Consider the following 63,805-nt stretch of genomic DNA (forward strand, 5'->3'; position numbering starts at 1 on the left):
TCTCAAATATTTACCAACGTGTCATAGGGTGTCTAATAGAGTTGTATGCTCAATTCTCCTAAAAGTAAGTTTCTATAACAGAAATTAGTTTGGTTTGCTAAGATTTCTTTTCAATATCACAAAAATGGTTCATTCAATTATAATTTTAAAATCTAATTTTTAATTTAACCTCAGTTTGTAGATGAATGTGTACTATGTAGTCCGTACTTCTATATTCTCCAAACAACTACATTTATGACTTCTATAAAGATTAGTATCAGATTTTCCAGCTTAACTAAGGCTTATGTTTACCTTATTTAATATAATTGTATACTATATTCGATTGAAGAAGCAAGTAAATAGTATTCAATAGATACTAAATTAAAGTGGAATTCAAAACACTTAAAATGATGTATACAAATTCAGAAAGAGGAATGAGATTGATACTAGAGTTTGACTCTATGTTCTTAAGACAATATTCGCCCCACACTAGTGCTCACGGTCTTTGGTGATTGTCTCTTAGGAGAAAACGATCTTCTTCTTGTGATAGCAGCACTTCAAACTATAAGAACAATGAAAAAACTACGACTTGCACATACACTCCTCTCTTTCTCTCTCTCTCTCTCTCTCTCTCGCTATAAAACTAGTATGCTGAATGATCAAGAAATTTTTTACTGAAATGCAAGGAGAGATAGACTATAAATAAAAGGAACATGGGCAATTAAAACACTTGTTCGTAGAGGTTGGGCGGTTAAAATACCTTGTCGTAGAGGTGCATGACTGTTGGAAAGGGTACTACACCTGTTAATGGTTAATACACATGTTTGAAGATGTGCAGAACTGTTGGAAAGGATATTGCAACTGTCAACAGTTTTCTACCCTTAACTACCGACATGACTATTTGTAACTACCCATGCGACTGTTGGTATGAACCCAGATCTTATAATTTGAGACAAACCTAAACTCTAATTTCTTATTCATTTTTCCAACAATCCCCCACATGAATGTAAATTAACTAAAAAAATGCAAACATTTGAGAGAGTACGGTTGAGAAGTAATTACATCGAGATAGGTAACTTGTAGCTTTGGACCTTCCATAATGAAAGACTATTGGGTTTTACTGGCTGATCAGTGAAAGAACTCCCTCTACCAGAGTCCTTTAAGTAATTTTCCCTCTCTTTCATAAAGGTTATAGATAAACTAGAAATAAAAAAAAGAAATCAATTTGATATTAGTAATAAAATTTGCAATAGTCTAAAAAGGAATGTGTGAATCATAACCTATCTTTGGATTTTGTGAAAATATTAGGATAATTCACTGAATCTCTACTTGATAGTCTCTTCAATATTAATGGAATAGTTGAGATAATTGAATTGCAGAGAACATGGTAATAACCCAATTGCAAGAGTAGTGCTTTACCAACTACGCCATGCCCCTAAGCCAAGTCGAGCACGCATGAAGGAATCAGACGCTTCATTCATTATTTTCTCTAGTGTATTGAACCATCTTGGACTTGAATTGATATCTTGTACGTCAAGTAAATCATCTCAGATACAAAAGAACAAAAAAATCGAGATCGATTTATCCTTCTTGAATGCTTTATGCAACTCTTTGATGTATTACGTTCTCCAAGTATGCTTGTTTTATCTTAGAGTAATTTACTAATGTGATTAGGATTAAGATGTTATAATAAAATATTAGAGTGGGAATATAAGTGAAAAAAAACTAAACTTAGGATATTTCAGAAACACCCCAATGTTAAATTGGAGATATTAGATTTAGCCCTTTCAAAATTTTAGATTAGGTTTAACCCCTTTGAAAGTGAGTCAATGTTGCTTTTGTTGATGATTTAACAATGAAATTTTGATACTTTTTAAATTTTGATTTTCTTTGAAGAATATTTTGAAAAAAAATATTCAAAATTTGACCACTAGATGATTAAGAAAACGCAATGTTGACTTACAATTAAGGGGATAAATCAAATCTTGCATTTTGAAAGGGGTTAAACCAAATATCACCAATTTAACAGGGTTATTTCTAAAATATCCTCAGACTTAGGATACGCCTGTGATTAAAATATTGGGTTGGGAAATATAAGTTAAAATTGTACTCGATCGTAAGAAAAGAGATGTTCTCGATGTCGTGGAAATTACACGTGTCTTTTAACTATTGGTTTATATCGTTCATAGATGCCACGTGGACTACGATATAAAAACATGAGCGAGGTACTTTCGTTGGCCTGTCTGTCAGTTCTGCTAGGGTTTTGAATTCCCTCCTCCAGTCCTCCGATTTCAACGTCGATGCTTTCGAGAATCCTTAAGAGTTTCGATCTCTGAAACCTATTAGTTTTTTTGAATAAGTTTTTAGATCTTCTAATCCGGAAGGTGAGTTTCTGGATTTCGTTAAAATTTGGAATTTGTTCTCGATTTATGCTATTAGTTTGAATCAGATTGATTGATTCGTTTCTAGATCTGGAAATCGGAGCTTCGAGAGCTCTTATTTCTTCGTTTTAATCGGATGAATGTTTCAATTATTTTCAAATACGCGATAAGGCGGAAAATTTTGTGAATCTATTTAAGAAACACTATTCGCATGAAGATCTATTCGGACTTTGAAACCTTATCTCAACAGGGGAAAGAGGAGAGCAAGTAAGAAAATGAAGAATTTGATTTGGGATCAAATTTAAAGTTAATTCACTTAATTCTATTAAAAAATATATATATGGAAGGTTGCACAAACGCCTAGATTGAAGTTTTCGTTCTTCAACATGTAGGTCTTATTTTGATTAATGGTAGGCTAGGTTTGTCGAATTAACATTCTTTGTGATGGATGTTTATGGGTACCATGTTTGATTTTATTTTTCTGTTAGGATTCCATTTTAGTTAGATTTTATTTCTATTTTTATTAGGATTCTATCAGTAGGATTAATTATTGATTTAGTAGGTATTTAAGGAAGAGTAGAATTATTTATAAAAGGATGGAATCCGAATATTTGTTATAATCGTGTTTTTACACGTGTTGAGCACTTGAGATCGCCCTTTGTCTCGTTTGAGTGGGTATGTTATGAACTAGGTTCCTAACAATTGGTATTATAGTAGATTTTTTTGGGCATGCCAGCGAAGAAAAAGGAAAAGAAACCATCAAAACTTGAAATCATGGAGGAACGTGTGGCTCATCTTGAAGAATCTATGGAGAACATACAATCCCTTCGTGCATCCATGCAACAAACTTTGGAGAAGGATCGGGAGCTAACATGACAACTCATCGAGTGTTTGTCTATACAAAATCCACTGACATATCATCCACTGGATCGTACGATTAAATTTGTTGATGGGAAATCAAGTGTAGGTAATCGTGATGTGCTGATTGAAGACCGTGTTCCGAATCGAGTGCAAGAAGACCGGTTTGAAGGTCAAGTTCAAATAAGGTACACAAGAATCGATTTCCAAAATTTGATGGGTTCGAAACTTTTGACTTCATCTACAAAATGGAACAATTTTTTGCTTACCATCATACTGCTGAACATGAACAAACTCTGTTGGCTTCTTTCCATATGGAAGGGGTGGCTTTGACGTGGTATAAGTGGTATAGCTGCACTCATACGCGTTGTACATGGAGGGATATGACATTAGCTATGTTAAACCGTTTTGGACCTATGGTTTTCGAAAATTTGGACAGATTGCTCGCCAAGATGAAGCAAGTGGCTTCAACTGTTGAAGGATGTTTGGATCGTGCATCGATGGGAACCTTTATTCAAGGGTTACACAATGAAATCAGTTTTGAATTACTAATGTTTAGGCCATAGACACTCCAAGAAGCATGGGATTTGCAAGGCAACAAGAAGAGAAATTGTTCCGACTTCAACATGCAAATCAACCAATGTAGGGATTGGTTACCAATGGCCAAATATACAACCAAAATTCCCTGAGATGATAACAACACCCGCACGGTGAATATCCAGTGACGAGATGAAAGTTTGACGAGACAAGGGATTATGCTATAATTGCGATGAATGTTACACTCCAGGCCATCGATGTAAAAAGATGCAAATATATTTGTTAGAAGTTAGAAGGATGAGATGAAATGGACAATGAAAATATTTCAATGGAAGTTACTTTTCCGTCATGAGGACATGGTCGGTTTTTAAAGGGGCATTGTTAGGATTCTAGTTTAGTTAGATTTTATTTCTATTTCTATTAGGATTTTATCGGTAGGATTAATTATTGATTTAGTAGATATTTGATTTGAATAGGTATTTTAGGAAGAGTAGAATTAGTAAATTATTAGGATTAGGACTCTTTATTTATAAAAGGATGGAATCCCTTTATCATCAACCTATGAAGAATGTTTGTTTTAATCGTATTTTTACACAATCCTTGGTGTGTTGAGCACTGTCGCCCTTTCTCTTGTTTGAGTGGGCACGTTAGGAACTAGGTTCCTAACATTTTCTTTGAAGTCAAAAAGAGGAGTGCAAGGAAGAAGACTAAGATTTTGATTTGGGATTAAATTTAGAATTTATTCTGTAAAAGACCATTTTTCTCTCTTTTATTTCAATTTCTTGTTTGATGGTACTTTTGAATTAATATTGTTTTTTTAAGGATGTGTATGCATGAATTTTTATGGCTACCTTGTTTGATTTTTTATTTTTTTTTCTATTTTTCCCCTTGACATCAAAATATAGTGTTTCAACATGTTTTCTCCAAAGGGGAAAGTGGAGTGCAAGGAAGAAGATGAATAATTTGATTTGGGATTAAATTTAGAAATTATTCTATAAAAGATCTTTTTTTTCCTCGTTTATTTTAATTTCTTTTTGAACCAACATGCAGTGCAAATGCCTAAGTCAAAGTTTCTGCTTCGTTCTTCATCACATAGGCTTTCTTTTGAGTGTTTCTCTTGACTAGTTGTAGGTTGGGTTTGTTGATCTTGTTTGATGGTACTTTCAAATTAATATTGTTTTGTGATGGATGTGTATGTGTGAATTTATGGGTACCATGTTTGCATGGGCAGGACCTGTTTGGTTTCCAGATGATTTTTCCTTTTCGAAACATATTTATTGGTCTGGTAATGGTGTCCTGAAAATTTTACTTATTTACCCTACTTACATTGATTAAATGCCTACTTACGAGGATTACTAGCTGTAGATGAAATTCCATCTGGATTTGTTAAAACAGTTGTGAAGAAATTCCTTAGATCCTATTTGAATTGCCATGTTGTTGCGAAAATGGTAATTTTCTTTAAAAAAAACTCTTTCAATAATATCTTTTTTGCTCAGAAAAAAAGCATCCCAAACGGCCCCTTTTATTAATTATATCTTTTGATTTTATTTGACTAACAAATTTATATGTTCATTTTTTTTGTTTGTGTATCAAATTTTTGTTTAAGGAAATAGTCTTCAGTATGGGTCTTTAATATTTATGCCAATCAATGGTTCATAATTTCTATATAAATGGATGATAACAGGTTGGACTGATTTAGTTTGGAGAACTTAAAATGGGAGGTGGGTTTAGATTGTTGCATCTTGTCAGGCCATTTCTGCCATTCCTGCCTGAAGTTCAGAGTGCGGACCGGAAAGTTCCCTTCAGAGAGAAGGTTATCTACACTGTAATCTCTCTTTTCATCTTTTTGGTGTGCAGTCAGCTTCCTCTCTATGGCATACACTCAACAACAGGTGCAGATCCATTCTATTGGATGCGTGTTATTCTTGCCTCAAACCGTGGGACCGTCATGGAGCTTGGTATCACACCTATTGTGACATCTGGATTGGTGATGCAACTCCTGGCTGGGTCAAAGATCATTGAAGTGGACAACAGTGTGCGCGAAGATCGTGCACTCTTGTAAGTATTCTCTAGGCTATGACGTATTATTGCAAATTCTAGACATCAACCATTATTGAAGTGTGTGTGGGATTTTACTTAGTTTCTGATCTATAACTTTAAAGAACCATTAGCTATAGAATGACTTCACTATGTAGTAGCGGTGGCAATGGGTTGGGTCATGTTCATGTCGTGTTGAGGTAAGGCTATTCTGAAAATTTACCCAACCCAAGTCCGATCCATCGATCCATCGAATAATCATGTCAAAAATTTAAACCCAAACTCAACACATTTACTAAATAGGTAACCTGACCCAACCACTTGCTTTGTAAAATTCTACTCTTAAGTGGAAAAAATAACTTTCATTTCCACCACCAAAAATAAAATACTATTACTGAAAATAAAGTCCCACCACTATAGACCAATATTTGTTGATATAAATTAGGTATCACAAAACATAAACTAAGTTTCAACAATTAAAGAGATGGGAAAAGAAGAAAAAGAAAATGTGTCCATAGCCTAGTACAAAATTTACGTAGGAGATACTTCTCATGTTTCATGATTTAAAACCACATGTTAATGATATAATAACTAAAAGTGTCAAAACGGGTTAAGTGAGTTGACATCCCTAATCTAGACATGGCTCGTTTAATAATGTTGTTAGACAGGTCGACACTATTATGACCCAAACACAATTAGGCTTGACCCTAACCCCACTAATTTTGTGTCGTTTTTGAGTTGTGTTAAGATTGCCACCCCTATGTGTAGAGCCATAATACGATAAATTTCTTTTCATGTTAAAATTATGTGCATCTACCATGTGTTATTTTGCCCATATGCACATTGTCCATGGGTATTTGGTGGGTAAGGAGGCTTCCATCTTCATTCTTTACTGTTAACTGGGTTTTCTATGATGTTACGTGTTTGACATTGTCATCTCTCTCTCTCCAGGAATGGTGCACAGAAGTTGTTAGGCATACTGATTGCTGTTGGTGAGGCAGTTGCATATGTGCTATCTGGAATGTACGGTAGTGTCGGCCAACTTGGTGTTGGAAATGCCATACTTATCATTGTTCAACTCTGCTTTGCTGGTATTATCGTGATTTGCTTAGATGAACTTCTACAAAAAGGATATGGTCTTGGATCTGGTATTTCCCTGTTCATAGCGACCAATATTTGGTAAGCTACTAATTCTATTTACTTTAGAGACATTCTATTGCCACACCCACTTCTACTAAGGGCACACCAATTTATGTGATATCAAATAAGAATTTAGTACATATCTTGGGGATACTCTTAGTAAAAATCAGTTTGGCAATAGAATCACTCTTACTTTATTCTCTCCATTTTTTATGTTATCGGAAATTGATTATCTGAAACATATCATTGCTTATAGTGAGAGCATAATTTGGAAAGCGTTTAGTCCCACAACTATCAACAGTGGGCGGGGAGCTGAATTTGAAGGTGCAGTAATTGCTTTGTTCCATCTACTTATAACTCGGACGGACAAGGTCCGTGCGCTTCGCGAGGCTTTCTACCGGCAAAACCTACCAAATGTGACAAACTTGCTTGCCACTGTGTTAGTCTTTCTCATAGTTATATATTTCCAAGGGTTCCGGGTAGTTTTGCCCGTGAGGTCTAAAAATGCCCGTGGACAGCAAGGGTCGTATCCAATCAAGCTTTTCTACACCTCCAATATGCCCATTATTCTACAGTCTGCACTTGTATCCAACCTTTATTTCATTTCTCAGGTAATATAGCTTTATATCTGCAGATGGAAATTGTAGTTGTTTTACAATCTTTTTTTAAGATTTTGAAAATATTTGATACCATTTCTATTTGTACAGTTGCTTTACAGGCGGTATGGTGGAAATTTCCTTGTAAATCTGTTGGGTACATGGAAGGAATCTGAGTACTCAGGTGGTCAATTTATACCCGTTGGTGGTATTGCATACTACATCACTGCACCATCAAGGTGATTAAGTACTCCATATCTTTCCTATATTGTTTTATTTTTTTCCTAGAACATACATTTGATCAGAGAATAGTTATATTGCTAGTTGGATTAGAAAATTTTGTTGGTTTCAGTCTTGTTTACTCCATCTCAGTCAAGTATTCTGACATGAGAATTGTGATCATTATTCGCAGCTTGGCAGACATGGCAGCCAATCCTTTCCATGCATTGTTCTATCTCGTGTTTATGCTGTCTGCCTGTGCACTGTTCTCAAAAACTTGGATTGAAGTTTCTGGATCCTCTGCTAAAGATGTAGCTAAGCAGCTCAAGGTATTCTTTTATATGTCCTGGCCTTTAAGTTGCTTACAATTTATGTATTTAATTTTATTACTTGATGATTTTGTAGTGGAGTTTCAAATTCGGATTTTCGGTTGTGTGAAACATCGTGCACTGTTTGTTTAGGATAGTTTTTATGGGAAGACATGGGATGTTAATTGAGATTATGTTACCACTTTTTTAGGTTGCTAAGCAAACAAATAGGTTTTTGAAATTTATCCCTAGGAAACACTTTTCAATCCCTAAGAAGTCTTTAGGAAATCTGTTTGAGGCGAGGTTTAGGCTAGAAAAGTCCTTTCATATAAGAATTATATATATATTTATAGGGGGTGGTTCATGGGACATATGTAAAAACAATGGTTTTTCAAAATATGGGTTAGAGGTTTTGGATTGAGCTGATTTTTTGCGAGGATGGTCACTATGATGAGAAGATCATCCTCACAAAAAATCAGCTCAATCTGAAACTTCTAAATCCATCAAAAGTGATTTACAAATTATTGGCAAAAAATCGACGGTCCACATTCTAAATCACTTTTAATGAGGTTAGAAGTTTCAGATTGGACTGATTTTTTTTTTTTTTTTTAGGATGATCTTCCCATCATAGAGATCATCCTCATAAAAAATCAGCTCAATCCAAAACTTCTAACCCATATTTTGAAAATTTATTGATGTTACATTGTTTTTACATATGTTTTTTCATATGTCCCTAGATCCGTTCCCATATATATATATATGGGAAATGTTCAACACCCTAAGCTTTGCCTTACACTTTAACAAACGTGTTTTGTCCTACATGGGTTAGAAGTTTTGGAATGGGCTGATTTTTGGTGAGGATGATCTCTATGATTAGAAGATCATCCTCACCAAAAATCAGCCCATTCCGAAATTTTTAGCCCCATGTTTACAAGTTGAAAAATCGTGGACCGTCCATTTTTTGTAAACCATTTTTGATGGGGTTAGAAGTTTTGGAATGAGCCGATATTTTGTGAGGATGATCTCTTCACCATAGAGATTAACCTCATCAAAAATCAACCCATTCCAAAACTTCTAACCCATGTAAGACAAAACACGTTTGTTAAAGTGTAGGGTAAAGCTTAGGGTGGGGAACGGGACCCTATATATATATATAGAGTAGCGTTCAATGGCCTACAGTTTGGCAAACATTTTGGCAAACACATTTTTCAAAACACGGGTTAGAGGTCTTGGAATGGGCTGATTTTTGGTGAGGATGATCTCTATGGTGAGGAGATCATCATCACCAAAAATCAGCCCATTCCAAAACTTCTAACCTCATCAAAAATGGTTTACAAAAAATGGATGGTTCACGATTTTTCAACTTGTAAAATGGGGCTAGAAGTTTTGGAATGAGCTGATTTTTGGTGAGGATGATCTCCTCACCGTAGAGATCATCCTCACCAAAAATCAGCCCATTCCAAGACCTCTAACCCATGTTTTGAAAAAGTGTTTGCCAAACTGTTGGCCACGGATAGGGACCCATATATATATATATATATATATATATGGGAGCGGTTCGGCAGCCCTAAAGTTTGCCAAGTTTTGTGCCAAACATTTTTTGTAAATCACTTTTGATGAGATTAGAAGTTTTGGAATAGGCTGATTTTTTGTGAGGATGATCTCTACGGTGAAGAGATCATCCTCACAAAAAATCAGCTCATTTTGAAACTTCTAAGCCTAGTTTACAAGTTGAAGAATCGTGGACCGTCCAATTTTTGTAAATCACTTTTGATGGGGTTAGAAGTTTTGGAATAGGCTGATTTTTTGTGAGGATGATCTCTACGGTGAAGAGATCATCCTCACAAAAAATCAGCTCATTTTGAAACTTCTAAGCCTAGTTTACAAGTTGAAGAATCGTGGACCGTCCAATTTTTGTAAATCACTTTTGATGGGGTTAGAAGTTTTGGAATAGGCTGATTTTTGGTGAGGATGATCTCCTCATCATAGAGATCATCCTCACAAAAAATCAGCTCATTCCAAAGCTTCTAACCCATATTTTGAAAAATGTTTGGCACCAAACTTGGCAAACTTTAGGGCTGCTAAACCGTCCCCTATATATATAATCCAAATGAAGTTATAAATATAATCCTGCATGTTTTGTTTTTGAATGAGATCTTTTATTTTAATGAGCGAATCTGTTTGATCAAATTTAGTTGCGTGGAAGTATTGACTTGAACCATTTCTGGATACAGTTTTAAATTCATGTGCTGGTTCTGCAGGAACAACAAATGGTGATGCCTGGACATCGTGAGTCAAACCTACAGAAGGAGCTTAACCGTTACATTCCTACTGCAGCGGCTTTCGGGGGTATGTGTATTGGTGCCTTGACAGTGTTGGCAGACTTCATGGGAGCCATCGGTTCAGGAACCGGAATTCTACTTGCAGTGACAATCATTTATCAATACTTCGAGACGTTTGAGAAGGAAAGGGCCAGCGAGCTTGGCTTTTTTGGACTCTGAACCTAACTGTTAAAGTTTCATTGTGAGGAATGGGTGCTGCTGCTGCTGATGTGAGCTCCCCAGCAGTTTTGGTGAGCTGAGTGATGTAAAGTAGATCTTTTTCAACACCGCATAATTAGAGTTTAGCTTTAGGTTTCTGTACTCTTTTTTTCTTTTTTGTGGGGAAATTTCGATACATCGGAAACACAAGTAAACAGGTGCGAAATTTTCAAGAACAAAAAAATTGAGATGCTAGTCAGTCTCACCATTTCAAAGATGAGAAAATGTTCTTGCAGGGATTATTGGTTAAGATGAGGCTGCACCAGTGGAAGTTATTTAATTGTTGTGGGATAAAATATTGTTATTGTTCTGGGGTTAAAATATTAACTTGAGATCAAATTTTTTTAAATCAAATCTCTAAAGATTGAAAATTGTTACCTGAAAAAAAAATACCATTTAAATGTTTGAAAGAATAGTAATTTCTTTTTTAGTTTTTTAGCTTTTAGTACAATTCCCAATCGTAAATTCTAGCATGTTGTATTATTTTTATAGCTATTTCACCTTAATCTTAGGTTAGATTTTCAATCGAGAACTCGTCATCTCATTTTAGCACACTCAATTGAATTTTGGAGTATCTTGGTACCATGGTTTTAAAACTTGTTTTGATGTCTCGTCCATGAATAAGCCCGAGTCATCTTGGATGAGTTTTCTGATACATTTGGGTCATCTTGTTCACAATGAGAAAAATGAATTATATTTTTACATCTTGTCCGATACTTTTTGTTGGTAGATGATATCGGACGAGTCGTCTCGATCTCTGACTGAGATTTAAAACCACTTGATGCACAAACTCTGAAAGAGGAGAGTGGTGGGTCGTGGCTACTCTAAAAGTCGTGGTTCTGCTTTGTCAAAGGACTATAAAAATAGTAATTCATTAAGTTCCTAAAAATCTAAAATGCTTACAATACAAGAAAAGCAACAATAATAGTAATCTTATCCCAAAGATTTTGAGTTGGTTAAAGTCATGTCTTCTTTTTTCACTTTCTCTGGCTTCTTCAAAGTTCTTTCTCGTATTTCTTTCTTTTAGGACCTTCGATTATAATAAACTTTACATTTACAACATTTAAATGGTAAATGTTGGAATAACTATCTTTGAAAAATATATGAAGATAATTTGTTTCTTCATGGGTCATTTTCAAGAACCCAACCTGTAAGAAGAGCTGCTAAACTACACCCCAATTGAAAATTAAGAAAAATAAGTGAATAATTGAGAATAAGTAAAAATTGGAGTACCAAATTGCATTTATAAAATCCCTCTTTACTTTTATTATTATTATTTTTTTGGTTAGATTTCTATTTATTTGGATTTAGGATTTTATGTGATACTAATCATAATTGTAAACTACCCATGAGTGTGTTATAATGTTTTGTAATATTGAGATTATAATTTGAACCAAACCTTTTTAATGTTTGAATGAATGTGTGATAAATAAATTAAGAAGTTGGGGTGTAATAAGTAAAATTTGCAGTGCCAATAACAGTAATCTTATATAGTCAAATACCTATTTTATTTATTCACTGAAGTCAACTCGTGAGTCATTGTCTCCTAAGAAACATGGGTTCAAACAAATATAATATTTTTTTTTTTATAAAAATAAATAAATAAAAAACTTAGATGATTCTTATTCTTTAGAAACAAAAGAAAAAGAAGAAAAAGAAAAAGCAAAAGAAAATTATTTGATTCTACAATACTCCAAATTCCAAAGCAATAAAAAGTGAGGAAAAGTGGTCACAAGATTTAAGGCGGGCTCTTCTTTTGAATGGAAAACCAATATGAAACCCACGTCCCTAATAACTGTCTCCTAACCGTTACCATCTCCCTCTACCTCTCTTCATTTTCAAACCCTCTCTCTCTCTATAAACCAAAATAAATTTTGATTTAGAAAAAAAAAAAAAAATGAATTGGGGAAGAAAGAACACCACATCATCTGGCCTTTCTTCAATCTCTCATGTCTTCCCCATTTCTTGGCTCTCCAAATTCAAGCAAATAAATAGCAAATCCAAATCCCAACCTGCGAAATCCAAGCGAAAAACAAAACCCAATTCATCACTTAGGCCAACCATACCTCTTAGTTTCAGAGGTACTCAAATCTATTACAATGGAGACGTAGCTGGTGACGATGATGATGCTTACTTGCAATTTTCTTTACGTAGAGAGGATTTTGAAGGTAAGAGGAGTAGAGGTGTTGCAAAAACTGTTTGGTATGATTCAGATGATGAACTTGAATTTCCCATAACGGGTCATCGAAGTTGCAGACCAAGTACTCAGAATTTTGGTGGTGAAGATCGAGAAGAAAATGTGTTAGGAACACCACCTAAGAAAAATCGGGAAGAAAGAAAAGTTACCCATCGAAAATCACGTAAAAAAGATCGAATTTTGCAAGAAGAAAGTTCAGACTCTGGCAGAGAATCAATTAAAATCGGTCAGACTTCAAATCGAGCATTAGAGATGAACAACTTGGATTTGGAATCGGAAGCAACAACAGAGGATGAGTATAGCAGTTTTTCGGATTCTAGTTCAAGAAAATCTTATTACATCACTTTCTCAAATTCAAAAAATATTGAGCGCAACGGTACAATTGGTGAAGTAGATCAGGAATTCAAGGCTTTGAATTTGAAGAAATCGGATCAAAATTTAGAGGAAGAGAAAGAATATAAAGTGGATTTGAACCGAGAAACAGTGAAAGAACCAAAGATTAAGGATCGTTGGTCGAAAAGAGAGAGACAGAGGAAATCAATCTATCTAAGAGGAGCGAAGCAGAGTTGCAAATATTCTCCAAGAACAGCTTTGAAGATCGAAAATTGCAAAATTAGAGCTCTAGAAGACATGAAGAAAGCTAAGACCAAGAAGAAGGAAAGAAAAGTGGAAGGAATACCATCTTTAGAGAGTTTTGCCGTGGAGAAATGCTCGTTCAATCCTCAGAAAGACTTTAGAGATTCAATGGTGGAGATGATCATGGAGAATGGTATCAGACAGTCAGAAGAGCTCGAGAACCTCTTGGCTTGTTATCTCACTTTGAATTCAGATGAGTACCATGATCTCATCGTCAAGGTCTTTAGGGAGATATGGTTCGATTTAAACAAGTAGTTCATGAACTACTTTCGAAATTGTAATTGAGTTGTAAATAATAAATATTATGTCAAGTTAATTATCAAATTAGTAAGATCATTTGACCTTAATCACTTTTCAGCGAATACAGATCATTTATTCGCCAGAGTTGGGTTGCAATGCGACTTTCGATCTCCATTGTCAGGCCCACTAATCCATGAATGTTTGACCCATCCCTTAGTACCTGCACACCAAAAATCACTCGTATTTGTGATTTTTAACCTTTGGGTTTAAGCATCTTTTGTTAACCAATCAGTTACTCCAAAAGACCAATCTGTTGGAAAGGGGGAGAACTATGAATAAGACACACCCAAGAGTGGAAGAAAATATACAATCAACACACCACTCACCCATAAGGTAGAAAGAATCGAACCCGTGACCTATACGAACCTAGTACTCTGACACCATGTTAACCAATCAACTACTTCAAAAGACCGATCTGTTAGAGAAGCGGAGAAGTATGAATATAAGAGGGTCATGGAGCTTACCTGGGGTATGACACACCAAATAGTGGAAGAAAATATACACTCAACACTCCCCTCACCCATAAGAGTGGATAGAATTGAACCTGTGACCTATACAAACCTAGTGCTCTGATACCATGTTGACCAACCAACTACCTCCAAAAGACCGGTTTGTTGGAGAGGGGGAGAACTATGAATATAACAGTGTCATGAAGCTTAACTGGGATATGCCACACCCAAGAGTGGAGCAAAATATAAACTCAACAAAATTTTCCTCATTCTTATGGACAGACCAGTAGGTGGATTCCAAGCCCATGACGAGAAACTAATCAATCCTTGCATGTTGAATAATCCTCATCGAGTTGTAATAGCCACTTAAAAGGTATCGGCAGATCTCTTGTTTCGCAAGAGCAAACTTCTCGTTTGTCCCAAGCAAGAAAATCTTGGCCCCCAACTCCTCATTCTCAACCCACCTCTCAATAGTTGCAAGGTTTTCACTTCGTTCAATTTAGGTTGTCAATCATCCTATTTATCTCATCTTCTCTTATTGATGCAATCCCTCAACAGATAAAAACTCATGAACAATTCCATCCACTTCTATCATGCTACAACCAGGTTCCTTTCTTACTCTATGCATTCTCATCTTTCTCCTCACTTTCCTCACATCGTTCCATCTCCCCAAAGATGCATATACGTTAGACAATTGTACATAACTAGAACTATCTCGAGGATTCATAACTAAGATTCTCTTCACCACACGCTCAGCCAATTCAACATTTCCATGACTTCTGCAAGCACTCAACAAAGACTCCCAAACCACCTGCGCTTCCTTAAATGGCATTGTCTTTACAAGCTCTTCAGCCTCTTCTAAGAATCCTGCTCTACCAAGTAAATCGACCATACAACCATAATGCTCAACAGATGGTTGAATTCCATGAACTCTAACCATGAAATCAAAAACTCGACGCCCCCCATCCAATAGGCCAGAACGACTACAAGCGGATAGAACGCTTATGAAGGTGACCTCATTGGGTGCAATTCCATTCTCGAGCATCTCAGAAAAGGTAGTCAACGCCAGTTGACCATAGCCATGAATGCTTAAACCCGCAATTATCGAATTCCATGTACTAACATCTTTCCTCGAAGTATAACTAAATACTTGCAAAGCCTTCTCGATGTTCCCACATTTGGAATACATATCCACTAGAGCGGTAGCTAAGAACCCGTCAATCTCAATCCCATTCTTATCGATATAAGCTCGAACCCATTCACCTTGACTCAAAGCACCCATATTCGCACACGCGGACAAGACATTCACAAGTGTGCAATTGTCCAGCTTCACCTTCGAATTTTGCATATTTTCAAAAAGCACCAAAACTTCCCGAAATTGACTGGAGTGGGCATATCCCGTGATAATTGCATTCCAAGAAACAACATCTTTCGACGGCATCTCATCAAAAAGACACCTCGCTCTCTCAATCAACCCAAGACCTACATACCCAGAGATCATAAAATTCCAAGACTCCATATTTCTCTCAGGCATTTGATCAAAAAAGCGATGTGCCAGGTACATCAAACCCCTTCTCACATAAACACTTAAAATCGCATTCCACGAAATCACATCTTTCTCAATCATCCTATCAAGCAAATTATGTGCATGGTTAATGTACCCAACACTTACATAGAAGTGAATTAAGCTATTTTGAACGAAAACATCTGACCCGAACCCAGTTTTGAGGATTCGAGCATGAATTTGTTGTCCTAGTTGGATACTAAGGAGAGATGAACAAGCTTTGAGAACAAAAGGGTATGTGAATTTATCTGGGAAAATGGGGGAATGAAGCATAAGGAGAAAGATGAGGAGGGATTGCTGTGGGGTGGGGCTGTTGGCGTAGGCACGAATGATGGTGTTGAAGATGAAAGAGTTGGGGGTGGGGGTGCTTGTGAAGAGGGTGTGGGCGTAGGAGAGGGAGGTGGGTGTGGTGGAAGCCAAGGAGATGATGCGGCTAGCAGCGAAGGTGTCATGAATGAGGCCTGTTTTGAGCATGTGAGCATGGACTTGGTGGAGTTCAGAGAGGGTAGTGGTCATCTCTGTAAATGAAATGATGGAAGGTGGAGGTAAGGTTGATAACATTGTGGCCATTATTGGAGGAAATCTAGTATGAAGATGGGTTGCTTATGTAACTTATGAATAATGTTTGAAAAAATAGAATATGTTAAGGGTAATTTTGGAATTAAAGAAAAGGGGGAAATTACTTAGTGCCCCTTACCCACTCATTCAAATTGTTAAGATGAATGATTCAAATCATTGAGATCATCTTTGCTCCAATTGTCGAGATCAACCTTTTTACAATCATTGATATCAATGATTATAAGTCATCGATCTCGATATTTGAATATAAATGTTGAGATCAATGATTCAAATGGCTTGATATTAATAATTATTAGAAATTACCCAACGATACTATTTTTGTTTCAGAAATATCTTATTGTTTTTATCAACGATAGGCTAGGTTCAAGTTGATGCATTACTATGATATTTTTCAAATTAAGAAAACAAAAATAAATTAAATAAGTAGTAGAGAGGAAAACCACTCACTTTTTTTTAGCCCACTTCAAAAGTGTTTTAACTTATAGTCCAAAACCCAACTTTTCATTGGTAATCAATTGTTTGTTATTGTGTCAAATTATGATGCATACGATATATTGTATCATTGTCAATGTATCTCTTCACAAAAGGAAAGTAGTGATGAAGAATAAAATATTTAGTCATATCCATTAAGATATTTTATATTAAAAATTTTATAAATAATTGGTATCTCTACATTAGGCTACTTTCTATATCTTAGTTGATGTAATCTCTATAAATATCCTAGTATATAGTTCATGTAATGATCATCCAAAAATTATCAATATTATCAATTCTTCATGGTATCAGAGCTCAAGTTCCATTGAGCACATTGATCTTGGTGCATCGTTTCTTTAACGATGGCGGTGATGCCATTTATCATCATCAGACATAAATCTCTTTTTTTTTTCTCTCCTTCACTATTATTTTTGTTTCTTTCAATAAAAATCCAACATTTCTTCATATTTATACAAACCTCCTTAATCTAAAAACTCATGTTTTATGATCTCAAATATCATTTTATTTAAAATCTCTTCAATGAGAGTTTTTCTATTTAAGCCACATAATTCTAATTTATATGCTTCTGGGAGAGATCATGACGGACCTACTCTAGTGTGCCACACCAGCTTCGACTGAGTTAAAATGAGCGGGATGCGATAGTGATGAATTTCACAGACGGGTGGTGACCACCATCAAGCTCGATTGGTTGTAGCGGCAACCCATCATCAATTTTTACATGAGATATATAAGAGAATATGATGCATCCTACTCTCTTACAACTAAAAGGTGTCATGTGCAAATGTACATGCATCAAAGGGCTTATCTGTAATTTGAAATATTCATCAAATGATTTTTGAATATTTCATAATAAAAATCATATTTTCATAATTTTAAAAACTAACCACCATGATACTAGGATAGTTGGCTGCAATATTCTTTGTTTTTATCAAAATAACCTTGATTATATTACATTTAAATATAAAAGTGGGGGCATTTATGGTCACTCAAATTTTGGTGTCGAACCACTTCTACTCCTTCTCTCATTATAATAGTACATATATTTTAATAATATTTTTGTAAAAATATTTGCAGTATCTCTCACATTAAAAAATAGGAAAATTTATCGGTATTTTTATATATTACCAAAATATGTTATTGCACTTTTTGGTTTACCATTTCATTACTTTAGAACCATAATGCCCTTATATTCTATGACAATCACTACACTACCAGAAAAAAATAATTACAAAGTCTTTTACTTTAACAAGTTTAACGAGATATTTGTTGAGTGATATGGTATGTTGTTTACTTTAAAAGTCATCTAAATACACCTAAGTTTTTAATTTTTTAAAGAAAATAATAAACTTTACAAAAAGAACATTTAAACCTAATAAGAACTACAAAAATACCATGAAAAAGTTACTAAAAATCTCTATTCACATTTATCAAAAAAATCTAACAATGATATGACGTTGTAGCTGGATTTGTGAGCCATCCAATTTCATTAAGATACAACTTGTGTGTATTTTTGTCGGTGTTTTTTTCATGAATTTTCAACAAATCAAAGATTTAAATGCATTCAATATAACTTTAAATTTTCAGTGAAGTTAGCATTGATTATCTCGCATTTAAAACGTGTACAAAAATCACAAATTGTATAAAGGAGAAAACCATATGAAAATTACATTCACTTTCTTCAATGGTTGAACTTTTTTTTTTTTCAAAATCTCTTCACCTTAATCCCTTATACAGTAGCTTGTTAATGCATTCTTGTGTAACAATAAAAATGGAGTAGAAAAAAAGGAAGAATGAGAAAGAAGAAGTTACTCTGAATCTCGATTGCACAAATGAAATATAAGATGAAATATAAGAAAATGGAGAAAGTATAGAGAAAAAGAAGAAAATATAATAAGAGATGGTGAAGCTTGTAAAAGAAGCTTTTGTCTTCTCTTTCTTAAGTCAAATCAAATGAAAAAATTTGATATATATTTTTAAGGGTAATTTCGTTTATTTTGCAAAATACACTATTGATTTGATAATACTTACAAATTAGTAATGATTTGGTAATGAATGAAAAAATCGATAATTATTTGATAATTTTTCCTAAAAATAATTAATTTTTAGAGATCCAAATGCCCTTACCTATTTTAATAAAGATAAACATTTAATGGCTAAAAATTAAAATACCCTTTTTTTCATTAAAAAATTAAATAACTAAAGACATTTTTGTAAAAGAAAAGTAACAAAAGATGCTAATGTCTCAAGAAAGTGCATATACATACAAGATGATTAAGAAGTATAATCAAAATAATTTGTTATATTTTTTACTAGTGCATTCGTCAAACTCAATGGAAAAATTCAATGATTATAGTGGTTGGATTAAAAAATTGACAATATTGATCTATTGAGTTCCATGAATCTACTACATTCATACCACAAATTGGTTCGCTTTCGTACCAATTGCAATTGGTCTAATATGAACTAATTTGATAACATGGATCAAGAGATTATTGTCTTTCCTAAATAAGACAACAACTCTATCGAAAAAATTGAAACACTTAAAAGTTAAAAGTGAAGGAGAGAAAGCTTCTCTTTCACAAGATAATTTTTAGAGTCCATTTCTTTAACAAAATATTTTTAAGTAAAATTATTAAGAGTCCATTTGTTCGGCATAGAAATATTTTTCTTGAAGAATCATTTTCTTGGTAAACGATTTCCCATGGGGCAACGGTTGACACAGGACAAAAGATAGAATCATTTCCTAGTTTGTATTAGGGGTACAACTTGGTTCAATTCAAGGGAAAATTGGAACCGAACCAACAGTGGTCGGTTCCACTAGATTAGAACCAGAACCGAACTGAATTGCCATTAGAACCAAACTAGACTAAAGTTGGTTTGGTTTAGTTCTATGGGTTGCTAACATCCTATAAAAATGCTTGGCACCAATATATTTTTAATGAAAAAATATATATAATAATAATGAAATTTCATAATTCATATAATAAGTCACTAATCTCTTCATAAAAAATGTCATTAATCTATCCTTAAAAAAATCCACTAATTTATGTCCTAACTCCTAAATTAATTCATAATACATCGATATATATATATAATATATATATATATATATATATATATATATGATATAGAGTTTCAGTTCTCGGTTTGGTTCAGTTCTATACAAGCCTTGAACTAAGAATCAAACCAAATTGATCGATTCTCCATTTTCTTAATCCAGAACGGAACTGCAACTTGCTCCAAACCAAATCAAATCAACCCAAAGCTATCAGTTTGAATCAGTCTAAGTTGCACCCCTAGTTTGTATAAGTACACACTTACCTACAATAGTTGAAAAACCAGGTATTGAAAAGATAAATTTCTTGACACAGTGGGGACAAACACACATATAATTTCATGTTTCTTTAGAAAATTCATTTTCTTATTGGATTTTTTTCCTCCAAGCAACTAAGTCCAACATTTAAAAAAAAAAAAAAAAATCTCAGGACACATTAGTTAGGTAACCTTTATAATATTTGCAAACATCAAATGTGGAAATTGAAAATGAGTGCAAATAAAAGTCACTCAAACCAACTACTTCAAGCATTTGTGAGAATATGAAGAGAGAGATCTTGCCTTCAAGCCCTTTGCTGACCACCCAATGAGATTTATTCCGACTTACCTAGTATTTGTGGATTATTTCATGTACCCAGGGGATTTGAGCGAGATATGATGCTCTAATAGGCTAGTTGTCTCACCTTTGCTAGTCGGGCCTACAGGTCTAAACACCCCTATCAAAAAATAAAAAAAGAAAACAATATATATATATATATATGAAGTCACATTTTCGATAGAGATTGCCCTTATTTTTATTAATGATTAAGTCATAATTTTGGTATTACTTCTTTAACTTTCCAATTACTTAAGTAAAAACACTTAATTGAGAATAACTTTTGTAATAGTGCTTCTCAACAACATAAATCCATTTGGTAGTACTAATGATAAAAGTACTTAAGCAATTAAGTCATGTGTTTTGATCGAAAGTGATGAAGATGGGTATTGAGCTAAGATTTGTAGCATTTGATACATTTCAAAATCATTTTTACACAATAATAATAGAGATTTGCGGAGAAAGAATGAGATTTTAAGTCTTACTAAGGGTCTTTGAGTTCAAACGGATTAGCACATTGGCAATCCAATACCACAACCCTCTAGATTTCATGGAAAAACTCAGATTAAAAATAAATAAAAATTAAAAACTATTTTTTTGTGGCTTTATTTAAGGCTATGAAAATGGACGGCTACTAAACTTCCACGGAACTGCCAAATTTAAAATTATAATTCACTGGTGAAAACTAATAATTTTTAAAATTTTTATTTTTCAAAGTTTATAGAATTATCTCCGCTACAAGCTTGTCACATTGAATCATCTTTGAATGCCACAAGATGAGTTCAATAACTCTTAGTAAGAATTGAAATCTTACTAAGTTGATAAGTCTAATCAGACTCATCTCAATAAAAACGTGACACGACTATTATGAATAGTATTTTTTTTTTTCACTTCATGGGTTTCGAACCCACGTTTTTTACAGAGTAACATAGTGAGAAATTTACTTCCCGCATAAGTAAAAGGTAGAAGTCACTTTAATAAGACTTTTACTTTAAGTGTTTAATTTTAATAATCTACTTAATTAAATAATTTTTTTTAATGTTTTAACCAAACACGTTTTTACAATTTTTTTAACTTTTTCAACTTAAAAATCATAGAACTATTTTTAAGAAGATTTACCAGACACAACCTAAAATATAATTAAAAAAAATCGTTTATCAAAAAGCACTTCTTACGCATTGTTTTCAAACAAGACCTTCATTTTCAAGTTAGCAAAAGTTTCTTAAACCCAGAACCCTAGGAGTTCAGCGTCAAAGCTTCACCTGAGCTTTCATGGCTATCTCTTCAACCAGCCCACTATACTCCTGATTCTTCAAGCCAATTTACAGATACCCAAGCATGGTTTCACTCAGAACCTTTTGTTCCCATCACTTGTTCTCATTTCTCCAACACCAAAACACTTCAAAATTTCAAAGAAATCCTTTACACATCTCTCCCATTTTCTATTCTTCCTTCTCAAATGTCCAAGAATGTAGTTCAAATATTACTTCTCTCTTAGCTTCTTCATTCTTTCAAAGACCTTTATCAACTTCTGCCCAATTGGTTTCTGCAAATGTTGTTGAAGAACAAATGGAAACCAATTCAACCCATTCAGAGAATCATGAATCAACAAAAAAATTGAAGAAAAAGAAGAAAAATTGTAAGGACATTGAAGAATTGGGGGAGAAATTAGGGTCATTGAAGAGAGAGGTGAAGGATTTGAAAAGGAATGGTAAGGGCACAGAGAAGAAGGAAACATCGAAGAGTGAAGATGGAACACCAACGGTCCAATCTAAAACAAACAGCTTGTATTCTTTGTTTGCGAAGAAACCCAATAAAGTTGAAACACCAACAGTCCAATCCAAAACCAACAGCTTGTACTCTTTGTTTGCGAGAAAACCCAATAGTTCGAAACCTGTTGTTGTGAAGAATTCCTATGAAAACGAGAAGAAAACATCAAAGAGTGAAAGAACACCTAAACCCAATAGGTTGAATCCCTTGTTTGGGAAGAATTCGGTCAAAAACAAGAAATATGCTGCAATCGAACAAAATCGAGTTTCTATCCAGGATAGACACATTGGAAAAGAGCTTTCCCCAGAAATGGTTTCACTTGTGAATCGATGGAACGAAGAAGGGTACCTAAGGAATGCAAATTTCTTGCTGTTGAAGAAGTTAGATCTCAGTTGTTTGCTCAATCATTATTCACTTGAGTTCTTAAAGTTCACTGCTGAAAGGTTTGGCAAGGACCATCAAGAGATTGCAAAGTAAGGACAATTCTTCTTCTACTTTTTTTTAATGTTATTTGTTAGAAATGTAGATGTTTGGAATTGACACTACACAATTTTCGGAAACTTCTATCGATAAATCATGTTTAGCTATTATTGTAGTGAAAGATATGGAACCTGGATAAACACCATTGATTTGATTTATATTGTGTTATTCTTCCTTGTCTGGTATCACCATTAAATTTTAACTTTGAAAGTATATACACTTTAACTTACAAATATTATATTTGATGAATATAAAAGATTAGGAAAAAGGAAGCGAAAGCAATCGTATACAAGAAACCACAATCCCTAGAGATCATGAGGATGGCCTTCGAAGAAGAAATGATAAAGTATAATACAAGGTGCCTTTAACTATGAGATCCCATTTGAACATACCCTTGCATTCCTTGAAAAAGAATGACCAATTAAATAACGAGACTTTGACATTGATGATAGTATCTTGCTCATCTACTTCCTAAGTTCATATCTTTTAAATGCCCTACTATTTGTCTCTTCACAAACCCCAACAAATAGCAAACAAGTGCAATCTCTAGAGAATACACCTCGTTGACAAGAAGGAGAAGCTATGAAAGACTTAAAAATAAAAAAAAGATTGGGGTGCCATCAATGCTATGTGAAAATGATAAAAACAAGCAATTCCAGATTGCGTAGGCAAAAGGGAAATGAATTTCCATTGGTTTATGAAATCCCTACTTGTTTTGCACATGTGTCAAAAATTGAGAATAATATGACCTCTGGATCTTAAATAGTTGGAACATGAACACCTTCAAGAGACATGGTCCACCCAAAGAACGAAAGCTATCTTAGAAGGAATACTGGACCCCGAAACAGAAAAAAAAAAAAAAAAAACAGAATATAGCATGGATTTAGAAACAAAGCTCTATAGAATCAGAACTCTATAATGTGGAAAAAAAAATTGTAAGATCATACCAGTGTTTTGTAAAAGAATTGCTTTTAGAATGGGGTAGGGGGTGAGGGCTAGGTTCCAGGAAGACCGTTGGTGTGGAGTTTTGCTCCTTAGGTCTCCATTCCCAAACTTATTCTCCCTGTCATTCAAGGAGGCTCAGGTGAAAGATTTCATGATTTGTTCTGATGGTCCTCTATTAAGATTTTGGGTTTAGAAGAAGCTTTAACGATTGAGAAATTTAAGAGGTCACTAGGCTTATAGAAAGTATATCTAAGGACAATCATGGTTCGGATGTTAGAAAGAATAAAGAATTCCTTGTTAAATCTTTCTATAATGCTTTGGTTTCCATCAATCTCTCTCTTTCTCCTGAAATTTCCATTTGGGGTGTAAAATCCATCCAAAATTTCCTTTTTTCATTTGGACTGCAGCCCTTGGAAAATTTCTTACCTCGGATATTATCATGGCTAAGGGAGTTACTTTGCTTAATTTTCATTTTTTGTGTAAATCAAATGAGAATCAGCTAATTGCCTTCTTATCCACTATTTTTTGTAAGAAAGGTTTGGGCTCATTTTCTATCTTTGTTCAACATGTCTTGGTATTTTCTGTCCTCTGTCTTAGCTCTTTTCCCGAGTCGGGTCATCATTGATAGCACTATTAAGTTTCATATCCTGTGGGATTTAACCCCCTTTGCAGTTTGTTGGGCATATGGAGAGAGCGTTATTGTAGGGTCTTGGGGCTGATTTTCTTCTGGAGTAAATCTTTTGTTGAATTTAGTGGTTATTTCTTTTTAAGTGTGAATACATTATTTTTGTTCCAAATCCAAATTGTTCTGTTAGAAGAGGAGATATTGTTGGTGATTCCAATGAGGATGCAATCTCAAATTCCCAATCATTATCATTCTTTCTGAGAAAGAGGTACCAATATTACTCTTTCCCATCCCATATAAAAAATCCTGCATTAAGCAATCCATTTTGTAAGGAAAAATATAAAATCTGAAAGCGTCTTTAAAAGCGAATTATCCACACCATAATTCTTCCCAAAACAGACCCTCTTTGTTGTTGACTTGGAACTTAAACCCTCTTGAGAACTCGGGTTGGGACATTTAATATACATTTTCAAATGCTACATTCATAAGAATTATGGTAGAACCATTTTCCAAACCCAAAATTATACATCCATATTTATTTATTATGTACAAGTGATGAAGATGGGTATTCAAGTCCGGGCAACCAAAGTTCAAGTCCCATATCTATCCTTAAATAATAAGCTTCCTCTGTAAAAACGTAATTTGCTCCCCAAATCTTTAAAGTCACTTAGGAGACCTTATTCATGACTTGAGATAAAGGTTGATGATGAATTCCCAATGCTGCACTAGCTTTGGATAAAATGACATTCTCCCAATCAACCAGATGTTATTATTTGAATGCATTGTTCGGTCATGCCATAAAAAATATAATGTTCTTGACTTCCAAGACTCTAGCTTCCAATCAAAACTCTCAACAAATCACCGAATCCCACAACGCTTAGAACTAAATTAGCTCCTAGAGGATAAGTGGGAGGAAGAGAACTGTTGATGCATGAAAAGATACTTGCTATTAGATGAAGATTTTCTATTTTTTATACCCCAACAATATTACTTCTATTAGTATTGATATTGAGTTCTGACACCTCCTCAAAGCAACACTAATAGACCCCTCAAGAAATGCTAGTGATGTATGGATGGCCTAATGAAATATAGAATATCATTGACAAACTAAAGATGTGAAATCATTGGAAGACCCATATTCACAGTAAGACCTTCCAAATTACCATCTCCACCACCTTTGGTGAACATCACACCAATATGTTAATGCCGCAACTAGTGACATGTTCAAAAGTTAATGTCACCTCAAAGTCGTTACTGGGACAAACAAAATATTGCCTCGTCTACTATTATGGTTAATGAGCAGTTCAACTGCATTCTGTTAATATATTTTAAAACATTAACCATGTGAAGAAATAACAGTAAGATTTAATAACGTAGTTAACTATTGATGAATGTTATCTTGATGATGAATAGACATGGAATAGAACTTGAAGATGGACCAAGTCACAACGTTAGTATGGGATGTGGTGGTTTGGTTGCTGTTGGTTGTTCTTTTAACATTTCCGAAAAGAAACTGCATATGGCAAGGGCTTGAGTGTTCCGAAGTCTTTGCTATCCGTATACCTATGGCTTGAGTCTTTATTATTATTATTATTTTATTAATATGGTTAGACCTTTTTTAACAATTTAGGATGAAATTGCAATAGGGATGGGCAATCAACAACGCACCAATTGCTACATTGTTCCTTGGCTCACAAGATCTGGATGCATTTCTTTGATCTTTTTGGTGTTAGGGGTTGCCTTCAGTCCTCAGTCTAAGGTTTTTTTGAATCTTGGATGCGTTTGGGCTTTGCTTTCTCTTTGACTAAATGTATCCTTTGGTCCCTTATTGCTTTCGCCATCTCTTGGAGTATTTGGAAGGAAAAATATTGTCGGGTCTTCGAAGCATAGTCACAAAGTCAGAGTACGGGTTTAAAACAGTGAGGGAAAACTTCAGAAAAAACGAGAAGGAAATGGGAAAAAAAGGAGGAATCATTAAATTTAAAAAATATTTTATAAGTTATGAAAAATGTACATATCTAATAATATGTAAGATCTTTATTTTAATTTATTCGATATTTCCAATATAACATGTTCTCAAACATAATTATACATGTTTCGATGCCAAAAAAAGTTTACTCATCAACATATCTTTTGTTCAAAATAATAAATTATTGAAAAAAATGAAAGATCATAACATCAAGATATTATCATCAAATCCCATATTTCTACATTTATGAAGCACCATATTCTGTTATGTATCAAATCCCACATTAAAAAAAGAAAGTGTTTAGGGGTGTTTTTTCTGTAAAAAAAAAAAAAAAATTGAAAAACCTTGTTTAAAACGTAAAAAATATGTTTAAAATGAAAAAAAGTGACTTTTTCAACAGGTCGCGTTTTTTTATTGTTTTAATCGTCAGAGGTACAAGATACGGTTGAAACGTGTTTTTTTTTCTCTAAAAAAAATTCCGTTTTTTGTTACTATGCTTCGAAGGAAAGGAAGCATCGCTCAATAGCATCATAGTGTCAACTAAAGGTCTTTTATTTTTTTGGTTAAAGCCTTTGAAGAGTTCAAAGGTGTCTTCTTAGAGGACTTTATGGGGAGATGGGATTGGGTTTGTAGATTGTCTTGATTGTGTTGGGGTCATTGTTGTACTCTTAGTCGGTCATCTTGACCACTTTGATGAAATCAGCTTTTACTGATAAAAAAAACATTGCGATAACTTTAATGTAATTAGAAGTCTATTGGTAATGATCTAATAAAAGGCCAAATCTGATGGTGCTCTGGTTTTCATAAATCTTAGACATACTCAAAATGTGACAGGCAGCTGTGCAAATTGACGGGAGAAGGATTGCATGCTCAACTATGATTCATTTCAACCGACAGAGTCGCGGGACCGAAATTCTTTGGCCAAGTGCCCCCAAAGAAGCCTATAACGTAGACATTTGAATTACTTGCCACCCAAGTCATGGCTAGGTTTCTACCCGTGGGTTTGGTGCGTATTGTTTCTCTAGCCCACATTCATCCAGCTCATTTGGAGGTTAACTCTTCTACTAGTTAGTTGACTAGTTCGAGATTAGTTTACTTTTTCAAGTTTCTAATTCAAGTAAATTTTTTTTCCAGAACATTTCTATTTTGAGAAGTGCTATTTGTGTCCATAATAATTACTAATTTTTTTATTAGTCTAGTTTATTGATTGTTTCTATTTTAAGATTTCTTAGTTGCTTTGCTGTAGGACTTCTGGAAAGTGATGTAATTAGAATTGGGAAGGTCCTCAACTTAAGATTTCTAGAAAGTCAGTCTTAAGTTAGTGTTTATTTATGGTTTTTAGAAAATAGAGAGATAACAGAAGAGGAAATGACGCCAAGTTGCTAAAATGTTAGCTTTTAGAATTAGAACTCTCATCACTCTAAGCAAGGGACCTTTGTTAGAGGTAGGTAGCTCTTGGATGGGGTTCTCATTGTTAATGAGTGTATTGATTCTAGGATTCCATTAGGCAAGGTAGAGAGAGTTTGTAAGATAGATTTGGTAAAAGCTTATAATCATGTTTATTGCAGATTCTTGGAATCTACATGCTAGGGAGGATGATTTGGTAGTTCGTGGAGAAGTTGGATCAAGAAACGCATTTCTTTGACTCTTTTTTTCCTCATTATTGTCTTTTTCCCTCTTTCGTTTTGTTTTGTTTTTTTTTTTTTTTTTGGGAGGGGTGGGGGGTGTGAAGTGAAAGTTTCCATTATTGTCCCCCGCAGGGTATTTATGAGTTTTGGAGGGCTAAGACAATAGGACTCTCCATACCCCTTCTTGTTCTATAATAAGAATCTTGAAGTTCTTTTGTGAACGAAGATGGTACTTGGGAACAAAGCATGTTGTTGTGGAAGTTAAAAAAGCCATGGCTAAGAACTCAACCCTTATGTTTTCCTAGATTGGCTTATGCCTTTAAAGGACTACTACTAGTAGTTTGACATGTCCTAAGTAATAAATGTATAGATCATGACAATGAAACCTAAGGTAATGCTTGTGCAAGTATGATGGCAAATGAAGGATACCTACTTTGAAGACTTACAGCTGAATACTAAAGGAAACAATGTGAAGATCACGGGACAAGCAAGTTCAAAAGAATCGAGTCTAGCAGAAGACCTGCTTCAAATGCAGGGGAGATGCCATATTATATACATAAAGCACAATCAATGATGGTAACTAATTATCCAAAACTATCATAAATGGTGGAACCACGGAAGTAAAGGAATATCATTTCTTAGAAAACAGCTGTCCAACTAAACAAGATCCTCGCAAATGCACCGATGTTGGGTGAATAATAAAATGAAAATTAAAGTAAATTAGAGATACCTCATCATGATCTCATTAAGCTCCTGTTTTATATTATGGACATATGGGCACCTTTGTTCTTTGTAATCAAATGTTAATTAATCCCTGGATTCATTAGTTCGACGATTTAATATATTCGTAAAATTAATATAGTTGTCAATATCCTATACTTAATTTTAATATTGAGTCGTAAAGTTATACTATCCAGCTTTTAACTTGCTTTTGCTTATTTCTTTTTTATAACCTTTGGATTCTCACTTGCAGATGGTTGTCAGGTGAAGACTTGAAAAGGGTTGCCAGTTTTGGTTGCCCTTCTTTCGAGAGGAAAACTGTTTTTGCAGCTAAAAGCTTACGTTCTTTTTTCAGCATTCAAGAAGATAGTGTAAGCCATCTTTCACAATTAAATAATTTCATTTCTCCTTTCAATTTTAGTTGTGCCTCGCCAAATTCAACTAAATTCTTTTACCTTTATCACATGGTTCGTTCAGGTATGCCAATCTTGCAAATTGAAAAGCTCATGCAAATTTGAGAATCAAAACGTAGGGAAGAAAGTTGATAATTTGAATTTAGCCGATGTTATGAGAGTCCTCACTTTGTATGAGTTAAACTTGGTGGATACACAGTTATCAGTACCCGACGAAGTAAAGACTTCCATCAACAAATTGCTCATGGAGGTAATCAAACTTAGTCAATAATGCCACATAACCTCAAGGGTTCGATCTTGATGTTTCAGGTACTTGAGTTGAGACTACCCACTTTAAATGTGATTCTAAAATGTGTTATTAAAATGGTAAATTTTATATAACATTTTTTTAAAACATAGTGGTCTAAGTGTATTTAATTAAATTTAAGACACGAGCAGTGAGGGGCTTTTCTAAAATTAGAAGACATTTGAGAGGTGGGGATTAAACTGCTCGAATATCGGTGGTTACATAGTTTTTATGTTGCTTACATGTTAGTTGTGCTGACTTACTGACTTGCTTGATAGTTGGTATTATCTTGGTAATGATATATTTATATTATTATTTTGATAATTTATTTACTTGTATAACCAAAATATATAAATAAATAAAAATTGAAATATTAACAAACTTGGTACTAATCACCGGTCACCACCTCCTATGACGACATGTCAGGATATCAAAAATGTTTGAATACACATTGAAGTTGGATTTCAAGGTGGCTAAGAGCAACTCCAACCCACATAGAATTTGACTCCAAATTGTATCTTTTCTGGATGTAGAGAAGATGTTCTTCGAATCAATTTGAACTCTAACCAGTCACGCCTCTAAATCTGGGATTGAATGAAAGGAATTGAAAATAAGTAGGGGTAAAAATTATATGTAAAACATGTTTTAGATAAAGATGGAAGTCAAAGTGGCATTTATGTGTAAAAGTAGGGACAAAATATGCTATGGCCTCGTTAGTAGGCTTAATATGAGCATTAATTTCTTAGGGACAACCCGTGAGGGTGCACCCTCACTTACCTGGTGCATGTGATGCGTAGGTATTGCACGTGCCCCAGCACTAGTCCTTGAAACAGACCATGGTCTTTGGACAGGAAAAAGCCGAGATACAGGCCCAGTCCACTGTCTACAGGGATACCTCGTTATCAACAAAACAAAAAAAAACAAAAAAACAAAAAACAATGGAAAAAAGATTCGATTTTTATTTGTATGATTCCATCATAGAGAGGGCCAAACATTCATGGGATGGTGATGTTCACTCATTAAATAAATAGTCTCCACTAAAATATTCATTTAAGGCATCCCTCTAATTGATTCTTCTTCCCCAAATCAGTTCTCTCTCCAAATTTTATAATAAATTATTTTTAACCTGTTGAACCTCATATTCAATTTATCATGTTTTCCTCACCTTAACCTTTGATAGAAGACTCTTATTCTTCTATCTAAAATTCTATCACCATCTATTTTTGAAAGCCTATTATGTTTTTTTTTTTTTTAGGTTTGAAGGTTGAAGTTGACATAATCTTAAGGTTGAAAATGATAATAAAAATAATGAGGTTAGAGTTGATATATAGATTTTAAGGTTAAAGAATATGGTAAAATGGTTTACCGAAGAAATTGAAGATGACTGGTTTTGGAAAGAAAAATAAAAGGTTGGTTTTGTTATAAATTGAAGGCAATGGCATTTAATTCATTTATCACCAAAATGTGGAGGATTCTCTATATAAAATAAAAAAAATTGTGATGTGTTGGACTCAAAAATATTATTTAATTGAAATTTCACACTTTGTTATATCTTATATACAATAATAATTAATTTTAAAATTATGATGATAAAGGTATTATTTTTTTAAAGTTGTATTGGAATTTATTATTTGTTATATTATAAATTATATATAGTAATTTTAAATATATAATTACTAGAATTCTGGATATGTTGAACCAAAAAAAATACTAGTCTTTGAAATTAATTTTACATTTCAATGTAATTTATAGTAATAAATAAATTTATAAAAATTAAAATTTAAGTTTGGAAATATCATTTTAATTTATATATAAAATTAGTTTCGGATGATTAGAAAAAAACATATATACAAAAAATAAAGAAAAATAAGTTTGCCAATCAAATAATTTTTAACGTATTGGGGTCAAAATATTTATACTTGTTTATTTAGCCATTTAAGAGGTCTTTCATGAAACTCAATTGACGTTTTGCATTGTTGATTGAAATTTCCAAGTACTTGATTTAAACGACCATAAGAATTTCAATAACTTAAGTGATTCTAAAGTTTCTTGGTTTGATTGGTGTTGAGGTTTCCCCTATGTTATGAGTCTAAGCTCACATTTGTATAATTCATTTAAGAATAACTTCATCAAAATCATACTTTTACTTCTAAATAAGACAAAAATAAAAGAGAAGTTTGTTAATAAATAAGAATTAATTTCTTAATTATAATGTAGTACAAGAAACTAACAAATATATTTATAGTCTATAAAGGGTACATTTTCTTTTCATCTCGCGTTTGACGAAAATGAAAAAACTATCGAGATGCATTTTGACTACATTTAGTTGAAAGGTTTAAGTTAATGGGTTTCTGATTTGATGATGCATCGTGAAAAGATATCTCGTATTCGTAAGATTCTACTTAAAGAAAATTAAAAAATAGTTCAAAACCAATGATTTTTATTTGGCAAAAAACCTTTCATTTTATTTTTATTCTTCCAAACGAATCATCTTCTTCTCTTGATTTTTCATATCTATAAGATTCAACCAAAATGAAAAGGGGTATTTCCAAATCACCGCGTTTCATTTCTAAATCTGCAACAAATACCCTGCTTGGTTGTTTCGTAAAGACCATAAAAACACAGAATAGGTAAGTTTTCCATTACTTTATATATGAATCGTGATAATCTGACTACCCCACATGGCAAACTCAATAAACTATCTTGACGTGACAAGTTCGAGAGCCATAGATCTGCACTCTTGAGGATACACGACCGCACTTCCCCATAAAAATTATATCTCGAGGGAACCATGTATCCTGAGGAGCGTTGATCTACGATTCCGAACTTGTCACGTCAGGTAGTCGATTAAGTATACCATGTTGGTAGTCAGATTATCACAACTTTTTATGTATGCGGTTTGTTTGGTTGAAGAAAAAAGATGTGGGCCCCACTGTTATTTTTTGTTAAACCCCACGAAATCTCCACAAAGCATTAAGGGCAAGAAACCTCCACAAAGTTTTGTGAAAGTAGAATCATGGGATGGAGATCGATATTCCTGTCTCTATCTCAGGTATCCTTTCAACTCCTTAGGTATTCTCTCAACTGCCTCTCTCTCACAAACTTTGATATTCCTATATTTCTCTCTCTTCATCTCTCTCTAGTCATTGATCTTCATCTCTCTCTCTCTCTCTCTCTCTCTCTTAAGGATCCTTACTTTATTTAGTTGTTAAATATTTCGATTTTCTAATTTGAATTACTATTTAGAGAGCTTCTATATTTACTTTATTAAGAGTTTAGTAAGTGTCTAATTAGTAGAACTGCAATTTGAGAGGGCAAAACCCGAACCCACTAGGTTGAACCCAACCTTTGGTCATGTCTGGGCATAGTTAGCTTGGGTTCGACTTTGGGTATGGGCCACAAAAAAAATTGCCTGACTCAAATCGGGTTGGGCGTGGCATAGATATCGGCCAACCTGAACTTAATATGATTATAATTAAAAAAAATTGTTATATTGGTTTCTTTCACACTCATAATTCATAGTTCAATGTATATAATTTTGTTTATCTATATATCAAAACTAATGTATGATTATTTTCATTAGATAAATAATTATTTTGTTATTAATGCTTTGTTTTAAGTATAATTTTATATTATGATACAAATATTACAACTTCAAATGTTTCTTCTTTTCTTGAAAATTATAATTATTAATAAAAATGATTATTTTAGTTAATTTTATTATTCATCTTCTCTCTTTAAATTTGCTTATAATTTTATGTATATAAACTATTAAAACATATTTTTAGGAAAAATATTTATAAATTTTAAGTTCTTTCACATGTCACTAATCTTTGTATATAAACCCTTACCAATACTAAATTACCAAGTATTAATGAGGAATGAATTAACCTGACTAACCCACTTGGCTAGGGTTCGAGTTGAGCATGTCATGCCCGAGGTCGGGTTGGGCAAGGACGCGGGTTGGTGTTTGTCAAGATTGGGTTGGGAGCCACTTGATCCCCTAACATACTCGAGTTGCAGCTGTAGACACGTGATTTCGCCATTACGATGACCACATCTACAATGGTTTGGAGTCGCCACCATTCATATTATAAGTGGGTGTGAATGGTCACCGATGTGCATTTTTTGAAAAAGTGACATTTTTGACGTTTTAGTGACTCTCGATGGATAGGAACTAATCAAACAATGAGATTCGAGGTAAGTGGCTCGATTGGAGAAAGGGAAGGTGTTAGGCACCATTTTCTCCCCCCACTAAAGAGTGGTAACCTCAACTCAACTCGGTCATTTTTTATTTAAAAAGGTGTGAAAGAAAGACAAGTGCCACGTGTTGTGCATTGTACCCTAGATAGGGGTTCATTTTCGGCTTGATCATAGGGTCATTCCATTGATGGAAATGACCCTTATAGACTTTAGCCTTGGGGTCCATTCATCCTAAAAAATAAAATGAAGGGAAGAGGGTGATAGAAGCGGGAGGAGGAGAGGGTGTAGAAGAGAGAGGGGGGGATTGCCTTGAACCCACCTTGTATCTTCTTTCTTCTTTTCTTCTTTCTTGAGTCCTTAGTATTTTATGAAAATACAATTCTTGTATGGTTGAAGGAGTAGAGAAGAGATGAGAGAGAGATGAGTGGAGTATAATAATTTTTTTTTTTTGTATATGAGACTTGAGGAGGATTGGTGATGGTTGTTAGTAGTGAGAGTTGGAGAGAATTTTGTAGTGAAAGTTGGGGGGCCATTTTTGGGAAGAGGAGGAGGGTATTTATAGATGTTGAGGAATTATTTTAGGGATATAATGGGGTGAAGTGAAGAAAAAGGATAGAATGGTTATGGTTTGAGAGAGAAGTAGGTGTATTTAGAGGAGATTGGAGGGTATTTAGGGAAGGGGGGTTAAATGGGTGAGTTTTGACCCAAATGGTTTGGATCCTACCCAACCCATTTGGGTGGAGTGTTTGGTGAGTGAGTTTAAGATGGTGGTTGTGATTAAATGGTATTTGATTTAAGAGAATGGAGGATTTAAAGAGGTGGTTGATGATATTTTGGGAGGGTGAGGGAGATGATTCCATGTGTAAAGTGGGTGGAAATGAAGGGTTAGGATAGGTTGATGGGAGAGGTTGAGTGTTTGACTTGAGAGTGATGTATAGGTTTAGGTTGTAGATGTGGGTTTTGTAGGGAATGATGAGGGTAGATTAGGGGAGGAGGTATAGGTTAGGGGTGTGGGTAGATGTGTTTGATTTGAGAGAAAAGGTGATGGGTTGATGTGTGGGTAGATGGGATTTAAAGCAAATTAATGGGGGGTAGGTAGTTGGGGAGGTGAGTGAGATGGGGTGATGACATGTGTCATCTTTGATTATCAAGATGGTGATTGGTTGATGTGGGTAGTGGTTGATGGGTTAGGGTTGGTGTTTGGATTTGGATATGAATTGGATATGGATTTGGGCTTAGGAGGCTTTGGAGTGTTTTGGGCTTGGGTTATGAAATGGTTTTGGTTTAGAAAATGATTGGGGGTTATTTTGGAATGGATTTTGAGGGTATAGGTTGGTTTTAGATTTTGGTGATGTGATTGATTTTAGGTTAGGGGTAAGGTGAGAAATTGATTTAGGAAAGTGTTGAGGGCTTGTGGGCCTTAGGTGGGCTTATGGTTTTTGCGGATTCGAGGCGGAGCGGTGTGGTAGTAGAGAAGGGGTAGGCATCCCAAGTCTCACATTTTTTTAATTATTTAATTTTTTGAGATTTTTGAATTTATTGAATTAATCAAAATGCCACGTGTTGGCAAATCGGCTTTTTAGGCTCGTTAGTGAAAATTTATCGAAAATTTGGTATTTTTTTTTTGGAAGCGGAGTGGTGAATATGGGAAAGCGTAAGGTAGGCCGAGTCCTTTTGGTGGCCTCCTAAACCATTGAGAGGTCTCAGGGGCCTCGGTTTGGTCAAAATGTCACTTTTCAATGACTTGGGCCCTCAAGGCCCGTTGGCCCATTTATTTGGAAAATCGATATTTTTGGGCCCTTTCGAGAAGTGGCCCGTTCAAATTGAGGTGTCTACAGCTGCCATTCTTTGCAGGAATTGCATGCAAAGAACTGCAAAGAATAGACTAAACCCCTATTTGTACGGGCCAGAAAAATTCTGTAAAAACACGATCTCGAATTATCGATTGTATTGAAGATTTTTGTGGAAAATGGCTACTCAAGCACGGGGTCTGACAGAGTTTTGCCTTATTAATTCATTAATCTCGATGGCGTGGAACTCGTGTGAGATCTTGGATTTGATGAGTTTTGAAATCCGACTATTTCTTCGATCGTGTTTTGACAAATCAGAGTTGAGTGCAACTCGAAAGATTTTTGAAATTTTTTTGATTTTTTGATTTTTTTTTTTGTTGCCTTCTTTTGTTGATCTTGTTATATTTCTATCATAAGCTAAACCTCTCAATTATCCTTTCAATGGTGCAAGCACTGAGGTTGTTAGCAGTCGCCACAAATCCAAGAGAGAGTTTTGCAGTTAGTTGGAGCCGAGTCGACCAAGATGAAGGCAGAAGGACTACATAATCTGGGTCACCTCCATTTAGAACACATTTAGTGTGCAACAATATCAATAGGAGCATAAGCTGCGAAAAGCCTATTGCATCGGTGCTACTCTCTTGTAATATCAACATGTTGTTCTGACTGGAATTTGGAGTATTAATTAACTCGCAGTAGAGAAACACTTAACAGGATCTTTGCCATTAGCAATATGTGCCATTTCTTGAACAGCACCGCCATTAAAAAGAATGTCCCACTCACTTCTAAAGTTCTCATCGCGAAGGAAATTGAAAACTCTCTTTGGTGGGACTAGAAGCCAGAAAGAAGTAGCTGCACTTAGCACAATACCAGGAGGCCTGTCGGGATCATCTATGCTTTTTCCAATCATGGCCCTTACATCTTCAGCGCCACTTCCCGATAATGTTGTCCATGTGTGAGCAGTAGAAGCACTTACACCAGAATAAAAACTCATCACCATTCTTTCAGCTAACTTCAACATACTCTTTCGCCCTTCTTGACTTGTGATCACACCAACATCTCCAGCGGGCATGTTACTAGCCATAACAATTGCAAGGCGTTCACATTGTTGATCTAGGGTAGCAACCCAACGCTTTGCGCCAAACCCAAGGCTGGAGTTAACCAGTGTTTTATATATACTATGAACTGCTTTATCATCCACTTCTACGTGTTCGACCCATATAACCTTGGAGTAACCATTTGGCATTTCTTGGATTTAAACAACCTGATGGCCTTCTTCGACATCTCGATATCAGGCTAGGACGCAAATGATCCAAGGAAACATCGACCACCACCCAAATTCCCTCAGCATGTTATACCTTACAAAGAAACTCTCTCGAGTCGGAACAAGAGGTGAAGGGACTTGAAATTCTGTTGTCATCACTTGAAGAGCTCCATTATAGTTTTCTGCTAGCCTGTTGATACGACCTCAAGAGTTGTTGCTTTTGAAATAATGTTAGAAAACACGGTGGACCACTGATTCACATCCATAAGGATCTCAACAAGGTTAATGTGATTTATGATAACAACGGTCGTTTCTCGAGAAGCTTCTGATTTCAATCCAAATGGTTTTGACCCAACTCCCCTCGGGAATGTTCACTCGTACTCATCTTCACTTAGAATCTCATAAGCATGATCAAGGCTATGCATCCATAAGGGTTTCCCTAGTTGGGTCATTCTTATAAACTCTTCCATTGCTACAACTGCGAGTTCGATGATCAATTGTTTATCTACCTCAGTAGACTCGGAGAGTGATCTTAGAAGGGGCTTGCTTGGGGTCCCTGCTTCGATGCCTCGCGTCTTGTCTAGTGAGTCGTAATGCTTCGGACGTTGGAAAAGTGATGATGAGTCATGCTGCCCGGATCCGTGCTTTTTGGAGGAACGCCTTGACTCTTTTTTCATGATGTTTGATTGACTGTGTTGTATTAACTCTTTTGTATTTTCTTTTATTGCAAAACATTGAAAGATTAAATGCAAAGAAAATAGGTTTTGTAATTACTTGGCCTTAGGTGTATCTAATGCTTTGAAAACTTGAAGTTTGAATAAGTCCTAGAATCTTCATCATTGGCCAAAATAGTAGTTTTTCTTTTTTTAAAATTTTATGAAATATCTTTATCAAATGAGTACGATAAATTCAGAGTTTGTAAAATATTTGGTTGCGACGATCTTGGTGCTTTTGCCAATCACAGAGGATTTAAACGTCAATTACTCTTTTGATTCCTTTAGAGTCATTCCTAGTGCCATGGTATTGGAAGACTATTTTGGGTCTCGGGATTTTAGAAAGATTTTGCCGTTCACAGTTTATACTCTTGCGGGCCAGGAGGAGTTTTTTTTTTTTTATAACCTTATTGCCCCTGATGCCAATTACGGTTTTCATCAGACCCGGTTTCCACATTTTTACGCATCGACGTCCTTTTTGGGATTTTCATCGTGCTGGTGGCTTTGATCTTGCCATAGTCTGATTCTTTTACTCATAGCGCCCTTTCAGGTTTTCACTATGCCCTTTCAGACCATGCTTGTATTTTTCTAGATTTTTCATTACAATTCTTCTCGGAGTCTCTGTGTCTTAGTGGCTTGGTGACTTAAGTTGAGCTGCAAGATCGACGACTCTACTCTTGTAGTGGTACTTTTTCTTGAGTAATAGATCTAAATTCTCCTCTCGAGCTTGCTGACGACTATTCGTGGTTCGCCAACTCCAGTTGAGCCGCTAGATTGACTACTCTACACTTCGAGTACTCTTTTTTTTTCGAATATCCGATCTGGATTCCCCTCTCAAGTCTTCCAACGACTAACAAGACTTTAAGGTCCGGACCAAGTTGCAAGATCATTAGTGCTGCCACTGTCATTATGTTGCCTTAGAACATTTCCTGATCAAAAAAGACTTTAAGTAGGACGAAACGTTGGTTTAGGCTTATGGTAGTGGAAGGTTACAAAAAGATTAAGGTCTGGGTCTTAGTTTATCTAAAGTGGAATAAACATGGGGTTCGTCTATTTTTGTTTCGGAAAAGTGATCTAAGTCTCCTCCCAGCGTCTCTCGAACTTGTTTAGGTTGGAGATTTGGGTCGAGCCAAGATCAAGTGTTCAAGTTTTTAACTTTCTTGATTTTTTTGTATTTTTAGCCGTTCACAGTTTATCCTCATGCGGGCCAGGAGTACCTCTGATGCTTTTGATTTTTCTATTTCTTTCTGATCTTTTTTTTTTGTAGTTGTTGACTTGCCCCAGTCTTAGGTTAAGAAATGAATGTGATGGCTCAAAAGGGTTGACTAGGGTGTGATGGTTTGTTTGGGATAACAAAAATGGCCTTTCGTCATCTCAGGGTCAGGTCTTAAGCGTAATATTTCTTAACAGTGTCAGCATTGATCGGTTGCGGGAAGACTTGTCCGTCCATTTCTGTGAGAATCAGAGCTCCTCCCGTCATTACCTTCTGTACGATGAATGGTCCCTCATAGTTTGGTCTGAACTTTCCTCTGGCGTCTTCTTGGATTGGTAGAATCTTCTTTAAGACCAGGTCTCCTGGCGAGAAATCCCTTGGCTTAACTTTCTTGTTATAGGCGCGAGCTATTCGTCGTTGATAGATCTGTCCATGGCAAATGGCTGCAAGGCGTTTCTCTTCAATTAGATTCAACTGATCGAACCGAGCTTGAATCCATTCAGTCTCATCTAACTCTGTTTCTTTTAAGATTCGGAAGGAGGGAATCTCAACCTCTACGGGCAAGACTACTTCCATTCCGTAGATCAATGAATACGAAGTTGCCCCCGTCGAAGTTCTGAACGAAGTTCGGTAGGCGTGTAGTGCAAAGGGCAACATGTCGTGCCAATCTTTGTATGTAACTGCCATCTTCTCGATTATTTTCTTGATGTTCTTGTTGGCTGCCTCGACTGCTCCATTCATCTTAGGTCTGTAGGGTACAGAGTTGTGATGGGTGATCTGGAAGTCTTCGCACATTTTGATCATATCTTTGTTCTTGAAGTTCTTAGCATTGTCAGTTATCAATCCGCTTGGAAGTCCATACCGGCAAATGATGTTGTTCTTGACGAACTTCATGACGTTGCTTTTGGTGACATTGGCATATGAAGCAGCTTCTACCCATTTTGTGAAGTAATCGATAGCGACTAGGATGAAACGATGCCCATTTGCAGCTTTTGGCGAGATCTGCCCAATGACGTCCATGCCCCAGAGTGAGAAGGGCCAAGGAGTGGTCATATTATGTAGTTTTGAAGGTGGGGCATTAATCTTGTTGGCGTAGATCTGACATAGATGACATTTACGGACATGTTGATAGCAGTCACTCTCCATTGTGGACCAATAGTATCCCATCCTCATGATCTTCTTAGTAAACATATGACCATTCATGTGAGGTCCGCAGACTCCCCCATGTACAGTCTCAATTAGTCGTTTCGCTTCTGTTTCTGCCACACACCTAAGTAAGATCTCATGGTGCGACTTCTTGTACAGAATATCGTTGCTCAAGAAAAATTGTCCTGCTAGCTTCTGAATGATCCTTCTATCATTTGGCGTTGCATCTGAGGGGAGCGTTCGATCTTCAAGATATGCCTTGATGTCAGAATACCATGGCTTTTCTTCAGCTTCTTCTACTTCGATGGGTAAGCAATAGGCTGGCTCATCTTGAATTCCAATCTCAATAGGGTCGATGATTAAATCTTCTGAGATGTTGATCATAGAGGCCAGTGTAGCTAGTGCATCTGCAAACTGATTCTTAGCTCTCGGCATGTACGTGAATGAAATCCTATCAAAGCGCGAGCTTAGTTCTTCCAGATACTCGTGGTAAGGGACCAGTCTCTGCTCTCGGGTCTTCCATTCTCCAGTCGTCTGATAGACTACCAAGCTTGAATCTCCGAAAACATCGATTTCATCTACCTCGAGATCCAGTGCTGCCTTCAACCCTGCTATGCATGCTTCGTATTCAGCCTCATTGTTGGAACATTGAAATTTTAGTCTGATTGCGATTGGCACGTGGGATCCACCTGGCTTGATCAGAACTGCCCCTATTCCGTTTCCTTTCTGATTGGCTGCTCTGTCGAAGTACATTTTCCAGCCTGGTTCATCATTATCGTCTTCAACCTCAGTGATCAGTATGGCTTCGTCAGGAAAGTTCGTCTTTAATGGCTCGTAGTCAGGCTCGGCGAGGTGGTCGGCGATTGCTTGCCCTTTGATGGCTTTCTGAGTGATATAGGTGATATCAAACTTAGATAACAATAGCTGCCATTTTGCAGTGCGACCTGTTAATGTTGGTTTCTCGAATAGGTATTTCAGGGGGTCCATTCTAGCAATAAGCATAGTTGAGTAACTCAGCAAATAGTGACGTAGTCGTTGAGATGCCCAGACTAATGCGCAGCAAGTCTTCTCAAGCGTTGAATATTTTGCTTCATATTCAGTAAATTTCTTGCTGAGATAGTAGATGGCCTGTTCTTTTCGTCCTGATTCATCGTGTTGCCCTAACACACACCCCATTGACGTTTCTTGTACCGAAATGTACATCAGCAAAGGTCGCCCTAGAGTAGGAGGGACTAGGACTGGCGGATTGAGCAGATATTGCTTAATCTTATCGAACGCTTCCTGACAGTCCTTGTTCCACTTCTTTGGCTTGTCTTTCCTGAGTAGTTTGAAGACTGGCTCATAGATAGGCGTGAGCTGAGCAATGAAACGGCTAATATACTGTATCCTCCCCAAGAATGCCCGAACATCTCTATCTGAAACGGGTGCTTTCATCTCGAGGATATACTTGGTTTTTGTCGGATCTATCTCGATGCCTGTTCTGCTAACGATGAAACCCAGTAGTTTGCTCGATGTTGCCCCGAATACACATTTTGCAGGATTTAGCCTTAAACTGTATTTCCTCAGCCTGTCGAACAACTTCTTTAGATTTACCAGATGATCTTCTTCAATGCCGGATTTAGCAATCATGTCGTCTACGTAGACCTCCATTTCCTTATGGATCATAATGGAATAGTGCGGTCATTGCCCGTTGGTAAGTCGCCCCTGCGTTCTTGAGCCCGAATGGCATGACTTTGTAGTGGAAAGTACCCCATGGTGTGATAAATGCAGTATTTTCCTGGTCTTCTTCCGCCATTTTTATCTGGTTATAGCCTGAAAAGCCGTCCATGAACGAGAACATGCCATGCCCTGCCGTACTATCGACTAGAGTGTCGATGTGTGGAAATGGAAAATCATCCTTAGGACTGGCCTTGTTTAGGTCCCGATAGTCAACACACATGCGTACCTTCCCATCTTTCTTGGGTACTGGGACGACATTAGCCAACCACTCAGGGTACGTAGAGACTGCAAGAAATCCGGCTTCGAACTGTTTCATGACTTCGTCCTTGACCTTGAGGGTCCATTCTGGCTTTAATCTTCTCAATTTCTGCTTGATCGGCTTGCTTCCGGAGGCAATTGGTAGCTTGTGCACAACAAGATCTGTGTCCAATCCTGGCATATCCCTGTACGACCATGCGAAAACATCTTGATAATCTTGTAAGAGTTTGATCATTTCTTCCTTTTGTTGCGACGTTAATAAGGCTCCGATCTTGACAATTCGTGGGTCCTCTTCGGTACCAAGATTGATTGAATCTGTATCCTCAATGTTTGGCTGAACACCTTTCTCGTGACGTTCTACCAAGTCTTTGATTTCTTTAGGCGGGGGTACTCCATTTCGTCCTCAGACTCTTCTTCGATCCCCATGAGGTCAAAGTCGAGTTCAAGATCGAAATCATACTCGTCTCCCTTTCAAATTCTGTTTTATCTGGGTACTCATTTGATTGAGACATATCCCTTGAAAACTCTTTTTTTGACTTTTGGAAAATATCTATTTTTTTGCAACTTTGAAAGCTTTTTGATTTTTTTGACTTTTGAGAAATTTTTGATTTTTTTACTTTTTGAGGAATATTTGTTTTTTTGTTACTTTTCGAATACCTGAAATAAGAAGAACAATCATGCGAATTCATTAATAAAGATAGGGAGCCCTCAAAACAGTCTTTACCCGAGGACGAGGGCTCGTTATGATCCTCGGGCAAACTAGATTCGTTTAACGGCATTTTTTTGAGGCCTCAATAGCCTCAAGGGTCAATGGGAATTCCTCCCAATTGTTCAGAACTTCCCCTTCTCTGAGGGGGCGATGAGATGTGAAAGTGATTGTGGGTGATTTGGTTGGTGGTTCGAAGATAACCATGATCTCCGATTGATTTTTGTCAGATGGGGCATAGTCCCTCCCAAACTTGGTGGGATGACGACTGATGCCCAGTCGATGCCAGTGGGGAAGGGTGATTTTTTCTCTTGGCTCACGGTGGTTTTCATGTTGGTGGATTCTGGAGTCGTTTCTGATAGACTTTCAACGGAATCCCCATTGAATAAGACATCAATGCCTTCTATGAAAGATGATTGGGACTCAACAACTAAGTCTTCTTGACTGTGCTGGGGTTTGAAACTCACTATTTTCTTCTTTCTGGCTGGCTTTGTTGACAGTGGTTCTGAAGGACTGTTAGGTCTGACTTGTGATTTCGAGAAACTGACGCTAATATGAGGAATCCTGCCCAGATTCCAAACATTAGGCTCACAATTTTGTTTTCTAGCTAACCGGAGTTCCCTTTTTTTGTCGTTCATTTCCATAATATCTTTTTTCGTGGGCCTGAATCCCAAACCAAAATAAGGAGTATGTTTCTTTGCTTCAACTGGTGTAGCTTTCCCTTTTCCTCCAGGTCCTAACCCTTGCTTGGGTCGATAACCTGCCTTTTTCAAGACCCGACCAATCATCAGATTTGCCCTTGATAATTCTGCCTTCACCTTCTCTTTCCCTTTTTCAACGTGGTTAACAGCAGCAAACTGATAAGAATGATATAACGCCTTGTCTTTCGTCATCTCTATGTCAATAAAGGGGACGTCCGGAGCTCTCCCAGTTGGAATCAAGTTTTCTGCTAGTACAGATATCATCCTCTGTCCCATAATAAATTTGACTCTTTGATGCAAAGAGGAAGGCACTGCCCCAGCAATATGAATCCATGGCCTGCCCAGCAGCAAGTTGAAAGTTGTAGGTATCTCCATGACCTCGAATGTTACCTCGAAGGTGCAGGGTCCTATAGTGATTGGTAAATTTATCTCTCCCAGAGAGTCTCTTCTCGAGCTGTCGAAACCTCGGACAACCTTATTGTTAGGTTTAACATGCGACCAGTCCGCATTAAATTTTCGAAAGGTTTCGAGAGGACAGACATTGAGGGCTGAACCATTATCGATTAACACTCTAGCAACCATCATGCCCTTGCACATGACCATGATATTTAGTGGCTCGACGTGCCCCCGTCCCTCTGGCACGAACTCACTTTCTGTGAAGATGATGGGGTTGGGAGCCATGATTTGACCCACCGTTTGTTCTAACTGTGCTGGCGAAGTAGTTGTAGGTACATGCGATTTTCCCAGAATTCTCAACAATGCTTCTTGATATTCTTCTGACTTTTGTAGCAGACCCAAGATGCTGATTTGAGCCGGTTGTTTGTTCAGTTGATCCAAGACATTGTGCTCACTCTTACGAATGAGTTTAATGAAGTCTGCTGCTTCCTTGTCTGTCACCTTCCCTGTTTTCTCTTCTTTGTCCTCTTCGTTTATCTTGCCCTTGCCATTTTCCTTTCTTTTTTCCTCATTCACTGTTTCTTTTGTTTCTTCCCTGATGCTTACCCCTTTTTCTAGCAACTTTTGGCACCTCCCTGCCTTTGTCATATGGCCAATGTCAGCTACCATTGCTTTCTTCATGGTTTCAACCGCTGCGGTTGTGGTGATGGTAGTCTCGTAGCTCCAAGGAATTGCTTGGTTGGAGCTATAGGGGAATGGTTTAGGTGAGCGGATGGTCATTGGAGGTGGGTCAGGTTTAACACTGAGAATGAGGGGTGGTGGTGATGATTTGGATGTGGTGATGATAGAAGGAGTTGCATGAGGAGTTGATAGCGTGTATGGAATGACGAGTGGTGGACGTGAGGGTGAAGTGTATGGTATATGAAGGGGGGTCGGGTTGATCCCGGAGAAGTTGACAATGTGTAGGATATAACAAGAGGAGGTCGGGTTGAACTTTGATGGCTTAGTGATTTGTAAGGTATAACTAAAGGTGGTCGGGTAATGGTATTTTGATGAGTGGGATAGATGGTGAGGTCAGACAATCTGATAGGTGGTAGTGAATTTTGGGATGAGTTTGTTATGTGGTGGTTGATTGTGCTGATTGTTGGTGCTTCTGATCCCTGAGTTAGGTAAACCCTGATTTTGGACCCGATAGGCGCTATTAAATCTGAGGGATTGAAGTTGAGTTCTCCACAGACAACGTTTACCCTGTGCCCACTCTCCTCTCCATTGTGAGTAGGTAGGGGATTTTGGTTGATGTTCTGTTGTTGGGGTGGGTTGGCAGGCCCATCTAGGATGATAGCCTTTTTATCGATCAGGTTCTGTACTTGATGCTTGAGCTGCCAACATTGATCTGTGGAGTGCCCTGGTGCACCCATGTGGAATTCACATAACAGGTTAGGATTGTACCCTGGCCCTTTCACAGCCTCAGGATTTGGTAGACGTTTTACCAGATATTCTCCTCTGAGTAAGAGTGACAGTAATTCTGATAGTGTCATCGGTAATCTGGTAAATACTCTGTTTACCCTGTTAGGTCGTGCCTGCTGATTTTGCCCATACTGTGGTGCTGGTTGTGCTTGCAGAGGAACTGTCTGAAAGGGATTCTGCGGTGCTGGAGCCCAAGCAGCTCGAGGTACTGGCGCCCAAGGGACTTGTGGTGCCTGCGGCCTCTGAACTGGTGCCTGAATGAAAAGAGGTTGGTTGGGTTGTACATTGTTAACTTGGGTTTCCTCTTTCTTTTTGACAAAAGGCACGAACTTCTTCTGTGCCGATGTCCCTGCCGCTGTACTTAGGACTGTAAAGTCAAATATTAAACTAGTCCGGATCCCGTCCTCGACCCGGTCTGCCACCTGAACTAAATTTGAGAAGGTGCCTGTGGTATGTCCAACCAGATGAGTGTAAAAGGCATGTCCTAGTGTTGAGATGAACGTGGTGTTCATCTCTTGTTCAGTCATTGCAGGCCTTACTTGCGAAGCAGACTCCCGTCATCTTTGGGCGTACTCTTTTACTGTTTCCCTTTGCTTTCTAGCCATCTTGGCCATATCATTTCGATCCAGACCTACATCTGTGTTGAACCGATAATTATGCCAGAACATTTCAGCCAAGTCTTGCCAACTTTTGATAAGCGTATGGTCAAATCCAGAAAACTATTTAAGTGCTGGTCCTGTCAAGCTTCTTTGAAACAATTGCACCAGTAGCCTGTCATCTTCGCCGTATTGGCACATGGATCCGCAGTATAGTTTTAGATATGACAGAGGACACCCTACCCCACTGTACTTCTCAAACTCCGGACATTTGAACTTGGCCAGCAACTATGCATTAGGATAAAAGCAAAGGTCCCTGAATCTTGTCCCTCCTAAAGTATTTGTACCCTTCATCCGTCTCATTTCTTCTTGGAGAGACTCTATCTGCTGGGCCATTTTGTTATCAGTGGCATTTTTGGCCTCAGGCACCCTGAAGTCACACTCATCATCTGGGATTACCACCGGAGGTGGTTGATTCCGTGGGATATAAAGTGGAGGGCCCTGATACATTGGCACCGTAGGAGGTGTGGTGGTCTGTTGATCTGGTCGTGTCTATTCGAGGGGTTCCGGATTTGATCCAGATGCTTGGTGCTGAGCGGCTTGCGCTTGTAGGAAGTTAGTATTACTAAAAACAGCCATCAACATTTGTTCTTGTCTTTTCGTTGTTTCTATTAACTTCGCTATCATTGCATTAGCTTCAGCAAGTTCGCTTGTCGCAGGTTGTGGGTCCTCTGAGTTGCTCATAGTTGATGTAGATCGAAGGAAATACGGAGGCTTCTCAGGGTTTGTACTTCTTTCGTTTGGCCACCTTTGGGTACAGAAGACCAAGCATTACTATCTTGTTTACAAAAAGAAACATGCCTGACATTTTATTAGGTCGGGTAAAAGTTATTTATTTTAAAGCGAACGAGTTTTAAAGAAAGAGTTATTTGGTTTGGAGCCGACATTAACGCAAAGTTGGCATCAACACGGGACTGGCAAAATATTTTGAAAAAGAATTACATCAGCACGAAGCTGGCATCGACACGGAGTCGGTAAACTTAAAAATGATTACATCAGCACGGAGCTGGCATCGACACGGAGTCGGTAAAATTTTTTTTTAAAAATGATTACATCAGCACAGAGCTGGCATCGACACGGAGTCGGTAAAATTTTAAAAACGATTTCATCAGCACGGAGCTGGCATCGACACGGAGTCGGTAAAATTTAAAAATGATTACATCAGCACGGAGCTGGCATCGACACGAAGTCGGTAAGACATTTTGAAAAAGAAGATTACATTTTGAATTTTGTATACCAACCCATTAAACAATTCATTTATGCCATGATTATCCACAAATAAACTGAAAGAAATTTTATTGAACTATTGAAAATTGTTTGACAAATAGGATTTTCATTGAATTACAACTTTCAAATAACCCTGTTTTACATTCTTTTACATGGACGCTTGGATTTGTTTTGATCGTCATCAGGATTGCTGGGACAATTAGGTTTGCATCTTTTAGTTCTAACGACTGACTCTTTGAACTCTGCTGGTCCATCTGGATATCCTAAGATGCGCTTGTTCCAAGCCTTCTCAATAAGATGCACTAATTTTTCAGTCAATGGTTCGGGAGAAAAGAATTGTTTGTGTTGAGGTAGCGAAAACTCTATAGGTACTTCGTACTGTTCTGGGATCAAAGCAGGTTGGTAAAAAGATGTCTCCTCCAGCCCAATCAAACGGACATAATAGGATCCTTTGGTACCTAAAACAGGGTAGTCCGTCATCCACCAAGGGCATCTCAAACCAATATGACGTGCAAGACGAGAATCCAACCATTTGCCCCAAGCCTTGACTGAGTTGTGACGCACTAACATGTTTCTCCTGGAAAAGTGCTCTGGCCTATACTCGAGGGTTGAAAGAATGTCCACAATTTTGAGACGGTCGCAGAACCACATATAAAGTAGGTGAGGGCTTCCTTTGAAATCCCTTCCCTCACCATTTTTTATGGCATCCAAACCTGAGAAAGTTTCGACTAGAATGAGAGGTATAGGGTTGGCTTTTCTAGAGAGCTGGGAAGCTATGTCTATTAAAGACTCAGGAACAGTTTGACCCTCACTTTTGGAGGTCAGTATGTATTAGGCTAAGATTCTTAAACACAATCGATAGTCTATAGTGGCTCTCCAAGCTTCTGGCTTTACATTGATGGGATGACTACGAGAGTGGTATGGACTCAATATGAGTACCAAATCCAATCTCCCGTTACGAAATAAGGCTTTGGTTTCTTCCTTTGAAATGTTTAGGCCTGTGACGAGGTCACCCGAATATCCTGTCTTCAATGAAGGCCTGACTAGAGGACTTGAAGTAGATATCCCCATGATGCCACAATAGTCTTCATGGGTAAGACACAAGTGCATATGCCTAATGTGGAAGATGTGAAGATAAGGGTTCCAACGCTTAGCCATAGCGCGCAAAAGATTCCAATCTATCTCAAACTCGTGAAAGTACAGGGCGCATCTCAACATGAATTTTGCAAAGTTGAATTTCTCTACGGTGTGCATCCCCGTGATGGTTGTTTTGACCAATTGATCGATTGGGTTATTGCCTACAGTCAGCATCCTGAGTTGACACAAGAGAATAGTTCAGTACATTTCCAAGGTCTATGTAAAATTACTTTTCTTTTGAAACACTTTCTTGAAAACACTTTTCTTTTTTGAAAATTTGATTTTCATTTTGATTTAAATGGCCCGGCCTATCATGATCATTGGATCGAGATGGACTGGGTCATTATTGAATTTTTGCAAGAAATGGATTTTTTATTGGGTCGGTGTACCCATTTTAATTTCTGAAAACAAAATTTTGATCCTTGAGGACAATCATACACTTTGATCTCATTATTCACATCATTCACATACATCAATCATTATGTTTCATTTCAACAACCCGGGAACACCCGCGATAAGTTCGAGTCGTGACTTACAGGGAAGGTTTCTAGACTCTAAGCTTACTACTGCAATGCATTTTTATCTGGCCATTCTTGCCCAAGCACACCTATATACCTCTCAAGCGTACTCAATCAGACGGTACATGGTGACTTGGTTTGATATACCGTATAGGTGATAATCTAAAACTTCAATTCACTTCTCTGAAGCCAAAAACAGCCAGTTTGATCCCCAGTTGAGAGGTGGCGCACGATGCTGAGAAGGGCCCACTTAAGTACCTCTCGTCTAGAATAGACGTAGTCTATCCCCCTCGTACAGTAGGGTACAGCGAGGCAGGATCTTGCTTAGGCACTGGTTTTGACCAAGAAGTGCAATTGATGTACTTGGATTATCTTTTATATACCTATGGGTACGAGTCAAGAGTTGTAGCTTTCATAAATGATTTTCGCATCCCGCGAGGGGACCGACCACGTACTAGTACTACGTTGGCAATCGGGACATGTGACCGTGCGGCTTACAATAGGACAAAGGCTCAGGTCGCTCCAACATGGGTGTATCAATATACCTTTCAGAATCACCTGATCAAATGATATTGATGCCCCAGTTTTATATACCTTACGGTACGTGATTGGAGTTGTGATTTTCATGAATGACGTCGCATCTCCGAAGAGACCGGGCCACGCACTAATGCCACGTTGGCTATTAGGGACATGCAAGCGTGCAATACAGTAAAGTAGACGTGCTAGTGGTGTGTGCAAATAGAATAGGGTGTGCCCGGGGCATTTTTCAGATGAGTGGGCCCGTTGGCCAGATCTTAGCTTTTTAGATAATTAGTCCATAAGGGTTGTACATTCATAGTTAAGCATCAACCAATCGATTTTTTTTTTCATCATTTTTTTTCAATTTTTCGAATTAACTAATCATAAAAGGACTTCTCTTTTTTATTTTTATTTTTTATAGTCCAACCAATGATCACTTTGAATTTTCATTTTGATCAATCAAAAAGTGGCGAGCGGTACACCCTGAGTTTGAAAAAGATGATCCGTTTGATCTTTTGAAGCTTTAAAACTTAAAATAAAAATAAATTCCAAGAGGAAAGTTTCCAAGACTGATGTAAGGAACAAGTTGAGCAAAAAAAATTTTATTTAATTAATTTTTTTTTATTTAATTAATTTTTTTTTGTGCTCATTTTGAGGCACATTGCCTCTTATTTTTGGCTTGGGCCAAATTTTTTTCCTTTTTTTTGCTCTTTTTTCCTACTCATTTTGTATCGCGACGAGACGTCAAAAGGAAACGATAGTAAATGAGCTCAAAAATCGATTCTGACTTATCAAAATGTTGCTGACTTAGTCCCATTTGATAGAAAATTTTGTTCTACCCCAAATCGATATGCACTAATAGCTAATCGGAGATCGGACGAGAAAGTTATGATCATTTTAAGTTCGACTGTCCATTCGGCCAAAAAAGAAGAAAAATGACTTTTTTTTATATTTTTTTATATTTTTTTGTTTTTTTTATTTTTTTTTATATCCATTTTGAAGCACATTGCCTCTGGTTTTTGGCTTGGGCCAAAAAAGAAATTTTTTTTTTCATTTTTTTGATGATATGCATGCTTAAAAGGACATAAGCGGAGAAATAAAGTGAAAATCGAATTTTTTTTTTCTTTTTCAAGTTAGTAAATAAATAAAGGAAACCAACCTAAAAAATAAATATAACAAACACAACAAGTATTGTTAGCTTGCAAAATAAATAAAAAAATTTGAAACCTTTCTTTTTTTTCCAAAATAATCGAATTGACACGAGGGTAGAGCCTTTACTCCCCAGTGGAGTCACTAAGCTGTAGACACGTGATTTCGCCATTACGATGACCACATCTACAATGGTTTGGAGTCGCCACCATTCATATTATAAGTAGGTATGAATAGTCACCCGATGTGCATTTTTTGAAAAAATGACATTTTTGACGTTTTAGTGACTCTCGATGGATAGGAACTAATCAAACAATGAGATTCGAGGTAAGTGGCTCGATTGGAGAAAAGGGAAGGTGTTAGTCACCCTTTTCTCCCCACTAAAGAGTGGTAACCTCAACTCAACTCGGTCATTTTTTATTTAAAAAGGTGTGAAAGACAACGTGCCACGTGTTGTGCATTTGTACCCTAGATAGGGGTTCATTTTCGGCTTGATCATAGGGTCATTCCATTGATGGAAATGACCCTTATAGACTTTTAGCCTTGGGGTCCATTCATCCTAAAAAATAAAATGAAGGGGAGAGGGTGATAGAAACGGGAGGAGGAGAGAGTGTAGAAGAGAGAGGGGGGGATTGCCTTGAACCCACCTTGTATCTTCTTCCTTCTTTTCTTCTTCTTGAGTCCTTAGTATTTTATGAAAATACAATTCTTGTATGGTTGAAGGAGTAGAGAAGAGATGATGAGAGAGATGAGTGGAGTATAATAATTTTTTTTTTGTATATGAGACTTGAGGAGGATTGGTGATGGTTGTTAGTAGTGAGAGTTGGAGAGAATTTTGTAGTGAAAGTTGGGGGGCCATTTTTGGGAAGAGGAGGAGGGTATTTATAGATGTTGATGAATTATTTTAGGGATATAATGGGGTGAAGTGAAGAAAAAGGATAGAATGGTTATGGGTTTGAGAGAGAAGTAGGTGTAATTTAGAAGAGATTGGAGGGTATTTAGGGAAGGGGGGTTAAATGGGTGAGTTTTGACCCAAATGGTTTGGATCCTACCCAACCCATTTGGGTGGAGTGTTTGGTGAGGTGAGTTTAAGATGGTGGTTGTGATTAAATGGTATTTGATTTAAGAGAATGGAGGATTTAAAGAGGTGGTTGATGATATTTTGGGAGGGTGAGGGAGATGATTCATGTGTTAAAGTGGGTGGAAATGAAGGGTTGGGATAGGTTGATGGGAGAGGTTGAGTGTTTGACTTGAGAGATGGTGTAGGTTTAGGTTGTAGATGTGGGTTTTGTAGGGAATGATGAGGGTAGATTAGGGGAGGTATAGGTTAGGGGTGTGGGTAGATGTGTTTGATTTGAGAGAAAGGTGATGGGTTGATGTGTGGGTAGATGGGATTTAAAGCAAATTAATGGGGTAGGTAGTGGGTGAGGGAGGTGAGATGGGGTGATGACATGTGTCATCTTTGATTATCAAGATGGTGATTGGTTGATGTGGGTAGTGGTTGATGGGTTAGGGTTGTGGGTTGGATATGAATTGGATATGGATTTGGGCTTAGAGGCTTTGGAGTGTTTTGGGCTTTGGTTATGAAATGGTTTTGGATTTTAGAAATTGGTTGGGGGTTATTTTGGAACGGATTTTGAGGGTATAGGTTGGTTTTAGATTTTGGTTGATGTGGATTGATTTTAGGTTAGGGGTAAGGTGAGAAATTGATTTAGGAAAGTGTTGAGGGCTTGTGGGCCTTAGGTGGGCTTATGGTTTTTGCGGATTCGAAGGCGGATTGGTGGTAGTAGAGAAGGGGTAGGCATCCCAAGTCTCACTTTTTTTAATTATTTAATTTTTTGAGATTTTTGAATTTATTGAATTAATCAAAATGCCACGTGTTGGCAAATCGGGCTTTTTAGGCCCGTTAGTGAAATTTATCGAAAATTTGGCATTTTTGATTTTGGAAGCGGAGCGGTAATATTGGGAAAGCGTAAGGTAGGCCGAGTCCTTTTGGTGGTCCTCCTAAACCATTGAGAGGTCTTAGGGGCCTCGGTTTAGTCAAAATGTCACTTTTCAATGACTTGGGCCCTTAAGGCCCGTTGGCCCATTTATTTGGAAAATCGATATTTTTGGGCCCTTTCGAGAAGTGGCCCGTTCAAATTGAGGTGTCTACAGCAGCCCTACTAATTAGGTAGATTGATGTTATTATTAAGTAAGCAATAATAAGAAATTTGTGTCTCCCTTTTCTCAATAAATTTTTCTTTTTCTAAATCTCTTTTTGTCTTCTTAATATAAGAACACTACCTCTCTCTCTCTCTCTCTCTCTCTCTGCCGAATGGGTCACGAACCAAGGGTCTCTTTCTCACTCGCTCTCTCTTTATATGGATCAAACAAGTATTTTTGCCATCACTCTCTCTATTTCCCTCTTGATATCATTAGGGTTTCGATCAATCAAAGTTTTTAGAAAACTAGTAAGGTTTGTCTCACTATAGAAACTTGTGGAATTTAGAAATTTATGAATTTTTTTTGGGTTTATCTCTGGCCAGGTTTGATCTTCTGAAATTTATACGTGCGTATTTAGATCAGATAACAAAAATAGTAAAAAAGAAGAAAAGATTGAGATTGATCTCGTTCGAGGGAGATCGGACCTCCTAAGCCACCAATTCAAGATGGTGAATCTCCAATCCAATTAAGGACTAAATATCTTTTATCTGTTTTTTCATTAATCTCACAATGAATTTAAATACAAAGAAACACTACCTTAACTACCCATTTATCTAAACTACCCACTCTCTTATTCAGGGAACTATCCCATAACCAGAACTCCTACACAATTTGTAACTACCTTTACCCATTCCTAAGACACCTTAATTAATTGAAACTATAAAATAAAATACATCAAGATGCATCTGTTGGTTATGTCTTATATTCTTGTATGTGGAGGGTTGTCGTAGATTCAACGCGGATCTTTTGAGATCCGTTAACGACCTGCATTACCCGTTTAATTGGTAATGTGTGGGTTTCCCCACCATTACCGGGGGTGAAGCCCCAGGCAAAATATTGGGCCCATTTGGTTTGGTTTTGGATCCAACCCGTTTAACCTCTTTGTAACCCTGAGTATATAAAGGGTAAGAGATGAAACCCTAAAGGGGTAGAGAAATATACGAGAGACAAAGAGCAATTGTAACCGTGTTCTTCTTTGGTTAATATAGTGAAATCGTCGTTATCGCCCGTGGACGTAGGTCGATTCTTTGACCGAACCACGTATATTTTGTGTCGTGTGAGATTCTTGTGTTTTTACTTGATTTATACTTCGGATCTGTAGACACCCCATTTTTGCATCCGCCTGATTAATCAACTCGTCAACCCGATCGCAAGGATTCCCAATGATGGATGTGTATTCCATTGCTTTACTTTGTTACCAGATTTGTTTCAGAAATTCAGATGAGGTATCTCAAATTGACAAAACCTTAGAAACCACGCTACGCTAGGAAAGTACGACCCCAGAAACATAGAAATCATCATCTTGCAGACCAAAAAGAAGCTTCACGATAAAAATCACTAAAAATTACCAAATTATCAAAATACCCCTAACCTCAAAACAACCTTAGAGCCTACGTTACGCTTAGGAAAACCCATTCGAACACATAAAATGACAAATTGGAACCAAATAAATCATTTCACCAATTTTAACAGAATTTGATAAAATTACGAAAATGCCCCTCATAAAGTTCACAACCATTTCACACAAAAAATTTCATAAATAACAAAAACTAATATTTCCATTGAATTCCTTACGAAAAACCAATTCTAAAACATCCTAGAACATTAAAAACCAACTTAAAACGTGAAAAGTCCTCTCCGGGGGCAAAACGGTAATTTCACAATTTTCATGATAAAAAAATTCGAAATTAATAAATAAAATATTAAATAATTAAAGTAAAATATTAATGAAATTAATTTAAAATTTTGAACCTAAAAAATCGATTAATCGGACTCTCAGGCAAAATTATTGAGGGTTCGTGGGATATTTCTTTAAGGACCCCTCCATTTGGGGGTCCAAAGAATTAAAATATTTTAGAGGGGGGTTCTCAAAAAATTAAAAGTAAATCAAGCAAGACTAAGGTCAAGGTATTAAAGTCAATCAAGTGAGACTGAAGTCAAAATTAAAGTCAATTAAGCAAGACTAAAGTCAAGATATTAAAAGTCAATCAATTAAGACTAAAGTCAAAACATTAAAAGTCAATCAAATAAGACCAAAAGTCATAATAGAATTATAATTGATTAATAACTCTATCTAATAGAGTTCTAACTTAAAAATAATTCTACCTAAAACAATTCTAATTAAAACATAATTCTACCTAAAATAAGTCAAACTAAAACACAACTCTAATTAAAAGATCTCTAATAAATACTAACTCTATCCAAATCAACCCCTAAAAACATCTATAAATAGAGGTGCTCACACCCTATTTTCGTATCAAATCATAAACCCTAGGAGAAGTAGGTCTAGAAGCTCCCCTAGCCCCCCATAAACCCTAGTTTTGGAGCCCCAACTCCTTAGCTAACATCCCCCCTTCAATTTTAGTCTAGAAAACACCCAAAAGCCTTCTAAAAACACCCTCAAATCCGCAACGAATTTGAAGAGTTCAGATTCAAAAACAAGGAGATACCTTGCCTCGGAGATCTAAAGACAAATCCGGAAACAGAACAAAGCAAGGGGAGCACGGTACAAGGAGCTCTTTTTGTCAGATCTGAGGGAACAAAGTCCTTGCATCGGAAAGGTTTTTTTATTTATTTATTTTTTATCTAGGTTTTAGCAATGTAATTTACTTGGGAATTTAGTAGAGACCGGCTTTGGTCGGGCGGGGTTGGTGCCTAACACCTTCCAATCCCGTAACATGATCCCCGAACTCAGTTTTTTTTTGTTTTAGATTAGTTTTTATCCGTTTAGAGTCATTGATCGGTTCCTAGACCGTAATACTAGGTGGCGACTCCCAAACCTCAAGGGTCAAAAGCGGATCCGCGCACCCCGCGGATCGAGGGCGCTTTCAGTGGCGACTCCACTGGGGACTATTGAGGATCAAACTTGAAAAACCCCAAGTATGGGAGCATTGCCAAGATGACCTAGTTTTTTTTTTATTATTTAGTTGGATTTATTTTATTTATTTATTTTGTTTATTTATTTATTTTTGTCTTGATTGTAGATGATTTTGGGTATTGCATTTTTATTTTTTTTTTTCAATTAAGGATCACTTTTTGATGACCCATAAATAATGAAAGATTCAAATTGATGGAATGATGAAGGTTGGACAGAAATATTAAAATTTTTTTAGAGAATATTCTAGTGAGAATTAAGTATGAGAGTCTCTTAATAAAACATAGATCTCGTCGAGTAGATTAATTTAGAATCTGAGTTCACTCAATTTCGTTATCGGAAGCCTTAGATATCATCGATGCAAGTCCAATTTGTAAATCTGGAATTATTTCTGAATGAAAGTTGGGACAGCAACGTTTAAAATTTTTTACAGAACATTCTAGTGAGAATTAAGTTTGGGAACCTCTTAATAAAACGTAGATCTCATCGAGTAGATTAATTTAGTACTTGAGTTCACTCAATTTCGTTATCAGAAGCCTTAGATATCATCGATGCAAGTTTAATCTGTAAATCTGGAATTTTTTCTGAATGAAAGTTGGGACAGCAACGTTAAAACGTTTTTACAGAACATTCTGGTGAGAACTAAGTCTGGACACCTATTAATAAAATGTAGATCTCATCGAGTAGATTAATTTAGAACTTGAGTTCACTCGATTTCGTTATCGAGAGCCTTAGATATCATCGATGCAAGTTCAGATTGTATTTTCCTAATTCACAGAAAATCTGAATTTATCTAATGTTGGCACAATTAATGTTCTTGAGAGTGAGCTCATCTCAACCATTGTCATTCTATCATCAATGTAACACCTATTGGAATCTCGATTTATTTTGGATCACCTAAAAGTGATCATTGATTGGACTTTAAAAATTATAAAAATTGTGCCTATTGCGATGATTAGATCTAATTAATTATTATAGGCCCTTATTTATTTATTGATTTGCTAATTGATGAATGCTAGAGATGTGCACGTTTAAAGCTTGAATTAAACCATATGAGTATGTTCCTGATCGATGTTTGCTTGCACTTGTATGATTTAATATCCTCTCTTGATTGGCTTGATTGGGCCATGGGCCCATTTGTTTGAAAAGGCCCCGGGTACACCCCACCCTACTTTGCACACACCACATGCACGTTTACCGCTTTACTCACTTACACGTCCCATTTAGCCAACGTGGCACTAGTGCGTGGCCCGGTCTCTTCGGAGATGCGACGTCATTCATGAAACCCACAACTCCAGTCACGTACCTTAGGGTATATCGAACTGGGGCATCAATACCGTCTGATCAGGTGATTCTGAGAGACATATTGATGCACTCAGGCTGGGGTGACCTGAGCCTTTGTCCTATTGTAAGCCACACAGTCACATGTCCCGATTGCCAACGTAGTACTAGTACGTGGTCGGTCCCCTCGTGGGATGCCAAACCATTTATGAAAGCTACAACTCTTGACTCGTACCCGTAGGTATAAAAGGTAATCTAAGTATATCAATTGCACTTCTTGGTCAAAACGGTGCCTAAGCAAGATCTTGCCCCGCTGTACCCTACTGTACGAGGGGGATAGACTACGTCTATTCTAGACGAGAGGTATTTAAGTGGGCCCTTGCTCAGCATTGTGCGCCACCTCTCAATTGGAGATCAAACTGGCTGTTTTTGGCTTCAGAGAAGTGAATTGAGGTTTTAGATTATCACCTATACGGTATATCAAACCAAGTCACCACGTATCGAAAGGTATATAGGTGTGCTTGGGCAAGGGTGGCCAGATAAAAATGCATTGCACGTAGTAAGCCTAGAGTCTAGAAACCTTCCCCATAGGTCACGACTCGAACTTATCGTGGGTGTTCCCGGGTTGTTTATTGAATGAATGTCTGTTGTTGGATGAATGTATGTGAGTGGTGTGAATGATGAGATCAAAATGCATGATTGTCCTCAAGGATCAAAGAAATTTTATTTTCTAAAATTAAAATGGGTGCACCGACCCAGTAAAGAATCCATTCTCTTACAATAATGACCCAGTCCATCTCGATTCAACAGTCATGATGGACCGGGCCATTTAAATCAAAATGGAAATCGAATTTTCAAAGAAGAAAAAGAAAATATTTTTCAAAAAAAAAAAGAGATTATTTTCCAAAAGAAGGCTTCTTTAGAAGAAACATTTTTCAGAAATATTTTTCCAGAATAAAATATTTTCCAAAAGAAGTGTTTTCCAGAAAAAGTGTTATTCTCAAAAAAATGTTTCTAAGAAAAAAAAATGTTTTCTAAAAAAAAAAATTTTTCCAGAAGAAAATGTTTTCCAAAAGAAAAGAAAAAAAAGGAAAAATTTGCAAAAGATCTATTTTTGCATGAAAAGTTTTTATGGACCTTGGAAAACTACCAAAAATGTTGCAAAAAAATCAGATTTGTGAAAATTTTATAATAAAAACATTATTTCCAATAATTTTCAAGAGTGCAACATAATTATTTTTCTTCTGAATAATCATTGATGATGAATTTTTTAATGGATTGGTGCACAAAATTCAATAAAATCTCAGGGTTCATTTAAAATGTTATCAAGGGGGTGACACTGAAATTGGTTAAATTCACCTTCAAAGAGGTTTAAGGGTTATCATTGTATCTAAGCTCAATCGTCCATCGTCTATTTAGGGTTGTAAATCCGGTCAGTTAGAGTAAACGTCAATATCAGTCAACAGTCAGAAATGACCTCAAATTTTCTCAACATCATCCAGTTGTTCTTTGAAGATCATAGTGCTTCAATCCTACCGGTTGTAAGTAATATCTCATTCCTCAGCCCTAATCAAACTTGTATGGGTACTTGTCTGAGTTTTCATGAGTCATTTGGGTTAGCTCGAGTCCTTTTTTCCAGCAAGGTCATGTCTTCCTTAGATTGAGTCTACTCTTTCCTATTGAGTCAAGTTAGTTCGTTGAGTCTATAGAGGTATCTATCGCCCCATCTGAAATTGATCGGATAAAGGAAATTTTTGAATACCTCGAGCGCATTAAAGAATTAACTAATAATCGAGCTTCAAGGATATATTTTTCTCCTGAACAAGAAGATAAGAGTCGGGCTCAAGAAAGCAAAGGTCATTGACCTCGGAACAGAAATAAATTCCTAAAGAGATTCAAATAGAAACCATCTTATCTCTAGAGGAACACAAGGGGATAATGAATTTTCTCAGAAATTTCAAAAGACTTGTTCGTGTGATCATATGAGGGTATGTTAGGTACAAGCTTGAGTGTTGTTCAACATGGACTAGATACTCGTCTATATCAATGGAATTAAAGAAGATGTTATAAAATGTATCAGTGCTATCCTCACTACATCTTAAGTTGCAAATCATATATTATCAGTCGATATGGGGATACCTGTTGAATTGATATCTGATAATGGGTCGTACTTCAAAACATAAATCACTACTCTATGTTTAAAGTTAAAGATCCAGAATCACAAATCATCCCCCTACCGTCCTCAAATCAATGGAACGGTTGAAGAGTTAATAAGAGTTTCAAGACTATCCTTAGAAAAATGTGTCAATCACATCGAGATTGGTCAGAAAAACTACCATTTGCATTATGGGCATATCGAACCTCAATTCGATCTTCCACCGGAGCTACTCCCTACTCCTTAGTGTATGGCATGGAAGCAGTCTTGCCAGTTGAAATGGAGATTCCATCTCTCTCAGAATTTTGTTAGAAAGTCAATTGTCAGAAGCAGGTTGGGTTCGCCAACGGTATGAAGAGTTGAATTGATCGAGGAAAAACGACTGAGAGCGTTGTATCACGTGCAAGCTTATCAAAGAAGAGTCGCCCGTGCGTTTGACAAGAAAATCAAGGCCCGTCACTTACAAATCGGAGATTTAGTACTCAAAGAGAACAAGGCACCTATTTTTGATCCCAGGGAAAAGTTCAAACCAAAATTGGGGAGGTCCGTTCATTGTCAAAGAAATATTACCAGGAAAAGCTGTCAGACTTCAAGATCATGATGGAACCGAACTACCAGAGTCAACCAACCTTGACCGGATCAAATGGTACTAAATTTAAGGAGGCCATCTTTGGTCGAATCAATTTTCCTGCTACCCAGTTCATTATCTCCTTTCTTAGCCCTTTGCAGCCTTTTCAAAAAAAAAAAAAATGCCTTTTTCTTTCTCAGCCCGATCACCTAACCTAGGGGAGGGAAATTCGAACTACGTTTTGGTCTGATCCCAAAATTCTGGGGTACGTAGGCAACTTGAGAAGTTACTTCAGGCCCGACCACATCAAAGTAAAAAAAAAAAAAAAAATCTATTTCCCCTACACAGTAAAAAATCAAGAAAAAATTCAAAAAAGAAATATCATCCAAAATGGGGAAGAAAGTTCAAAAAAAAAATTTTAAAAGGAAATGCCACACAAGGGGCATTTGGGTTTTTGAGCCTCAAAATTCCTTTCTTTTTATACCCAGTCCCAAGCCTACCTATAAAAGTCCTCCTAAGTACCGTACGAGAAGTCAAGGAAGATAGCAAAGCATGATTAGACAGCGACTCCAGAAGTTCAGAAGAGAAGGAAAAAGATAAAAATGATGAAGTCTGCTAAGTTGAAAACTCGAAAAGGGTGACTTAGGCAAAAATTAAGGCAAGCTCGCAAAGTTGAAAATCTGAAAGGACAACTTTGGCAACAATCAGAGCCAAGAAAAAAAGCTCGCTAGATCGAAAACCTGAAAAGGCGATCTAGGCAAAAGTTAGAGCAAGCTCGCTAGATTGAAAACCTGAAAAGGCGATCTAGGCAAAAGTTAGAGCAATAAAGAAAAAACAGAAGAAAATCCCAAGCTGAGAAGGGTCCGAGCTAAAACATCAGAAGTCCGAATAATCAAGTTCAATACTTAGCTTAAACCCGGCATAGACTCAGAAACCACAAGTATCTTGTCTACGATCGATCTGAAAATGTTTACTACCCCAAGTGAACCAAGGGAGATAAAGGTGAATTCTATGATGAGTCTCAAAAGGAAATAATTTTGTACTCTTGAGCCTGACTCAAAACCTTCAATAAAATTAATCAAAATTAAAAGTTGAGTCTTTATTGCGCTTGTGGTAATCAATTATTTCAAACCTTCATACAAAGGGCATTTTCTTTCTTTTTTAATGTAACTTTTCCCCCTTATACTAGGGGCATTTTTTTTATGATGTGTTCAATTATTTTCAAGGCCATGGCCATTGTCAAACTAGAGGTATTTTGCTTTTGAGCAGTGTTAATCCTAAGAGATAATGACAACCCCAAATTTAAGGTAACCCTCTGATAACAGTTTTTCAAAAAACTCTTGAAGTTCGAAAGAGATAAAAATTCAGGTTTTAAAACTTTTTGATAAATCCTTGAGGTTCAAACAAAAGCATTTCGGATCTCACATAGGAGATATAACATTCTTTCAGTCTCCAGATTCTTTTCCAGATTCAATCATTCTTGGAATCAATCATTTCTCTTCCAGATTCATTATCTTCCAGATTTATTCGTTCTCCGGTTTGTTCTAATCAGTTTTCTCCAAAATTCATTCATTCCTCTACCAATTTTGCTCAGTCTCCGTCAAGGGTTAACTTGGATTTTGCTCAGTTGCCGCCAAGGGTTATCTTGGATTTTGCTCAGATTCCGCCAAGGGTTATCTTGGATTTTGCTCAGTTGCCGCCAAGGGTTATCTTGGATTTTGCTCAGTCTCCTCCCAAGTTTATCTTGGATTTTGCTCAGTTTCCGCCAAGGGTTATCTTGGATTTTGCTCAGTTGCCGCCAAGGGTTATCTTGGATTTTGCTCAGTCTCCGCCAAGGGTTATCTTGGATTTTGCTCAGTCTCCGCCAAGGGTTATCTTGGATTTTGCTCAGTCTCCGCCAAGGGTTATCTTGGATTTTGCTCAGTTGCCGCCAAGGGTTATCTTGGATTTTGCTCAGTTGCCGCCAAGGGTTATCTTGGATTTTGCTCAGTCTCCGCCAAGGTTATCTTGGATTTTGCTCAGTTGCCGCCAAGGGTTATCTTGGATTTTGCTCAGTCTCCGCCAAGGGTTTCTTGGATTTTGCTCAGTCTCCGCCAAGGGTTATCTTGGATTTTGCTCAGTTGCCGCCAAGGGTTATCTTGGATTTTGCTCAGTCTCCGCCAAGGGTTATCTTGGATTTTGCTCAGTTGCCGCCAAGGGTTATCTTGGATTTTGCTCAGTCTCCGCCAAGGGTTATCTTGGATTTTGCTCAGTTGCCGCCAAGGGTTATCTTGGATTATGCTCAGATACCGCCGGGGGTTTTCTCGGAATTATGCTCAGATACCGCCGAGGGTTTTCTCGGAACTATGCTCAGATACCGCCGAGGGTTTTCTCGGAATTATGCTCAGATACCGCCGAGGGTTTTCTCGGAACTATGCTCAGATACCGCCGAGGGTTTTCTCGGAACTATGCTCAGATACCGCCGAGGGTTTTCTCGGAATTATGCTTAGATACCGCCGAGGGTTTTCTCGGAACTATGCTCAGATACCACCGAGGGTTTTCTCGGAATTGCTCGAGACCGCCGCCGGGGGTTTTCTCGGAATTATGCTCAGATACCGCCGGGGGTTTTCTCGGAATATGCTCAGATACCGCCGAGGGTTTTCTCGGATTATGCTCAGATACCGCCGAGGGTTTTCTCGGAACTATGCTCAGATACCGCCGAGGGTTTTCTCGGAATTATGCTCAGATACCGCCGAGGGTTTTCTCGGAACTATGCTCAGATACCGCCGGGGGTTTTCTCGGAACTATGCTCAGATACCGCCGAGGGTTTTCTCGGAATTATGCTCAGATACCGCCGAGGGTTTTCTCAGAATTATGCTCAGATACCGCCGAGGGTTTTCTCGGAACTATGCTCAGATACCGCCGAGGGTTTTCTCGGAATTATGCTCAGATACCGCCGAGGGTTTTCTCGGAACTATGCTCAGATACCGCCGAGGGTTTTCTCGGAATTATGCTCAGATACCGCCGAGGGTTTTCTCGGAACTATGCTCATACCGCCGGGGGTTTTCTCGGAATTATGCTCAGATACCGCCGGGGTTTTTTCGGAATTATGCTCAGATACCGCCGAGGGTTTTCTCGGAATTATGCTCAGATACCGCCGAGGGTTTTCTCGGAATTATGCTCAGATACCGCCGAGAGGTTTTCTCGGAACTATGCTCAGATACCGCCGTGGGTTTTTCTCGGAATTATGCTCAGATACCGCCGAGGGTTTTCTCGGAATTATGCTCAGATACCGCCGAGGGTTTTCTCGGAACTATGCTCAGATACCGCCGAGGGTTTTCTCGGAATTATGCTCAGATACCGCCGAGGGTTTTCTCGGAACTATGCTCAGGAACTATGCTCAGATTATATTCAAATTATGCTCAATTTATATTCAAATTATGCTCAATTTATACTCAGATTATGCTAAATTTATGCTCATGTTTTACTCAGTTTCACACAGTGCACACACTTGCACATTTGCAATTTTTAGTCAGGGAGAATTCTCAAAAATTCAAGGATCTGACACCGTCAGTGAGAGTTTGCGCTCAAGGACCTGACAACCTTTTAATTCGGGGAGAGCTTTACCCTCAAGGATCCGAACACCTTGACGAATTGCTAAATCAGGCTGCAAAATGAACTGTCACTAGCTTTGGCATTCGGATATCGCACTATCTACCAAAATAGATTTGCTATCCAGTTTGCTTCAACCCTCTGCCAAAGAGGGGCATCTGTAGACACCCCATTTTTGCATCCGCCTGATTAATCAACTCGTCAACCCGATCGCAAGGATTCCCAATGATGGATGTGTATTCCATTGCTTTACTTTGTTACCAGATTTGTTTCAGAAATTCAGATGAGGTATCTCAAATTGACAAAACCTTAGAAACCACGCTACGCTAGGAAAGTACGACCCCAGAAACATAGAAATCATCATCTTGCAGACCAAAAAGAAGCTTCACGATAAAAATCACTAAAAATTACCAAATTATCAAAATACCCCTAACCTCAAAACACCTTAGAGCCTACGTTACGCTTAGGAAAACCCATTCGAACACATAAAATGACAAATTGGAACCAAATAAATCATTTCACCAATTTTAACAGAATTTGATAAAATTACGAAAATGCCCCTCATAAAGTTCACAACCATTTCACACAAAAAATTTCATAAATAACAAAAACTAATATTTCCATTGAATTCCTTACGAAAAAAACCAATTCTAAAACATCCTAGAACATTAAAAACCAACTTAAACGTGAAAAGTCCTCTCCGGGGGCAAAACGGTAATTTCACAATTTTCATGATAAAAAAATTCGAAATTAATAAATAAAATATTAAATAATTAAAGTAAAATATTAATGAAATTAATTTAAAATTTTGAACCTAAAAAATCGATTAATCGGACTCTCAGGCAAAATTGTTGAGGGTTCGTGGGATATTTCTTTAAGGACCCCTCCATTTGGGGGTCCAAAGAATTAAAGATATTTTAGAGGGGGGTTCTCAAAAAATTAAAAGTAAATCAAGCAAGACTAAGGTCAAGGTATTAAAGTCAATCAAGTGAGACTGAAGTCAAAATTAAAGTCAATTAAGCAAGACTAAAGTCAAGATATAAAAGTCAAT

At 36.9% G+C, this 63,805-nt stretch overlaps 4 protein-coding genes across 4 annotated transcripts; 3 read left to right on the forward strand and 1 right to left on the reverse strand.

The window, feature by feature from the left end:
• The first annotated feature begins 2,205 nt into the window (after window positions 1–2,205).
• Window positions 2,206–10,830, forward strand: LOC147387810 (SecY protein transport family protein). Its single transcript, XM_086420106.1, has 7 exons — window positions 2,206–2,363; window positions 5,440–5,813; window positions 6,744–6,971; window positions 7,189–7,543; window positions 7,640–7,767; window positions 7,941–8,076; window positions 10,317–10,830. The coding sequence occupies exons 2-7, from the start codon at window positions 5,470–5,472 to the stop codon at window positions 10,554–10,556; spliced, it is 1,431 nt and encodes a 476-aa protein (XP_086276232.1). The 5' UTR covers window positions 2,206–2,363; window positions 5,440–5,469; the 3' UTR covers window positions 10,557–10,830.
• A 1,662-nt stretch (window positions 10,831–12,492) lies between these two features.
• On the forward strand, window positions 12,493–13,683 carry OFP5 (ovate family protein 5). Its single transcript, XM_086420235.1, has one exon. The coding sequence runs from the start codon at window positions 12,493–12,495 to the stop codon at window positions 13,681–13,683; it is 1,191 nt and encodes a 396-aa protein (XP_086276361.1).
• Window positions 13,684–13,865: 182 nt separating this feature from the next.
• On the reverse strand, window positions 13,866–16,340 carry LOC147387812 (Pentatricopeptide repeat (PPR-like) superfamily protein). The gene has a single exon (XM_086420105.1). The coding sequence runs from the start codon at window positions 16,309–16,311 to the stop codon at window positions 14,713–14,715; it is 1,599 nt and encodes a 532-aa protein (XP_086276231.1). The 5' UTR covers window positions 16,312–16,340; the 3' UTR covers window positions 13,866–14,712.
• Window positions 16,341–21,656: 5,316 nt separating this feature from the next.
• LOC147387813 (uncharacterized) lies at window positions 21,657–29,929 on the forward strand. The gene is made up of 3 exons (XM_086419996.1): window positions 21,657–22,707; window positions 28,855–28,972; window positions 29,079–29,929. Exons 1-3 carry the CDS (start codon window positions 21,803–21,805, stop codon window positions 29,283–29,285), a joined length of 1,230 nt encoding a protein of 409 aa, XP_086276122.1. The 5' UTR covers window positions 21,657–21,802; the 3' UTR covers window positions 29,286–29,929.
• The last annotated feature ends 33,876 nt before the right edge of the window (window positions 29,930–63,805 follow it).

The sequence above is a fragment of the Akebia trifoliata genome, chromosome 13 (assembly GCF_017979445.1).
Source record: "Akebia trifoliata isolate Shusen 1 chromosome 13, ASM1797944v1, whole genome shotgun sequence".
In the NCBI taxonomy this organism is placed as follows: Eukaryota; Viridiplantae; Streptophyta; class Magnoliopsida; order Ranunculales; family Lardizabalaceae; genus Akebia; species Akebia trifoliata.

Excerpts from the sequence above, each read along its gene's own strand:
- LOC147387810 (XM_086420106.1), top strand. The coding sequence starts at position 5,470 with ATGGGAGGTGGGTTTAGATTGTTGCATCTTGTCAGGCCATTTCTGCCA. Across the intron at positions 7,544-7,639 it reads ACCTTTATTTCATTTCTCAG|TTGCTTTACAGGCGGTATGG; the intron begins GTAATATAGCTT and ends CTATTTGTACAG. Across the intron at positions 8,077-10,316 it reads ATGTAGCTAAGCAGCTCAAG|GAACAACAAATGGTGATGCC; the intron begins GTATTCTTTTAT and ends CTGGTTCTGCAG.
- LOC147387813 (XM_086419996.1), top strand. The coding sequence starts at position 21,803 with ATGGTTTCACTCAGAACCTTTTGTTCCCATCACTTGTTCTCATTTCTC. Across the intron at positions 22,708-28,854 it reads GACCATCAAGAGATTGCAAA|ATGGTTGTCAGGTGAAGACT; the intron begins GTAAGGACAATT and ends TCTCACTTGCAG. Across the intron at positions 28,973-29,078 it reads TCAGCATTCAAGAAGATAGT|GTATGCCAATCTTGCAAATT; the intron begins GTAAGCCATCTT and ends TGGTTCGTTCAG.
- OFP5 (XM_086420235.1), top strand. The coding sequence starts at position 12,493 with ATGAATTGGGGAAGAAAGAACACCACATCATCTGGCCTTTCTTCAATC.
- LOC147387812 (XM_086420105.1), bottom strand. The coding sequence starts at position 16,311 with ATGGCCACAATGTTATCAACCTTACCTCCACCTTCCATCATTTCATTT.